This window comes from Pleurodeles waltl, chromosome 2_1 (genome assembly GCF_031143425.1).
Source record: "Pleurodeles waltl isolate 20211129_DDA chromosome 2_1, aPleWal1.hap1.20221129, whole genome shotgun sequence".
Taxonomy (NCBI): domain Eukaryota; kingdom Metazoa; phylum Chordata; class Amphibia; order Caudata; family Salamandridae; genus Pleurodeles; species Pleurodeles waltl.
In genome coordinates this window covers 95,891,370-95,963,458 of record NC_090438.1, presented here as the reverse complement: position 1 = coordinate 95,963,458, position 72,089 = coordinate 95,891,370, and positions in this window count along the sequence as shown.

The window sequence follows — 72,089 nt, the reverse complement described above, 5'->3', positions numbered from 1 at the left end:
GTGGCATTCGAATCGGCAAGACGCGCGATTCTTTCCTTGTGTTTAATTCATGTTATTCCTTGTGCGCTACCATTCCTTGGCAGTTACATGGTGGCATTCGAATCTGCAAGACGCGCAATTCTTTCCTCGTGCTTAATTCATGTTATCCATTGTGCGCTGCCATTCCTTGGCAGTTACATGGTGGCATTCGAATCGGCAAGACGTGCAATTCTTTCCTCGCGCTTAATTCATGTTAGTCATTCTGCGCTACCATTCCTTGGCAGTTACATGGTGGCATTCGAATCGGCAAGACGCGCAATTCTTTCCTCGTGCTTGATTCATGTTATTCATTGTACGCTACCATTCTAAGGCATTTACTTGGTAGTACTCGAGTTGACAAGTCCCGTGATTTTGGACTCTCTTAGACTCTGTGGCAAATCTAATCAGAGTATTGGATCTGTCTTGTGGTAGAAGTGTTGGGAACGTGCACAGACCCCGAGGATCTGGTGACTCTGACAGATAGGCACTCAAAAGAAACAAGGGGAAGTGAAAAGAGGGAGATGTATTAAATAAAGTGATGGTTCATTGTTATTGTTTATAGCCCTGCACATTCTCAATATCTTTGTTTTGTATTAGATAGCATAATTTTATGGTGTTTTATGATGTAAGTGGATAGTTCTTTCTGATTAAGTTTCTAGGATCTTACATAGGATTTGCAATAGCCCACTGGAAGGGTCTCAGTATTTGTTCATATACTTTTCTGGATTAATTTACTGTTCTGTGGTGGCGTACATATTATCAGTCTGATAATTTCAACCTCTGAAATGATTTTGCTCTAATTCCATTCTAGACTGTGGTCTATTCTTTTTAGCTTAGTCAATTTTAGGTTCCCCCATTTGTTTCAGCTAATTTGTAACTGTCATCTTTGGATCTCTTTTTGGGTAAGGGCTTCCAGGTCAGGTGTACCAATGTTCAGATTCATTGTATGAAGGATTCACACTGGTATTTCCAAATGCTTCAGTCATGGAGACCAGTCAGATAGGCCAACTAATGTTCTCTTTATTCAGGCATACATCTCTAACAATCACCAAAAATGGGCATTTTAGAGTGTCTGATTGACTGATGTCTACCTGGGCTTCGAGACCTATCATGACATCATTCACTAGATGACCGATTTAACAGTTTGAGGTGGCAATACTACCTATGACTTGGCTACTGATAACCCTGGGTTGGGCCTAGCTATTCCTGGTTTCAGGGGTCATGAATGCAGTGGTTTGACCAGAAAGTAAACAGGCCTCTGACGTTTCCTCTCCTTGCTTTAGCCATAGAAGAACAAAGGCTGAGAGTGAGATAGTGGGTCTTCTCTGTGGTGTTATTGGTTGCCAAATGTTTTGTACTGTCTTTTCTTTTACTCCTGGCACTGACATCCATGTGGGTGGGAAATGCTACAATGATCTCTGCTAAAGGAAATAATGCTGCCCCCTGCAGACCTCTATCCTGATATTTGCAGCTAATCACAGGGAGTCACAGACTGCAACCTGCCTAATGAATAATCATTAGGCAGGTTATTTTGCGACCTCCTTCAAATGTACAATTTGCAATATGACCTATTAATACATAGATTGCATCGCAAATTGCATTCCCATTCCCAAATCAGTTGGTCCGCAACTTGCACATCACTGTTGTGCAAATGGGAATAGTATGCAAGGCCTTACGTTTGTCAATAAAGGAAGCAATTTTTTAAAGGGCTGCCACCAGCTTAATTGCTTTAGTGCAGGTGTCTACACCCACATTTTCTCCCTGGTTCGGGTCATGACTAGTGGCCGACACCAGGGAGGGGTTAAAAAATCCTCATGTGCATTGCACCAGAGGATTTTTTTAAAATCAAAAATACCCTGGGAGACACAGAAGATCTTCCAAGTCTCCACCCTCCCCTTAAGGCGCGCTGACGTCACTATCTGTTTTCTCTACCGGAGCAGGAAGCGGCCACCGTTGGGGAAAACGGCCCCTAACGGCCTTCCCAACGTTCAGGAAGGCCTCCTTTGAATGGGGAGACTTTACCCTTTCAAATGAGGCCTTCCCAAACAGGTTTCCTGGCCCTCGAGGGCCAGGAAACCCCCACTAGATACCAGAGATTTCACTTGGGGCGGTCAGCCCCTTCGGCAAACGGGCTGCCTCCCCTCCCCGGAGGCACATTTGTTTTTCAAAAGGTAGGTTTACCCCTGGGGGGGGCACGATCGTGCATGATCGTGCCCCCCCGGGGTGTAAAAAATTGTTATTTAAAAAAAAACAAAAATGAAATGGACAGGGGGTCGCCCTGCCTATTGACCCCCGGGGGGGGTCAATAATTTATTTTAACAGTTGTGTGGTTTCCCTGGGGGGCACTATGGCCCCCAAGGAAACCATATAGCTGTTAAAAATATATATAGATCTACATATAAATATATAGATCTGTATATATAGATATATCTATGTACATATATATATGTATATATAGATAGATATATCTATATATAGATATGTATGTATGTATATATATAGATATGTCTATAGAAAGATATATATATATATATATATATATATATATATATATATGGAGAGAGAGAGAGAGAGATCACTTTTGTCAATGTATATAGAGCGATCACTTTTGTCAATGTCTGTGGTTTCCCTGGGGACTGCGACATGCCCCCTGGAATACCACACCCAAATATAAAAGTGATCTCTTTACATATATATCTACATCTATATCTAGCTATATATCTATATATATATATATATATATATATATATATATATATATATATTCACCACCAGTTCTCTTGCAGTTGCAGCTTGCGTCCTGAAAGCAATGCACATACTTCAACTGACGCGTTTCAACTGTAGCTTTTAGGCAGCAATAAAAAAAGTCAAATAACTCTTGTGATTATGTTTCTGCTAGAAAAGGATCTGACTTTTGTCTAGTGGCAGTTGTGATGCCATCAAGTAGCACAGAAGGTTTATATGCCTACTGAAAGGATCAAAACTATATTATAAGTGAATAGCTGAGTGGATTAGTAAAGCCAGCCATTACCTGCGCTATAATACAAATGAAATGTATGTGCGGGGGGCTATGAAGAGATGAAGGGCACTTTTGCTGGGTGGTAGTGAGGGAATCTGAGGAGCAGGTAACGGGAGTGGGAGCACCAATAATGATTGTTGGACTGGGCGCTAAAGACTGTGACGTTTGGTATGTGACAAGGTGAAGTAATAGTGTGTCTTTTTTGTTTTTTTGAGTGTCTTGAAAGAACGTGCTCATTGAGGGAAGAAGCGAAGGTAAGGTGACCTCTAATGTTGCATGTATCACACACACACCCACCAGCAATTTTTTGACTGTCTACATAGGCTAATGTTTTAGAGCGACAGTTTAGCCAGTAGCAGAGATGGCATCCTGTTGGATGACTGCTGCTCAAGCCCTAACCCGGGTTATAGAGGACAGCTCTGACGTAGGATCAGAGACTGAGACAGCAGATACTGAGACAGCATCTGAGGGATAGGACAATGGCGCTGACTCTGGGAGTGATTTTTCAGTCAGATGAGGTCCATTCGATAACTCCTCTTCCAGTGATTATGAGGGAGGTGATGAGGACAGTCCTGCTGTCCCTTCACAAGCACAGTCTGTGCAGCGGGACAATATCGTATTAGCCCAACCCAGGGAGCAGGTGCATGCGGCGGCAAGCACAGAGAGACTGCTCTCTTGGGAGCTCCCCAATTTAGTTCAGCCCCAAATTCCACCGCCCAAATTGTATTGTGGAGACATCAAAATTATCTATCACAAAACAAACTGGTTTTGTAAGGCAGGCACCTGCGTTTTTGGTCCTGGGCCATATAGGGAAACATACCAAAACCAGACATTTCTAGAAACTAGACATCCGGGGGAGTCCACAGAGGTGTGACTTGTGTGGATTCCCCAAAGTTTTCTTACCCAGAATACCCTGCAAAGATGAAATGTTGAATAAAAACTCTATTTTTTCTTGCATTTCTGTTACACAAACTACAGGGATATGCTGGGATCCACAAAATTCCTACCACCCAGTGTTTCCGCACCTGTCCTGATAAAAATGCTACCTCACTTGAGTGCCTGTACATAGTGCCTGCGTCAGGAATGGATCACCCCAGGGTCAACAGTTGCCCTCATGTAAGGACCAGCATTGACCGTTGTGTGATCTATTCCTGTCGCGGGCACTAGGCTTACCCACACAAGTGAGGTACCATTTTTATCGGGAGACTTGGGGTAACACTGGGTGGAAATTTGTGGCTCCTCTCAGATTCCAGAACTTTCTGTCACCGAAATGTGAGGAAAAAGTGTTTTTTTTTGCCAAATTTTGAGGTTTGCAAAGGAATCTGGGTAACAGAACCTGGTGAGAGCCCCACAAGTCACCCCATCTTGAATACCCCTAGGTGTCTAGTTTTCAAAAATTCACAGGTTTGGTAGGTTTCCCTAGGTGCCAGCTGAGCTAGAGGCCAAAATCCACAACTAGGCACTTTGCAAAAAACAGCTCTGTTTTCTTTGGGAAAATGTGATGTGTCCACGTTGTGTTTTGGGGCATTTCCTGTTGCAGAAACTAGGCCTAGCCACACAAGTGAGGTACCATTTTTATTGGGAGACGTGGGGGAACACTGGGTGGAAGAAAATTTGTGGCTCCTCTCAGATTCCAGAACTTTCTGTCACCGAAATGTGAGGAAAAAGTGTTTTTTGGCCAAATATTGAGGTTTGCAAAGGATTCTGGGTAACAGAACCTGGTGAGAGCCCCACAAGTCACCCCATCTTGGATACCCCTAGGTGTCTAGTTTAAAAAAATGCACAGGTTTAGTAGGTTTCCCTAGGTTCCGGCTGAGCTAGAGGCCAAAATCCACAGCTAGGCACCTTCCGAAAACACGTCAGTTTTCAATGTAAAAATGTGATGTCTCCATGTTGCGTTTCCTGTCGCTGGCATTAGGCCTATACAGGCAAATGAGGTACCATTTTTATCGGGAGACTTGGGGAAATACAGAATAGCAGAACAAGTGTTATTGCCCCTTGACTTTCTCTACATTTTGTCCTTCCAAATGTAAGACAGTGTGTAAAAAAGACGTCTATTTGAGAAATGCCCTGTAATTCACATGCTAGTGTGGGCACCCGGGTATTCAGAGATGTGCAAATAACCACTGCTTCTCAACACCTTATCTTGTGCCCATTTTGGAAATACAAAGGTTTTCTTGATACCTATTTTTCACTCTTTATATTTCTGCAAATGAATTGCTGTATACGCTGTATAGAATAAAAACACATTGCAAGGTGCAGCTCATTTTTTGGCTCTGGGTACCTAGGGTTCTTGATGAACATATAAGCCCTATATATCCCCGCAACCAGAAGTGTCCAGCAGACGTAACAGTATATTGCTTTGAAAAATCTGACATCGCAGGAAAAAGTTACAGAATAAAACATGGAGAAAAATGGCTGTTTTTTTCACCTCAATTTCAATATTTTTTATTTCAGCTGTTATTTTCTGTTGGAAAACCTTGTAGGATCTACACAAATAACCCCTTGGTGTATTGTGAATTTTGTCTACTTTTCAGAAATGTTTAGCTTCCTGGGATCCAGCACCGGTTTTACACCCATTTCTGTCACTAACTAGAAGGAGGCTGAAAGCACACAAAAAATTGTAAAAATCGGGTATGTCCCAGTAAAATGCCAAAATTGTGTTGAAAATGTGGTTTTCTGATTCAAGTCTGCTTGTTCCTGAAAGCTGGGAAGGTGGTGATTTTAGCACAATAAACCCTTTGTTGGTGCCATTTTCAGGGGAAAAAACACAAGCTGCCGTCTGCAGCCCCTTTCCCCCATTCTTTTGAAAAAAACAATTTTTTGCTGTATTTTGGGTAATTTCTAGGTCTCCTCCAGGGGAACCCACAAACTCTGGGTACCTTTAGAATCCCTAGGATGTTGGAAAAAAAGGAAGCAAATTTGGCTTGGATAGCTTTTGTGGACAAAAAGTTACGAAGGCCTAAGTGCGAACTACCCCAAATAGCCAACAAAGGGGGGGGAAGGCTCAGCAGCTAAGGGGTTAATAATTTTTCTGTGTGCAATGTGGCTTGTATCAGGGTTTAAAAATGTAAGATGCATTATTTAATGCTTGTGTGCTGCCAAACTATTTTTTATCGAAGTAGTATGTTGCTTTTTTTTATATTGTTGCAGTTTATTTTTAAGGGAACACTGCAACATAGTTTTACTTTTTTTAATTAAGGGCATGAACTCAATGTTATAATTAACTTTAGGAAATGTAATCAACTTATTTTCCAGCTTCTGTAATTCCGAATTATGTCTAGAGAATTCCTATATTAATAGTGTCCAAGGCCCTTATCACTGGGGCTTTTCAAGTTTGGTGCCCTTTAATGCTCCACCTAGAACTTTCAACATCAGGCGACTCTTGTTTTTAGGTCTGGCTTACCAGCTCGGCTGTCTGTAGGATGCATCGGTACCAAATTCTTTCAAATATACAGAGTTGTGTGGTAAAGTAAGAATTGGCATACACAAGGATTGTGTAAGAAGACACAGTTTTACTGCTGCCCTATCTAACACTGAGAACAACTTTCCATCTCTCTTCAAATTCTCCTACCATTCCAATACATTGAACTTAGAACTCACTATGACTCACAACGGTTACCCTTGTGAGCCATAGTCAATACCACACATCTTCTCTTTATACAAAAAGTAAAATAAAGAATACACAATGGACAAATCATAATACACTACCTAACAGACATAGAGCACATTAACAAATTAAGAACCTAAATGAGAGAATGTATTATCAACAATGTTGCCCTGACATTATATATAAATTAATAAACGATGACACAAATAATGAGCCTTTACATTCTTACATAACCTTTGCGATGGCTAGAAATTCAACAGAACCTCCTTGTCTTACCACCTCCTGGCAACAACTTGCCACTACTACTGGATGATTTCCCAAGAGATACTGCAGATCCTTCACAATATATAGATTAACAGTCGGAAAGTGTGCACTGAGAATGATTTTTCAACCGCACCACCCTAGTAAAATGCCATATCCTACCATCCTCCATTTTAATGGCATCTCTGAATAGTTTGATCACTTTCCGTGGCTCAGTATATTTTGACCCAGCGTGAGCTCCCACTGGAGCTTTCTTTTTCACTCAGTCACCTTCAATGACATCCATCTCTCTTCCTACATGCCGTGCATCAAAATCCTTCTTCCTTTTAACCATTTACTCACACTCTTCTTTTCCAGTTATCATTCAGTGAGACATTCACTCATCGCTTATCCAGTCCATCCATCCTTGTACCAACTTAGAGTTTGGCTTCCTTTTTCTAAACGGTTAAGATGGAGACTTAGCAGTCACCATATGAGGGGAAAGACGATATGATATTAGCCGATTCTGTAATTCTCTTTTCCAGTCTAACCCACTGGTCTTAGCCAACTTGTACCCTTCCTTCAGCATCCTGTTAAGTCTTTTCACCATTCCGTTGGTTTCAGGCTCATATATAACACTGATTTCCGCCCCATATGATGTCAGAGATTATTCTACTTCCCTGGAGTACAGCTGCACTCCATTATCTGTTAATAAGCTCTTCAGAACCCTTTCCCTCCTGAAATGACCGTCTAAAAAATGGATAACTGCTCCTGAGCTGATATCTGACACACACACACACCACTTCAGGTCATCTAGAAATCCAATCCAGTATTAGAATAAAAAAGGCGTAACACTTTCCCCTCTAAAAAGGACCCACTAATCCAGAGCTATATCTTGCCACAGGCCTCTCAGTAGCTCCCTACAAGCCATGGGCACACACCGAGTTTTGTGTATTTTGTCACTTTACCAGGACTCTATAAACTCCTGGTTTTTCCTTTCAGTCTCAATGTCTAAACCTGGCCACCAAAAGTCAAATCTAATTCTCTCCTTAGTTTTGTTCACTCCTATGTGTCCTTCATGAGACCCATTTTGGTGACTTTACCAGCGGCGGAAATTGAAAATCTCAAAAGGGGTGGGAGGGGGTGATGATGGGGACAGGGGAAATACTTTAATAATTAAAAAAAAAACCTTACTGTTCCTGATGCCGCAGCCTCGCTCCTCTGTTCTCCTGATGGTGTCCCAGCAGTCCCTGGAACACCAGCACAGGCTCCCCACGCAATCCTGTGGCTGCTCTCAAGCTATACTTATCATGAGAGCAGCATCAGGATTGGTCTGAGGGGCTTGATCTGTCTCCGAGACACTGCATGGGAGTCTGTGCAGATTCTCCAACTTGGCTGTGCAACACAGAATGCAAAGAGGAGAAACGAGGAGAAATAAAGATATTTCTCCTCATTGCACATCCCCTGGAGAGGCATAAACTTTTAGGACATCTCCGGGTTTAAAAACTCTTGTAAATCTGGGAATGCATCAAAATCCATAACACCCACCGCAACACCCATGGAGCGCCTCCCTTGCACAGAGTAAGGCAATGCAGGGGTTTGTGCTGCCTCGCCTTACTCCATATCTAGGAGGCCATTCAAAGCCATGCAAAGTGGCTTTGCATGGTCTTATAGATATGAATGCAAGGTTTGTGCCACCATTGCGTCACAAAAAGGGATGCAATCACAGTGCAAGGGGTTAATAGATATGCCCCATTGTCTATAAATTTAATGGAGAATCCTGACATGCCTAAAAAGGTCACAACTTCATCTTTGTTCTTAGGAGCACACAGTTTACATATGATTTCAACCAGCTCTAGTTTAGGTTTGACTCCTTGAGGAATTACAGTATGACCCAAGTATCACATTTCAGATTTGCCGAACAAACATTTCTCTACATTCAATTGCAAACCAACATCTCTCAATTTACGCAACACAGTGAAAATTCTCTTATTGTGTAGCTTTCAGTTGTTCCTGTAAATGAGCACATTATCATGAAAACACTGTACCCCTTTCCAAGCACCAACACCATTAACCTCTTGCACAGAGAGGCCTCTCACCCAAGGCCAAACGGCATCCTCAGAAATGTAAACATTCTGATGGGTGATATAAAAGCAGCTAGATCCTGAGAATCAGGATGTAATCTGATCTGATGATAGGCGGGAGTGAAAGATCTTGCATCACGGATAGTAGGCATTATTTCTGAAATGTAAGGTAACGGGAACTTAACCACTATCACTTTTTATTCAGCCCCCTTCAATCTACATATAGATGAATGGCGCTTAATGGTTTTTTTAGCTATTACGATAGGTGCTAGCCATTCTGTGGCTTACACTGGGGTTATAATAAAATCTCGCTCTAATCTCTCTAATTCCTTATGTATATTTTGTTGTACTCTTTGCAGTATTTTCCTGACTGAGACTGGTGCAGCACCAGGCTTAATTTCGAAGTAAGGATTGTATTCCCTGACACATTGTAGTTTCTTAGAGAAAGCCATTGGGAATTTACTTGCAAAGCCAGCACAGCCTTTTATTATTTCTCTGACTCCCACCTGAGGTTGCGCATTTGCACCCAGAAAGACACCCACATCTTTTTGTTAATGTCATCCGAGGTTTTATCATCTTTGTATGCTATGTATACCTTTGCAGGAAAAATGTGTCCTCAATATTCCACAGTGCTTATAAAATAGCCCTGCATCTGATTTTCTGTCCTCCACACCACCCTTGCCTAACATCCATGCAGCACAGATTGATACTGGGAAAGTCTTCCGTAAAGACATCTTAATCTATTATGGTTAGCCTTGAATATGAGTCAAATTTTAACATATTAACATCAACATTGCCTACTTTGACTTTATATACTGGATTGTCTGATGCTTTGATATCAACTTTTCCCTTATTGATGTGTAAAACATATTCTTGTCCAACAACTTCAACTCCAAAGTTTGTACACATTTTCTCCTTAGATTTACAATTTTTTTCAGCACAAGAGGAATTGGACTTAACAGAACTGCATCATTTTTTAATGAAATTACCCTTTCCTCCACACTGATGACACAATATTTCAATGCAGGACATCCTCTGTTATTTGCGAAATGCCCTATTTGCTTACAACTAAAACATTTTCCTTTAGATCCATTTACAGACTTAGGTGGTCATTCCAACCCTGGCGGTCCATGACCGCCGGGTTGGAGGACCGCGGGAGCACCGCCGACAGGCCGGCGGTGCTCCAATGGGCATTCCGACCGCGGCGGTAAAGCCGCGGTCGGACCAGCAACACTGGCGGTCACCCGCCAGTGTACCGCCGCCCATTGGAATCCTCCAAGGCGGCGCAGCTAGCTGCGCCGCCGAGGGGATTCCGACCCCCCCTACCGCCATCCAGTTCCCGGCGGTCCGCCCGCCGGGAACCGGATGGCGGTAGGGGGGGTCGCGGGGCCCCTGGGGGCCCCTGCAGTGCCCATGCCACTAGCATGGGCACTGCAGGGGCCCCCGTAAGAGGGCCCCTAAATGTATTTCACTGTCTGCTGCGCAGACAGTGAAATACGCGACGGGTGCAACTGCACCCGTCGCACAGCTTTCACTCCGCCGGCTCGATTCCGAGCCGGCTTCATCGTGGAAGCCTCTTTCCCGCTGGGCTGGCGGGCGGCCTGAAGGCGGCCGCCCGCCAGCCCAGCGGGAATGTCAGAATTACCGCCGCGGTCTTTCGACCGCGGAACGGTAACCTGACGGCGGGACTTTGGCGGGCGGCCTCCGCCGCCCGCCAAGGTCAGAATGAGGGCCTTAGTTACAGCATTAGTTACCGGTCTTGTTTCAATAGCCCTTACCCCTTCTTCCACTGTGTCACTTTTGCATAATTCCTTGACACATTAAAGCATGTGTTCTACCGCCTTCGCTGTGGCCAATACATCACTCAAAGGTGGATTATCTTTTGATCAAATGGGGTCTCTAGTTGGCAGTTGTTTTCACCCAGTCCAAGTAATGACCCTCACTCTCATCTGGGTAAGGGAGTTTACACAGGTAAGATAACCCCTGCTCTTCCCCTTGGTACCTTGGCACAAGTAATCAGGCTTATCTCAGAGGAAAACACCACACAAAGTACTCCACACCAGCTTAGAAAACTATTGAATATTTATCTGAGTAAAACAAGATGAACACAACAAAAATCCAACATACACAAGCAAAGATACAAATAAAAAAAAAAATCTGAGTATAGCGCTTAGAAACACAATAGCTCAAACTGGGGCTATTACAACGTCTTGACGGAGTAATTTCAAAGATTCTGACACCACTCATGAGGGAGTACGGGCCAGTCACGGAGTCGCACGAACCCCAGGTACAGTACCTTTGGTGAACGATGAGGAAACAAAGACATTGCACTGAGTAGGGGTAGTGAGGCATCACTGGAGCAGGTGGGGTGTTGGTTCCTTGCTACCACCGAGAAGGTGAGTATTGTCTCCTTACTGCTACACAAGGGAGGTGAGGCATTGGTTCCTTACGGCTGCATGGAAGGTGATGCGTCGAGGTGTTGGTTCCTTACGACAAGGTGGGGTCCATGAATCCGGCAGGTCAAGACACAAGGGGTTGACTTCATGGTGTCATAATCACACTGTAGGGCCACCTGTGCTGCGGCGGAGTCGCGTACAATGGACGTCAGTGACATAACATTTGGGACTCACTCTGTGGCGGGACTTCGGAGGCGCTGTGGCTGCTTCGGGCCTGCAGCATCAGTCGCAGTTATTGCACCCAACTGTCATCCTGACCCGGACGTGTATTCATGCAGACAGCAGAGGCACTGAATGGTTAAGCAAGAAAATGCACACTTTCTAAAAGTGGCATTTTCAAACTTACAGTTCAAAAACCAACTTCACCAAAAGATGTATTTTTAAATTGTGAGTTCAGAGACCCCTATCTCAATATCCCTATCTGCTTCCAATGGGAAAATGCACTTAAGAGCCATTTCAATGCAATCCCCGTGTTACCCTATAAGAGAGATATGCATTGCAATAACAAATTTAGCATTATTTTATTATCAGGACATGTAAAACACACCAGTACATATCCTACCTTTTAAATGCACTGCGCTCTGCCCCTTGGGCTGCCTCCAGCCCACTTTAGGGGTGACATACATGTAGTAAAAGGGAAGGTTTGGGCCTGGCAAGTGGGTGCACTTGCCAGATTGAACTGGCAGTACAGAACTGCATACACAGACACTGCAGTGGCAGGTCTAAGAAATGTTCACATGGCAACTTAAGCAGTGCTGCAGGCCCACTAGTATCATTAGATGTGCAGGCCCTAGGCACATATAGTGCACTAGACTAGGGACTAACTGGTCAATCAAATATGCCAATCATGAGAAAAACAATCACCAATACAATTTACACAGGGAGCACTTGCACTTTAGCAACGATCAGCAGTGGTGAAGTGCCCAGAGTCCTAAAGCCAGCAAAATCGATATTCAGCTCAGGATACAAAACAGGTGGGCAGAAGCAAAAACACAGGGGAAACCAAACCAAGACCTGAACAGGTCTAACACTCTAATGCGATCACTTGTGCAATGGAGTAGAATTTGGCTCTGATTAGTTCTTTAACTAATACACAAAACTTGCAGATGCATGTCAGTTTCCCCGACCTGTTAGATATTCCTCTACAGCACCGGTACTCAAAGTACGGCCCGCGGGCCGCCAGCGGCCCCACGGACCTAACTTGGCGGCCCGCGACCGCGAGACGCACACCAAACGCAATAAACAATGGCCGCCGTATGTAAACATAGAGGAGGGCCGCGGGAGCATGCTCCCGCGGCCCTCCTCTATGTTTACATACGGCGGCCATTGTTTATTGCGTTGCCCTGACGATCTGTGGAAGCCAAAGCCCCATAAAAGTCAGCGCTTGCAGCTAACTTTTACGGGGCTTTGGTCGTCTGCCTGCTGTCACCGGCTCCACGTCTGCTGCCCGCCTGCCTGCCTGCTGTTCCAGATTTGTGGCATCTTTACAGTGCTTTGAGTCAGGTAAGGCTCTTTGGTTATTTATTTATTTGTTTTTAATGTAGTGTGTGTTACTGGGGTAGGCGTGTGAGCAGATTGCGCTGTGTGTGTGCGCTGTGTGTGTGTTTTACTGGGGTGGGGTGAGAGCAGATGGCGCTGTGTGTGTGCGCGCTGTGTGTGTTACTGGGGTGGGGTGAGAGCAGATGGCGCTGTGTGTGTGCGCGCTGTGTGTGTTACTGGGGTAGGGGTGAGAGCAGATGGCGCTGTGTGTGTGCGCGCTGTGTGTGTTACTGGGGTAGGGGTGAGAGCAGATGGCGCTGTGTGTGTGCGCTGTGTGTGTGTGTTACTGGGGTAGGCGTGAGAGCAGATGGCGCTGTGTGTGTGCGCGCTGTGTGTGTTACTGGGGTAGGCGTGAGAGCAGATGGCGCTGTGTGTGTGCGCTGTGTGTGTGTGTTACTGGGGTAGGCGTGAGAGCAGATGGCGCTGTGTGTGTGCGCTGTGTGTGTGTGTTACTGGGGTAGGGGTGAGAGCAGATGGCGCTGTGTGCAGATGGCGCTGTGTTTGTTACTGGGGTAGGCGTGAGAGCAGATGGCGCTGTGTGTGTGTGCTGTGTGTGTGTGTTACTGGGGTAGGGGTGAGAGCAGATGGCGCTGTGTGCAGATGGCGCTGTGTGTGTTACTGGGGTAGGCGTGAGAGCAGATGGCGCTGTGTGTGTGCGCGCTGTGTGTGTTACTGGGGTGGGGTGAGAGCAGATGGCGCTGTGTGTGTGCGCGCTGTGTGTGTTACTGGGGTAGGCGTGAGAGCAGATGGCGCTGTGTGTGTGCTCTGTGTGTGTGTGTTACTGGGGTAGGGGTGAGAGCAGATGGCGCTGTATGTGTGCGCGCTGTGTGTGTTACTGGGGTAGGGGTGAGAGCAGATGGCCCTGTGTGTGCGCGCTGTGTGTGTTACTGGGGTAGGGGTGAGAGCAGATGGCGCTGTGTGTGTGCGCTGTGTGTGTGTGTTACTGGGGTAGGGGTGAGAGCAGATGGCGCTGTATGTGTGCGCGCTGTGTGTGTTACTGGGGTAGGGGCATTGTTTTGAAAAAGGGTGTGGGGTGGTTGTTCCCCCTCTAAGCCCCGCCCCCTCTAAGCCCCACCCCCTCTAAGCCCCGCCCCCCGCTGTCACTTCAGTGCGGCCCTCGGCCGCAAACCATACTGCAATTTTGGCCCCCGAGAAAAAGTTTGTGAGTACCCATGCTCTACAGTTTCAGCATCTTTCTAAGTATGTCTTCCCAAACGATATCTCTCCAGTATTGTACTTGTTCAAGGTAAATAATGACTATTGAATTTATTGATGACCATTTGAAACTCATTTAGTCCTTGCTATTCCTCTCGGCTAAGTTTGGGTAAATTTTCTGAAGAATCTTGTCCCTCTGCTCCAAAATTGTGTATTGACAGCTCTAATTTTAATTTCACCCTTACGCTTGTGCCACAAATGCTTGCATAGTTGTAAAACACTGTCCTCCATTTTGCACATTTCATTGGGGGATTTCCTGGATAATTAAGGACGAATAATGGGGGGTGACATTCTCATGGTTCAAAACTATTGAAAAAAGTCCTAAACCTTACAATTTATAATACTGAATTTTAACTGCTCCAACCGTATTCTAAAGATCTAAATACTAAACACAGTAAGAGCCGAAACACAACAATATGAGCGCCAGAGTAGAAACTTTGAGATCACCATTTGAAACACAGAACCAGAGCACAACGACTTGAGAGTGTTGGAGTGTAGCTTTTATATTCAATATTAACATGAAAAGCCTGCAAGATAATGTATAATGAAGCTGCATAGAAAACGTGATAGAAGAAAATTAATGTGCGCGTTTGAAATGTGTATCATCACTAATGGTGTGGGGTAGTAGGAACTGAAGGTAAGGCTAGGTCAGTCCTTTTTCAGTGGTATTAGTAAGGTCACTTTGGATCCTCAGGTGGGGAAGTAATATTTGGAAAATGTCCAAACTAAGGGGTGCTGTGTTGTCCTGCAGGGGGAAGGGGGATTTCCCTTACGGACTAGGTGGTCTCACACACATAATAGTGTCTTGCTTCATCACATGACCACCTAGCCCCACCCAAGTAAGATAGTACTACTTGGGCGGACTCAACCTCTTGGTTAAAAGAACCAGAGGGAGTGCTGAAATTAAGCTGACTGGATAGTTACATTGATCCAGAAGGAGTGAATAATAAAATTACCGAACATGTCACCAATAGCTACTACTAGTTTTAATAAAGGTGCATGTTGGTAAGACTAAAACTAAAGGGGAAAGGCTCGTTGGAGAGTAATGTCTCTTGGAGTCTAAAAAGAAAAATGGGTGACCAACATGTTTCTGCCCTCACTAGGTGCTGGTAGGTCAGGGGCATTCGTCAGGGTCGGAGCACACGCATTTAAGTGGGGTGCTCAAATGGAAAAAATATATATATGTAAGGCCTACCTGAACGGGTAGTTCACGGTAGGGTAGGCCTGTAGTAGATATAAATACATAAATACATAAGCCACCATTAATTCAGAATAATTCAGAGTGAAAAAACCGTGGCAAACCACTGCAAAGCACACAGCAATATGTGAAAAAATTGTGAAGGGCACTCACAAACACATGCAAAAGTGACTTACCCCAAGGTAGGGGGCAATCTGCCTCTGGTCTGGCTAGTGCCGGGGAGGGGTTTTCCCTTGTAGTCACACTCTGAGGAGATAGAGGGTTTAACAAGGAACAAAAAGGGGGGATCAAGAAATAAAGGAGAGATGTATAGGACCTAAAGGAAAAAAGTGTAGGGAAATAGAGAGAGTAGACAGGCAGGGGAACCAAGCTTAGAACAATGGAAAGGAGAACGGGGAGAGAGAAAAGGACAGAAAAGAGGCAAATCAACTAAGGAAAAGAAAAAGAGGAAAGTAAGAGAGAAAAGAAATCAGGGGGAGGGGGGGGGAACAGAAGGCTAAAGCAGGGAGGGGAGACAAGGATTACAACAGGAAAAAAGCCCCAAAGGGGCTACACTTACCACTCCAAAGGGAATACCAGGGGGAGGTACCTACGTGCCGGAGCCAGGCCGCCCTGGTACTGACTGCATGGCTGATCAGGAATTTATGTGAACCAAAAGCCAATCGGCAGGAAGCTCGGGGCGGGATCCAATTAGGAAAATGTCAGATGTATCGGGCGTCCTAGATAGAAAGCCACGCCCCGACTCCGGCCGCACCCCCTCGGGGGTTGCGCCGGTGTAACATGCTAGAATGCCCCCACTGCTCGTGGAACGCTGCCGGTTGATGCTCAACTCGCGGGACCTCTGTGATGTCGAGGCCCGCGGTGTTGTTCGTGCTAGCAATCGAAGTACTGAAGCAGGGCGCTTCCCCCGCGGTGCGGATCGCACGCGCGGGGAGTGCCCTGTGATGACGCGTCGCGGGAAGCGCGGCGCGTCCAATGTGCACTCGGGACTCTGGGAAATTGAGTCCCGTAGTGCAGAAGAAAGTCCGGTTCGGACTACTGAGTGAGGGGGGGTTTTTTGGGGAAAAGAAGGAAAAGGGGAGAGTAATGAAGGGGGTGAGGAAAGAAGGGGGCGGGGGGGTGGGGGGGGGAGAAAAGAATAAAGAAGAAGGGGGAAGGGGGGAGGGAGGGGGAGGAAGGGGAAAGGGAGAGGAAAGGGGTGGGCCGGGAGGAAGTCCAAGGGAACAAGCAAAGCAAAATGAAAAAAAGAAAAAGAAAAAGAAAAGAAACAAAGAGAAAGAGGAAGGAGAGAGCGGGGAGAAGAAAAGAGGGGGGAGGAAAAAGAGGAAAGAATGTATGTATAGATTAAAAATGAAGGTATAGATAAAAAAATAAATGAAAGTATAGAAAAAGAATGAAAGGGTATGGGAGGGGAAGGACAATAGCTACGATTACAGGGGTAGGGGACATTAGGGGAAATTACTCTGAACAGTAGGGATGCTACCCCGGTCAAAGATGACAGCGCGGGGGATGGGTAGTGGATCCCCCGGTAGGGCATTAATGGGGCCGTAAGAGGAATCTCAAATGGGAAGGGGGTCGCCCAGGTGTTTTGTCATCATCTTAAGGCTGACCACTGGATATTGTCGTTCAATCCTCTAATGTCCGTTTGCAACCTCCATATCCACCTTTGTTCATATAATAAAAGTTTTTGTGTGGCATTAGTTGCTATCGGTTTCAGTTGGTCCAACACCACCCATTGCATGTGGTCAGGGTGGTGATTGCTGGAAATATAATGCTCGGTGAGTCTTGTGGCATCTCTCTTGCAACGGATGGTGCTCCTATGCTCGCAGATGCGTGTACCCACTCCTCTTGTCGTCATTCCAATGTATCTTTTATCACAGGGGCATGTGATCATATACACCACGTTTTTGCTGTTGCAGTTCGTTAATTGTCTAAGTTCCCAGGGTGTCCGCAGTCCCAGATCAAGTGTAAGGGTTTTTTTGGTAAATGCGCAGACACTACAGCTGCCGCACGGAAAATGACCTTTAGCGTTTGAAATGTGCCCACGGGGAGTGGCCATCAACGTATACGATGATTAATGAAATTGACTAATAATGAATAAATAATGTGCTCATGTATGATTTTGTACTAACATTATGAATTTTGTATTAAGGTTTTACTAAGTTAATCACTAGGCCTTATTTAGCAAGGGTCTGAGCCTAGCTGCCTGGTCTCATATTAAATGTGTTTTTCTAACGTGCAATGTGCTGTCTTCCTGAAGGATATAACACTGTATTTTTCCAGAAGCTAGAGATGTGTGTGTAACCGTAGTAAATTCTTTCTCATGAGACCTGACTTGCTCAAGGAGACATTCTTGCCGAACACAACAGTGTAATTCGCAACAGGTACAAGGTCGCCTAAACTGGTAAAGACAATGGAACTACTGTCTGGAGCGGCGAGTGTAACTTTTCTTACCTGACATTCTACCCGTTGAAGACGTAAATCACAGGAGCCAATAAACTGCATAAGAACTGTCTTAGGTGAACATTCTAATAAGGTGGTCAATGGATTATTGGACAGAGATAACGATGCACCAAACATTGACCAATTGGAAATTAGAGACCTGTCTGGTAAATTCAATTTAACGACGTGTCACAAGAAGAAACCAGCCATTACCTAGCCATTACGTGCCTTTTAGTGAGCCGTTAGAGGGACACTCTGCTGTTACTCTGATATTCTGCTTTAAGACTTTGCTGTCTGATACTTTAAACCATCCTCACCTTTCCTGCCTTGCCCGATACCTGCTTCTCCTCCTTATGAGGGAAGAATTCCTTCTCACCCTATCTTGCAGAGACTTTGCTGTCTATTCTGGCTGATGGCAAATGAACTGCTGTCCTGAGGACGAAGACTGACCTTGTATGCCGACCCATTACGGAGGGTAACTATATGATAATGAAATCGTAATTGTCTGTTTGCCTTTTCTTTCTAGATACCAACTGCTCTTTTGACAGAGGCCATAGTTAGATGTTTTCCAAATCTATGTTGCTAAATTGTTTTGCATGAAGCCTAACATGCTGATGCTAATCAGAGGATAGTTAAGGAATTCACTAATTGAATGCAAATAGACAAATGACTGGATCTCTGCCTTGTTGAATAACGTGCTAATGATACTTTGCTAAAGTTGATTTATGTTGACGTTGTGCTTTGTCCAAATCTTCATGATCTTTGCCTTGATAAAGTCTTATTCAAGTTGCCATATTGTTACTTTGTTAATGTGTTTGTTGGTATTGAGACTAATTCATTTGCTAGTAGAGTGTAACAAATAGGTAATAAATATCTTAACTCTTACTAAAGGTTCTGTGGTTATTCATGTCTGAAAGGTCATGGTGTGTTTCGATTTTTATTAATGTCTTTAACTAATTTGATTGATTTGTTATTGTGAATATTGCTGAAGTCATTGATTCATTGATTGCAATGCAGAATAGAGATCTCGTTTTAAGGTGTCTCCAATCATGGTCAAAAGATTCATTGGCCTAAAACAAGTCCCCGTGTAATAAAGTACCTAGGTCGGGACGTGTTATCAAGAGTCAGCATAGGAACTTTGACATTAACATTGCTTTTATGAAATTTGCACTAGTCATTAATGACTTCCCTGTAGCAGGCGATCGTGGGTAAAAGTCTCAAAACTATAAAGGTTTTATTTGTTCTATTGTTCCCAATTTAAATTGGAAATATTGACGACAAATACTCTTTCAAGATGGCGGCCACCCATACAAATTACCAAAGGTCTTCACTTTTACAGCTAAATTCTATGCCAGCACCAGAATTCCGATTATGCTTCCCTTTCTTTTCTCTTTATTTTCAGCAGCCAATCAATATGTAAAACTTTAAAACACTACATTTCCCCTTGACCACATACTGTCACGTCTACCAATCCTGGAGCCCTCAGCCCTATATAACCCACAAACCGACATTTAACGTCCTCTTTATTTTCTGCTTTGCAGCCAGTTAAGGGCATCTCATCTTACTTGTACTTTAACATGCAGATTGAGCTTATTCCCTTTTATTATTATTACGTGGTATGAGCAATGTTTTGCTTATTGTGGTAAGTGCTTGTCCGATTCTATATGGTTTTGCAGTGCAGCGTTTGCAGCAAGATATTTAGTATCTGTGTTAGTTACAGAGGTTCGCTGACCACATGTGTTAAGGGAGCGTCAGCCCTCCCACCGGTGTGGCTTTGCTACACTCGCTTGATTTTGTGGAGCGTGAGCGAGGATGTCGGTATAGACTGCACATTCCTCTATTTTTAATACGGGTGACTCACGTGCATGCATGCATATCTTCTTCCTCACCGGCTTGTTTCAAAGCGGGACTGAATGCATAAGCAACACATTATCTCACTAGCCTCAGCCCTTTTCTGCTCCCCATCGATACCCGGGTAGAAATTTGTCCCCTGGGTTTGAAAATTCTATTAGGCACTGGCCTGCAGGTTCTCCCTCCACACGTTAACTTTGAATTTTATACCTGCCTCAAGGTTTATTGATTTGCACTCCCTCTGACTGCTCCAGAAATATATTGGTGGTGACAACAGGTAGCATTTTCATTCCTCATGATGCACTTGGATACCTGCTCTGCAGGACTGTGGCAATGTATGACACGTTTGAAGAGGACATGGATGGATTTTGTTATGACCCGAGGGGTCTTTGGAGCAGGACCTGGAGGAGGTGTTGGATGCAGCAGTCAGTCAACAGGGCACTAGTCAACGCCCTAGGCCCCCTGGAAAGCCATGCTAGACAGCAGGGCTGCATCCCTACAACCCCACTGAGGATCGAGGATGACCTTATGGCCTCTCAAGACAAGACCAGTAATAAAGTTTTTAAGCACCTTCAAGCTGCAGCTTTTGAGATACTGGTGGACTCAGTGGTTGCAGTGCACGCCCTCCTATCACCACCCCATCCACCGCTCAAAGCCTAGGTGACTCTGATTCCATATCCTCTCAGAACTCAGACTAAGACGACAAATCTGGTCCTAACAAATGCAAGCGCAAATCGCACCATATCAATGCCCAGAAACAGCCCAAAGTACTGACTTTTCAGCTGGGGGACATAATACACCAACATTCTACTATATGGCTATCCTCACAGGCAGTAGCTGACTATGTTCAGTCACTTATCTGTCAGGGATCTAATAAGGATGTCAGGGCCTGCCTGGACTCTGATTGTCCCAGACCACAACTCCCTGGCAAGATCAGAGACACCCCTGAGGTGGATCCCGCCCTAATGATCTTTCTAAAAGAAATACTCAAAGGACCCAAGAAAGGGCCTCAATCTCACCTGGGTCAACTGTCAGGACAAGATAGTAGACATCTCCAGTCCACTAACCAAGATCTTAGAGTTGGCCTTCCAGGCCAATGAGTCAGCAACACCCATCAACCCAGACGTGTTAGTAGGTTGGACCCAAAGGGTCATATGCCAGCTAGGTAATGAAAACTGCGCTCTATCCACCGAGCATCAATGCTCCATCCTCATCAAGATCGACCCAGAGCTCATTGAGATGGCATCATCTGACTCAGGCCCAGTGGCGCACGGTCTCTTGTTCTGAACCCATTTTCTTAAAGAATTAACAAAGTTTGTGGCCACTTAGAGTAACCTAGATAAGACATAGGGGTACCTCAAGAAGGTACTATGTCCACTTTTTGCCAGGGCTGGATGCGTCATGGGGTGTGCATTCAGCCGTGGTTACCACCAAGGCCCAGAACGAGATGTCTACCAATGAGGTAAAGGAGGAAACCAAGATTCCTTCTAAAACCACCCCACTTTCTACACCACCCCCTCCTGAGCCAACAGGAATTGCTTCAAGAAGGGGCTTTGCAGAGGAGCACAGGGATCATCCGAGGAATCTGGATCTACAGGTGAGGATGATTCTAGGTATCAGAGATTTCACAGGCTGGTCAGAACCAAGTTATTCCTTTACAACTGGCAGAAGATAACCCGGGACCCTGTGGTACGCAAATCCATTGAGGAATACCAGTTGGAATTTAACAACACCCTTTTTCAGCCCTCTCTTGCCACCATGGTGTAATGTTCGCAACAAGAGCAAGATTTCATCTCTTCAGAAATTCAGGCTCTACTAGACAAAGGGACTTTAAAAGTGTCATCTTTCTACCCATACAGGTTTCTCAGCGGTAACTTTTTGGTTAAAAAAAAAGGGGGCATATCCCACCTGATGCTCAACCTACAAGATGTCATTGTCTGGATAGTCTATCATCATTTCAAGATGGAGGGAATCTATCTTCTGAGAGACATCCTCCAGGAAGGAGAATGGACAATACAGCTTGATTAAATGGATGCTTACTTAGCAACCCCAATTGTAGATCCTCATCACCGTTTTCTTCAGTTCCTGTGGCAAGGGTGTTGCTGCGAGTTCAGGGTCCTCCCTTTCGGCCTCTACTCTGCTCCATGGTGTTTCATGGAGATCATGAAACCTGTTGTGGAGTCGCTTCAGGCTCGTGGAGTGCACCTGATCATTTATTTAGACAAGATCATTATCATGGCCCAAAGTCCCCAGTTGGCCCTATCCCATTTGGAGTGGGCGGTTCGCCTCCTTCGGCATCTGGGTTTCATTATAAATGCCCAGAAATTGATCCTGGTGCGTTCCCAACACCTTGAATTACTAGGTTTTCAGGTGGACTCTCTCCTGTCACAACTGGTTCTGCCTCCTCAGAAAGCTTGGAACATCAAGAAAAAGTTGAGGTCAGCATTGTACAAACAGATTCTATCCTTGGAGTCAGTAGCTCGCCTTGTGGGACTTCTGGTTTCATCGATCCAGGCTATTTTTCTGTGTCCTCTCCACTACAGGGCCCTTCAACGGCTCAGGATTTAGCACCTCTCCAAGGGTTTCAGTTACTCAGGGTAAGTCATTCTGTGGGAGGAAGCCAGGACGGATATGTATTGGTGGTTAGATCACATGGAAGCCTGGAACAGCAGAGTGATATTTGGCTCAGTCCCAGAGATTATAAAAAAGTCAGATGCCAGCCGCTGGGGTTTAGGGACATGTTGCGGCTCAATCTCCATGGGGGGGTCAGTGGTCCAAGTAGGAAGTATGTGAAAAAGTTGGGCGGATCCAGTCACATCTCCTAGCGGAGATAGCCAAAGACTTTTGGCACTTTTACATTTAACAGCAGATGTCAGTAGTGGCAGAATACCTCCTGGGCCAATGCACTACGTTGAAGATTGGCACTCCTGTCATCTCTGGAACTCCCAACTTTCTTCAGTTGGTGTCCGGATCCAGAAGCCCAGGCCATGGATGTTTTTCTTCAGGACTCGCACCCCTTCCTTCCGTTTATGATGATTCCCAGGGTTCTTTCCCAGGTGAGGCGTCAGAGGGCGGAGTTGATTTGGTGACTCCATCCTGAAGTGTGCAAGCTTGGTTTCAGGTAGTTCTAGACCTGGCTTGTGCTTGAGCAGTACTGATCCCATTCTGCTGAAAGCTCCTTTGGATCCATTAGGCCTTCCACATCCACTGATTCTGTTAGAACACCTCTCGCTGTTGGCTTGGAGGGCTTCCGGGAAAGATGGAGTCTACCAGGCCTTTCGCAGGAAGCTGCAATCTTTCATCAAACAGGCCTGGTTGGCAGGGACCCATAAGAGGTACACTTCAGTTTAGAGATGATGGTGCAGTTGGTGCTGTGACGAGGAAACGCAGTGAAAGGAATACATAGAATGCAGCACTCTTAGTCTGAGTAATGAACTTATAAAGGCAATTCCCAAGTTTTATACACAGAAAGAATAACGTGAGCTTTTATTTCAAAGGCAATAACAGGTGCAATTCTAAAAATGATCACAGCAGTAGAATAATAATGATCAGAGAAACAGAGAAAATACAATACTTCAACAATGGATATTTTATTTATATATATATATATATATATATATATATATATATATATATATATATATATATCTACATCTATATGTATACAGTATATGTGTGTGTGTGTTTACGTATTTATACATGCACAAGGCAAAGCTAAAAATAAGAATGAAAAATGCATCACCATAGCGCTTGACTCCGACATCATCCCTTTGTCTGCCAAGTTAAGGTCGTGGAACCCAGACAACCGAAAACAGGGAAAATGCCTGCAATGGGATTATTTTCCGAGCAAGGCCTCCCTTCTCAGATGATCTCCTTCTTCCCAGCCGTCAAGCTTTCACTACCTTACATGCTTTAAACAAACTTTAAAAGGAAGCTTCTAGAAACTCCCCTCCCATCGGGTAAGTTGTTGTTCAAACATTGGCCGTACCAGGTCAGTGTTGAAAGGGCACGTTAGAGACCAGCCAAATCCCAAGGTGCACTTCCAAGACCTAGCTCTACCCTGCTTAACCAAAAACATTCTCAGCCTGGTACATCCTTATCTCCTGAACTCCCCCATGTTATGTCTTTGGTGAGAAAGAATGAAAACACGTTCACAAGCTGTGCACGGAAACATACCTGTGCCACTAATGTGACGGTGTTTGCAGCTAAGCTGAGCACAAAATGGAGTCAGTGGTCAAGATGGACCCGGTGGTCAAATACAGATAGCATTACAATGGAGTGAAGATCCTGTTGGAACGGATTGCAGTTTGGTCATAAATTTAGTCTCTTCGCTAGCAACGGCTGGCATGGCTTATCGGTCTGCTAACAATTTTAGATCAGCTATTTCAGCAGGCCATCACTCTGTAGATAGTAAACACATTGGTGAACACCCTGTGCTGTGTAAGATATTAAGGGGCATTTGTATGGTTTAAGCTCCTCTACTGGAGAATTCTGTTTTATGAGACGTCAACGTATTCCTGAGGTTCTTCGACTTTTAGCCAGATAATAAACATCTATCACTTAAGCAACTGTCAGCAAAGTTGACTATGCTCTTATGTTTAGTTTCATGTAAACTAGTATCAGACGTCCGAGCTCTGATTCTCGCAGGGAGAGTTTTTTCTCAAGAAGGTGTTACTTTTTCTATCTCTGGAAGGATAAAATCCAATTCCAGGTCAGTATCTTACCCAGCTTTTCTGGAAAATAGTAAGCTTTGTATTGTACTGTTCTTTAAGGCAAATGAGGTAAGCACCGCTGAGTTTCGTTCAGATATGGGGGTCAATTGTTGATTGCTTTACAGAAACCTTTTATACCTGTAGCAGCTGCCACTCTGGCTAGGTGAATGTGATGGCTGCTGTCCGAGGCCAGTATTGATACCTCCATTATTGGAACCCACTTGGGTAAAGGTGCAATGGCCTCAAAGTCTTTTGCTTTAGGTTCTCTGTTAGATGATATCTGAAGGATGGCAGATTGGTCATTGTAGTCTAGGTTTAAGTCATTTTACTTTAAACCAATTGAGGATGTTGCTTCTGTGGTAGTGGCTCAGCTTTAAACAAGCATAATCGGAGTCTCCTGTCCTGTTCTAGCATTCTCAATAAGAATTTTCAATTCTATTAAGTGGTGAGGATTACCCCACCCTGTTATTTACACGCATATGTATTTGAAGAATAGGTTTTTGTTTTCTGGTGTATCTTTTCCCACCTGGTTATTGATTATTGTTTGGTGTCAATTTTGCTATATATGGACCAGTGTTTACAGCTTCAGTGTTTTTTTCCCCTCTCAGGCAATAATGGCAAGAGATTTTTACTGTGAGAAGGACGCGCTATCTTTGAGTTTCTTCAGTCGTAGCTCTATCTGCAAGGGACTATCTTCCTTCCCGTTTCTTCTGCAGAGGCCTTTAAAACCTTGAAGCAAGTGTCTTTGAGTCGGAGTCCTGTTAAGTCATGTGGTTTCTTCCTGTTTATGGTGAGACTATCTTTGTAGGGTCTCTGACTGCTTAAGTGTTATTCCCATCTTTGAGGCAAAGAAAGAGGATGATAGAGATCAGTTTGGGGGGTTATATAGGGCTGGGGGCTCTATGGTTGGTACACGTGGCAGTATGTGCTCATGGAAAATGTAGTGTTTTAAAGTTTTACATTTTGATTGGCTGTTGAAAAAATGTAACGAGAAGCATAACCCTCACCTCCATGTCCTTAACAGAACTGAAAATTCTTATTGCAAATGCTAGGAGATTTTTTTATTTTAAATGAGGAGGCTTGTGCTCCTGACCTAGGTGAGTCTCAGCACACCTGATCCATTAAAATGGCCACAGCACCTCCATTGTTTAGTGTGTCATTTAAATTATAGCCCTGTCATCGGATCGGAATGCCTGACTTCTTAAAATGGCTGCTGATAGTCTCAGGGTCTGTATTCACCCCTGTGCGTCTGAATTAAAAATGGCCTGCTACACTGAGTAGGTGGTGCAACAGTGTTTGATTTTTATTGATGTCTTCTGCACCTGCACAATACGGACTCCTTCACCATTGGACCATTGCCTACCATGCAACATTGTACGGCTCCACTGAAATTGAACCGCTCCGCCGCTTACTTACTCAGGTAACAGGATTTATAAAAATTACAAGCCTGCACCCTTCTCTAACTCTCATGTTGACATGTTGGGGCAGTCACCCACTTGTTGCCAGTGTGGTAAAGTAAGAACTGGCATACACAAGGATTGTCTAAGAAGACGCAGACGTATTGATGTCCCATCCACAGCTGAGAGTAACTCTCCAGCTCCCTTCAAATTCTCCCATGTGTTCCAACAGATCAGACTAAGAACTCACTATGACTCACAATAGTTACACAAGTGAGCTATAGACAATATCACAAGTTGGCTTTGCCGAAAGGAATATTACTATGTCGCCTCAGGTGCTTCTTTTGGAATACACTAGGGACTATTTTACATATGAAAATTAGACGGAGTTGTCACACTGTTTGTAACATCCATAGCTCCTACATGCAATATATATGAAGGCAATCCTTTGTATTTATTTTTTCCAAGCACTGTCAAAGCCAATATGGTATAGTTTAATGTGATAAACAGCATTTAAACATGTAACACCTGTAATTAGCATTTGTGAATACATATAAACATTAACACGTACTGTGCGTCGGGCAGCTCCTGGCCATCCACACACATGGCACTTGGGCCCATATTTATACTTTTTGACGCACAACTGCGCCAACGCAGTTGTGCGTCAAAAAGTTTAACGCCGGCTAACGCCATTCCAAAGCGCCATGTGGGCGCCTTATTTATTGAATGACGTTAGCCGGCACAGCTGACTGGTGTGCGTAAAAAAAAATGACTCACACCAGGCAGCGCCGGCGTAGGGGAAGTCAGGTCTGAGGCAAAATTTTGGCCTCAACCCGATTTGCGCCATTTTTTTTGACGCCCAACTCCCATTGAAATGACTCCTGTCTTAGCAAACACAGGAGTCATGCCCCCTTGCCCAATGGCCATGCCCAGGGGACTTATGTCCCCTGGGCATGGTCATTGGGCATAGTGGCATGTAGGGGGGCACAAATCAGGCCCCCCTATGCCACAAAAAAAATATGAAAAAAATACTCACCTGAACTTACCTCTACTTCCCTGGGATGGGTCCCTCCATCCTTGGGTGTCCTCCTGGGGTGGGCAAGGGTGGCAGGGGGTGTCCCTGGGGGCATGGGAGGGCACCTCTGGGCTCCTTCTGAGCCCACAGGTCCCTTAACGCCTGCCCTGACCCAGGCGTTAAAAAACGGCGCCCATCAGGCTGGGCGCCGTTTTTTAAGGCCTGCCCCCTCCTGTGCGTCAAAATGACGTCACAGTATAAATAAGGCGCACAGGCCTTAAAGTCATTTTTTGGAAGGGAACGCCTACCTTGCATATAATTAACGCAAGGCTGGTTCCCCCTTCCCCCTTCTAAAAAATGACGCACATGGGGGAACTTTGACGCCCGCGGGGTCGGACGTCAAAGTATAAATATGGGGCAGTGTTTGCGCCGATTGTGCGTCAAAAATTTTGACGCACATTCGGCGCAAAGAGAGTATAAATATGCCCCTTGAAATCCACCTGGTGCCCGCACCAGAGGGATTTCTTTTACAAAGAAATAGCCACAGGAGATGTGAGAGAGCTTCCCCATCTCCTGACTCTGTTTTTTTTGTTTTCATTAAAATGACAATTAGCGTGTGGGGTGCGCTGATGTCATTTCACTTTCCCTGCCTCTGTGCTCAGGGGTCTATTTCAGCCCCCTGAGCACTGAGGCAGGCAGGAGAGGTATCACTGGAAATGGGTGAATCTTCAATTTTCACTGGTACCCCTCCCAAGTGGTTTCCTTGAGGATCACCCAAAGAGGGCAATCCCCAAGAAGAGGTCTACTCCACTAGACACAAGGCAGGGGGAGAGGCCCCTTGGGGAAGGGCTTTTTAACCCCTTATACTTATAGTGGCACAAATCAATCTTTCTGACCCCCTGGGGAGCAAATAGGGGCAAATGCCCTTGACCTGCCCCCAGGGGGCAGAAAGCACATTAGGCACCAGGGACTACTTTGTAGGGGTAAGGGCTGCCAAAAATGGGCTTGCCAATACCCCACCCCAATATAAGTGGGCACAGTGTTTCTGCTCACCCTGGGGGAGCAGATGGGCGTAATTACCCCGATCTACCCCCCCAGAGGGGCAGACACGGGGTTATTTTATATATATAAAAGAGGGGTGGGTGCTGCCCACAATGGGCATGACCATGCCCCCACCAAATATAAATAGGTCCTAAGTCTTTCTGCCCCCAAGGAGAACAGACCCCAAACTTCCCCCCCTGGGGGAGGCAGAAAGTCCACTAGGCACCTGGGATTTTTAAAGAAAAGTCTAGGGGTAGGGGAGGCCCAAATCAGGATGGACAATGCCCCCACCCCCCAAAAATGGGCATAATCTTGCTACCCCCCATTGGACAGATGGGGTAATTATTCCCGATCTACCTGCGGCCAGAAAGGCCACTAGACAGCAGAGACTGTTTTTTTTTCCCTAAAAGAGGGGTGGGCGCTGCTCACCATGGGCATGGCCATGCTCCCAACCAAAATCAATAGGGCTCAAGTCTTTATACCGCCCCTGGGGAGCAGATGGGGCAATAGCTCCTGATCTGCCTTCTGGGGGGCAGAAACCCTACTAGGCACCAGTTTCTTTTTTTAAGAAAAGTCCAGTGGTAGGGGCTGTCCCCATTGGACTTGGCAATGCACCCACCCCCCAAAAATGGTCACAGTCTTTCCGTTCCCCTGGGGGGAGATGGGGTAATTACCTCCACTCAGGCAGAAAGCCCACTAGACACCAGGAATTGCTTTTTTTATATAAAAAGAGGGATAAGGGATGCCCACAATGAGCATGGCTGTGCCCCCACCCAAATAATTGGGGCTCAAGTCTTTCTGCCCTCCCACCCAGGGAGCAGATAAGAGCAATAGCCCTGATATGTCCACAAAGGAAGACATTAAGCCTACTAGGCACCAGGGATGTTTTTTTCTCAAGAAAGTGTCTAGGGGTGGGGGCTGCCCACATTGGGCCTGGCAATGCCCCCACTCCCCAGAAATGGGCACGGTCTCTCTCTGCCTTCCCAGGGGCAGATGGGGTAATTACCCCTGATCTACCCTTGGGTGGTAGAAAGCCTACTAGACACCAGAAAATATTTTTTGGAAAAGAAAGAGGGGTGGGGGTTGCCCACCACCATGGTGATGGTTAGATCCCCACCCCAAATGAAAGGGGCAACAGTCTTTCTGCTCCCCCTGCGGAGCAAAGTATCTTATCCCAATGGTAAGTAAGAGGACATTTGACTCTTTTGGGTGTTGATTTTATATATGAACCATGAGAGACTGGCTAACTCCATATATCATCCCACTTCTAATGGTGAACAGCTGCACTTTTTGCGCTTGGGTAGGCTGCCTCCTGGAAAAACATATCAGACCCATACACTTCTGAAAACTAGACATATTGGGGAGTCTAAGGTGGTCTTCTTCACATGCACCCCACACTATTTTCTTACCCACAACACCGTGCAAATCTCCAACTTTGCCTGAAGTCACACATTTTCCCTACATTTCTGTGATGCAAACTTCCAGAATCTGCAGGAATACACAAAGTTCCTACCAAACAGCATAGCCCAACCTCTGCTGACAAAAACTCTGCCCCACTTGTGTGGCTGGGCCTAGTGCCAGTGATAGCAATAGATCCAACCAAGGTAAATATGAGTCTCCACGCAAGCGCTCCCATTGTGCTTGGTTTGATCCGTCCCTGTCACGGCACTAGCCACAGCCACACTAGTGGGGCAGCATTTTTATTGCCACAGGTGGGGCAATGGTGGATGGTAGGAATTTTGTGGATTCCTGTAGATTCCGTAAGTTTCCATCACAGAACAATCAGGAAAATGTGTGATTTCAGGAAATGTTTGATATTTGCAGGGCAATGTGGATAAGAAAACCTAATGGGATATACAAGTCACACCATCCTGGATTTCCCTATGTGTCTAGTTTAAAAAAATATACAGGTTGGCTAGGTTTCCCTATGTGCCAGCTGAGCAAGGGTCCAAAATCTAGAGCTACCCACATCGGAAAAAGAGGGTCAGTTTTCAGTGGAAAAATGTGCTGCATACATGTTGCGTTTGGGACATCCACGGCTAGGCACTTTGCAAAAAACAAGTCTGTTTTCAGTGGAAAAATGTGATGTGCCTGCTTTGTATTTTGGGGAGTTTCCTGTCGTGGGCACTAGGCCTACCCACACAAGTGAGGTACCATTTTTATCAGGGGACTTGGGGGAACACAAAATAATAGAACAAATGTTATTACCAATTGTCTTTCCCTGCATTTGTGCCTTCCAAATGTAAAACAGTGTGCAAGAAAGAAGTCATTTTGAGAAATGCCCTCTAATTCACATACTAGTATAGGTGCCCACAAATTCAGAGATGTGCAAATAACCACCGCTTCTAAACTCCTTAACTTGTGCCTATTTTGGAGATACATATTTTTCCTTGATACCTATTTTTCACTGTTTATATTTTACCAAATTAATTGCTGTATACTCGGTACACAACAAAAACCCAATGCAACGTGCGGCTCAGTTATTGGCTATGAGTAGCTTGGGTTCTTGTACAACCTACAAACCCAATATATCCTTGCAACTAGAAGGGTTCAGCAGATGTAACAGTATATTGCTTTCAAAAATCTACCATAGTTAGTACAAGTTACAGTTGAAAACGAAGACAGAAATGGCTAGTTTGTTCAACTCAATTTGAAATTTTTTTCATTTCAACTGCTACTTTGTATAGGAAAACCTTGAATGATCTACACAAATAACATCTTTCTGAATTTTGTAATTTTGCTACTTTTCAGAAATATACAGCTTTCTGTGATACACCATTGGTTTTACATGCATTTATGTCACGAACTGGAAGGAGGCTGAAAGCACAAAATAAATGAAAAATTGGATATGTCCCAGTACAATGCAAAAACTGTGCTGAAATTGTGGTTTTCTGATTCTAGTCTGCCTTTTTTGGAAAGCGGACAAGATGGTGATTTTACCACTACAAACCATTCATTGATGCCATTTGCAGGGGAAAAACAGATGCTTTCTCCTGCAGCATTTATTTCCCATTTTTCCTAAAAAAAAAACAAATGTTAGCTGTATTTTGGCTAATTTTTCGGTCTCCTCCATGGGAATCCCCAAACCCTGGATCTCTTTAGAATTCCAGAGATGTTGGGAAAAAAGGACACAAATTTGGTCTGGATATCTTATGTGGACAAAAAGTTAATGGGGCCTAAGCGCGAACTACCCCAAATATCCAAAAAAAGGCTTAACACAGGAGGGGGAAAAACTGAGCAGCGAAGGGGTTAAAACCAATCATATGGCAGTTGTAAATGCATGTTATTGCTTCTTTTTTAGGTTGAGCATTCAAGACCTCTTGTATATACTTTAGTATATACATCTTTGTGGGCTCTCTGCTTTTTCATTTGTTTGTTTCAGTGTCCTTAATAAATCCTTGTTTACTGGTTGTCAGTCCTTCTTCTTTGTCCCTCCTTTTCCTCAGTTGTATACTCCCCTACAGCATGGCTCCAGTACTTGTACCCTTCCAATTGTGCCACTGTAGCATCTGCTTAGGGACTACTTTTTTCTTAGGCTAAGAGGGTTTGGCCAGAACACACTGGATGCTTTCAGTAGCTCCAGTCTGTGTCCGTAATTAAGGTTGTTAATCATGTTTTCTCATTGCATGTGCTGTGCATTCAATGACCAAGGTCAAATGTTAGAGGCTGGTTTCTGAGGGCACCTGTTTCCGCCCTCTGCCATCGCTATTCAAAGACAATCGTGAACAAAACTCTTTCGAGGAACCGCAAGATTGTGGTGGAGACTCAAAATCCCAAAATACATTGAGAAATGCTGAACAGTTTTACAATTGATGCACTGACAGAATGATCGTTGAACGTATTTAGCTACGACGAATGGGGCAATACTTTACACCTCATCGTGCAATATTTTATTATTTTCGTTATAAATTTTCCTCATACAGTACATATACTCATGTGGTGAGAGATTTTAATTCTATTTCAGGACTGGAGGCTCTGATTATGCTTCTCTTTATTTACTACTCATTAAAACAGCAGCCAATCACAAAACAGAAAAATATAAACTACATTTCCCATGTTGCACATCTCAGTGTCACCACCAATCATATCTCTCCAGGCCCTATTAGAGCCCCGAACAACATCCTGAAGTCCTCTTTCTTTGCTGCTCCAGCATAAGATAAGTGCCTTTCACGTTGTTCTCTTAACTGTCTTTTTCCTTTAGCGCCCGGTTTAGCGCCCGGATTAGCGCTCAGGATTCTTCCTACCTGCGCGTTGCGGCCTTGGTGGGCTTCGTTGGTTGCCTTAACAACATTCCTCAGTGATCAGCACGCGGCACGCTGGTTTCTTCTTCAGCGCGCGGAGCGCTGATTGTTTCCTCATCAGCGCGGAGAGTACATTCCTCATCAGCGCACACCGCGCTGGTTTCTTCTTCAGCACGGGGAGTGCATTCCCTCGGGTGCAGGTCGGTAATTATTCTCAGGCACAGCGCACTGAGAATTTATACTTTAATTTTTACTTACCTTGCAAGTTTTTTCCTTTCCCTCAGGCAGCGATCCTGCTGCGGCCCGGAGCCTTCCCTTGTCGGGCCCGGGCAGAGAGCCGGACGTGAGCGCATAGCCCAGTTGTGCTCTTTTTAGTAGGATTGGGCTACGCGCTGTCCTACCTTCGTTTCTCGTCCTCTGATACTGACAGGACGCTGGGAATTGCGCGCATTTTTTGAGTTCCTGGCTTCCTGTCAGTGTTCTCGACGCCATCTCAGGCTGCAATAATCGAGTTGGCCCTGAAAGGAGCGGAGTGCACGCTCGTGTATTAATTTACTTTTTCCTCAATATTTGTGGCTCTCAGGACGGACTCTGTGTTGGGTGGCTGTAATAATTAGTGGACAGCTTTTTGCTGAGGAATCATTTTTTCTTTTCTCTTGCACTAGGGGTCAGTCCCCTCTTGAATCCTGAGTGACCTCCGTTTCTGGGGTACTCTCTGTGCATACTGTTTGTGGCAGTTTGTGACAATGAACGATTGGGTGCCCTTTGAGGAGAAGGAGTATGGGCGTTATGATGAAGACGGTCAATTTCTGGGCGACGGTCTGTCCGTGGCGATCAATGCTTCGGTTCAGCAGTCGGTCAGCAGGGCCTTGGAGGTTTCTGTTGCACAACAGATCAGTCAAGCGTTGGTGGTGGCGCTAAAGCCTTTCACGCAGCAGTTGGAGACCTTCGCTGAGAAGCAAAATCTCGTTCCCTTTCAAGAGGGTAATTCCGTGGAAGGGAGTCCTTCACTTCCTAGTACTTCAAAGGACGCTCCTTCCGCTTGGCCTCATGATGGTGTCATGGACACACTGCAACAGCCCTCTGCTGATGACCATCAGTGTTGCTCTGTCCCATCCGCTTCCAGTGTTTTCCCCAGAAGGGTTCGAGTTTCATCGGACTCTGATCCCAGGGAGTCAGATTCATCTCACTCCGGCAGTCCTTTGCGCAAGCGCAAAAAATCAAAGAAATCTGTTTCTTCTCAAGCGCAAATGGACCTCGCCCCTCCTTCTAACCCCTTTCAGTTCAATCCGGATGACATAGTACATCCCCGTTCTGCAGACTGGGCTCCTGCGCAGGAGGTAGCTGAATATTTGCACGGTAAGCTGCGCAGGAGTTTTGACAAGGAGGTGCGCAATAGGTTGCGAGCCAAATGTCCTAGGCCCGAGCTCCCAGATAAGGTGTCGGAGACGCCTGAGATCGATACTAGCATGCTGACATTCTTAAAATTTTTTGCAAAAGATCCAAAGAAGGGAATTGACCGGGCCTGGCGCTCCTGCCAGGACAAGCTTCTTGATCTGACGGGTCCCCTGGCAAAAATACTTGAAATGGCGTTGAAGGCCAGGGAGACTGGTGTTCCTATTGACCTCCATATTTTGGCCAAGTGGACTCAGAGAGCAATGTGTCTGTTGGGTAATGCCAACTGTGCCATCTCGACGGAGAGGCGCAAGTCCCTCCTTATGAGGATAGACTCCAACTTGACAGAACTGCCCTCAGCAGATGCGGGTCCCCTGGCAAAGGGTCACCTTTTTGGTGACAAGTTCGTAAAGGATATTGCCAAATATGTGACAACATTTACAACACTGGATAAAGCGCAAACTAGTTTTAAAAAGGTGTTTCACTCGGGCCTTTTTGGTTGGGCCGGACGAGGCAGGGGCCGCTCGTCAGGCCGAGGATACTATCAAGGACCCCAGAGGGATGCCTTCACGCGAGGCCAGGACTACACTCGAGGTGGTACCTTTTCCCCTCCTGTTCCCGTTTTCAATGGCGCAGAGGACAACGGGGAGGTTCACGGGCTACCGCCCCTACCAGCTACTCAGCAGCTAAGGCTTTTGGATTCTTCATTAATTCAGCTGGGGGGTCGAGTGCAATTCTTCCTTCACAATTGGCTTTTGGTAACTCAAGATGCATGGGTGTTGTAGACTGTGCAGGGCTTTCATCTGGAGTTCTATCAAACTCCATGTCAAATGTCTCCACCTCCTCCTCTCTGTTTTTCCCTACCAGAGATCAATTTTATAGATCGAGAGATAGAGACTTTGCTACAGAAACGAGCAGCAACTTTTTGCCATCCTCATCCAGCCGGTTTCTGCAGCAATGTTTTTCTGGTGCAGAAGCTAGGAGGAGGGCACCGGTTCGTGCTAAACCTCAAGGAGTAGCTGTTCAATTTGTTCGTTGTTTTTTGGCATTTTCAAGATGGAAGGCCTTCATCTTCTTCCCGATTTACTCCAGACAGGAGACTGGATGATGCGTCTGGGCCTGAAGGACGTGTATCTGACCATTCCTATTTGGCATCCTCACCGACGGTTCCTCCAATTCAGATGGAAGGACAAATGGCTGGAGTATTTGGTCCTGCCTTTCGGGCTTTCTTCAGCACCCTGGTGCTTCACCAAACTGCTCAGGCCGGCGGTAGCTCACTTGCGGGAGAAAGGGATTCGGGTGATAATATACCTAGACGATATATTGATCATGGCTCAATCCCTAGAGTTGGTGAAACAGCACGGTGCCATGACAGTTTCTCTTTTGCAAAATCTCGGTTTTGTCATAAACGAGGCCAAGTCGATTTTGATGCCCACCAGATCAGTGGAGTTCCTGGGTTTTGTGATCAACTCAGAGACTTCTCAATTGATCTTTCCCCGAGCCAAACTTCGGGACATCAAGAAGGAGTTGAGGGTGGCCATGACACAAACGTCTCTGTCCTTGAGGAAGATAGCTCCCTTGGTGGGCCTTTTGGCTTCCTCGATTCAAGCGATTTTTCCGGGACCCTTGCATTATCGAGCCTTACAGAGGCTCAAGATTCAACACTTGCAAAAGGGTTTGACGTATTTGGAGCGAGTCCCTTCGACAGAGGAAGTCAAGACAGAGCTCAGCTGGTGGCTGACGAAAGTAGACGCTTGGAATGGCAGGGCCATCTTCAGTTCTCGTCCGGAGGCTATCATAGAATCAGATGCCAGTTGGTGGGGCTGGGGAGCCAGGTGTGGGGATGTCGCTACGGGGGGCCGTTGGTCCCAACAAGAGCTCCAGCTACACATCAATTGTCTGGAGCTACTAGCAGGCTCTTTTGCGATCAAATCCTTGTCCCCGAAGAAAGTCTCATGCACACTCTTGCGGATGGACAACATCTCGGCAGTTCATTATATCAACAAGTTGGGGGGTACGAGATCCCCTCTGTTAGCCGAGATAGCCAAAGATTTCTGGCATTATTGCCTGTCTCACAGACTGATTGTGGTGGCGGAGTACATTCTGGGGCAATCCAATGTGATTGCTGATTGGAATTCCAGGTACCTCAAAGATCACAGCGATTGGAAGCTGCTTCCCCAGCTATTCCGCCTGACTCTGGACATTTGGGGTCATTGCAAGATAGATCTCTTTGCCTCCTGGCTGAATCAGAAGCTGGAGAATTTTTTCAGTTGGAGGCCGGACCCTCTCGCGAGGGCCAAAAATGCTTCCTCCTAGGATTGGTCAGGGAGCCTCAATTATGCCTTTCCTCCCTTTGCGATGATTTCGAGGGTGGCAACCCACATCAAGAAACAGGAGGCGGAGGTGATTCTAATCACTCCGGTCTGGAAGGCGCAACCGTGGTTTCCACTTCTGTTGGAGTTAGCCTGCGACTCTCCCCTTATCCTTCCTTGGTCTCAAGACATGCTGATGGGGCCCTAAGGGGAATTTCATCCTCTTGTGATGGAGAGACAATTGCAGCTCATGGCATAGAGGCTTTCAGGCAACAATGGTGTTTGCCAGGATTTTCGGACTCAGCTACAAGTTTTATCAGTAAAGCGTGGGCTCCCTCTACCAGGAAACGATACTCCTCAGCATGGAGAGCTTGGCGGAGTTGGTGCATTGGAAGGCACGTGGATCCCGTGGAAGTGGGAATAGTGGAAATAGTAAATTTTTTGTCGCAAAAAGTGATGTAAGGCATGTCCTATAGGACAATCAACAATTTTCGTTCTGCCATTTCAGCAGGTCATGTCAAGGTCCACAATAATCCGGTAGGTATGCATCCGATTATTTCTAAGCTTCTTAAGGGAATTAGAGTTTCTAACCCTCCGAGGCCTAAATATACATTTCTGTGGGACATTAGCCTCGTGCTTAAGTTGTTTGAAAGATGGCCTGATAATGAGTTTTTGTCGAGAAAACAGTTATCGGGGAAACTGGCCATGTTGTTATGCCTTGCGGCATGTCGTCGATCCTCGGATGTGAAAGCTCTGGACCTTGCAGGTAGAGTGTTTACACCTGAAGGTGTTTCTTTTTCTATTACTAAAAGGACAAAAACAATGTCAACAGTTTTGAGTATGTTGCGTTTCGTTTCAGTTCAAAACTGTGCGTTGTGAGTTGTTTGAAACAGTATGAAGAATGTACAAGGGTTTTCAGATCAAATAGCGAGGGTCAATTACTGATTTCATTGAGGAAACCTTTCAAACCGGTTTCTGCTGCGACCATTGCCAGATGGTTAAAGGATCTATATGAACGCCTCCTCGGCCCCCGACATCGCCATAGCCATCCCCGAAGGCTACAAGATTTCCAGAAAAGACCGCACCAACCAAGTAGGAGGAGGAATCGCCATCGTCTAAAAAGACTCCATCAAAGTCACCACCTCCACCGAAGACACCCCCCTCGCCGCCGAACACCTGCACTTCCTGATCCGCACTAACCCCAGGACCACCATCAGAGGATCCCTCATCTACCGTCCCCCCGGACCGCGCGCCCTCTTCAGCGACTCCATCACCGACTTCATCTCCCCGCACGCCCTCGCCTCGCCGGACTACATCCTCCTCGGCGACCTCAACTTCCATCTGGAACAGAACAACGACCCCAACAAAACCGCCCTGCTCGACAACCTTGGCCTCAAGCAACTGGTGAACACCCCCACCCACATCGCCGGACACACGCTCGACCCCATCTTCTCCGCCAGCAAACACGTATCCTTCAGCCACGCCTCTGCTCTACACTGGACCGACCACAGATGTGTCCACTTCACCTTCAGACGCGAAACTCGCCACCTCCTCACACAACCCATCCCACGTCGACAGTGGAACAAAATCCCCGAAGAACAGCTTCTCTCCACTCTCATCGACAACCAACCCACCCTCTCCGCCGACCCCAACGACGCAGCCCTCAGCCTCACGAACTGGATCACCAACTGCGCAGACAACCTCGCTCCCCTCCGATGCCTTCCAAGACAGTCCAACACCAAAAAACCTCTCTGGTTCTCTGACACCCTTAAGGAATCAAAGAAAACTTGTCGCACCCTCGAGAAAGCCTGGCGTAAGGACCACACCGCAGACAACATGACTGCCCTCAAGAACGCTACCTGCGAACACCATCACCTGATCCGCGCCGCCAAAAGGAATTTCTGCACAGACAGACTGGACAAAAACAGCCACAACAGCAGAGAACTCTTCAACATCGTAAAAGAGCTCTCCAACCCCAACGCCAACGCCATCACGCCCTCACAAGACCTTTGCAACTCCCTCGCCACCTTCTTCCATCGTAAGATTACCGACCTACACAACAGCTTCGGACACCAGACCCAGCCGACCACCACAGAACCCACAACCCCAGCCATCACCCTCAACGCCTGGACCCACATCAACACAGAAGAGACCAAAGCCACCATGAACTCCATCCACTCCGGTGCCCCCTCGGACCCCTGCCCACACTTCATCTTCAATAAAGCCGACGACATCATCGCCCCGCACCTCCAGACCATCATCAACACCTCATTCTCGTCTGCTACCTTCCCCAAGAGCTGGAAACACGCTGAAGTCAACGCCCTACTGAAGAAACCTACGGCTGACCCAAGCGACCTGAAGAACTTCCGCCCCATCTCGCTCCTCCCCTTCCCTGCCAAAGTCATAGAGAAGACCGTCAACAAGCAGCTTACCAACTTCCTTGAAGACAACAACCTTCTCGACCCCTCTCAGTCTGGATTCCGAGCCAACCACAGCACAGAAACAGCCCTCATCTCAGTCACAGACGACATCAGAACCCTGATGGACAACGGAGAAACAGTCGCCCTCATCCTCCTCGACCTCTCGGCTGCATTCGACACCGTCTGTCACCGCACCCTAATAACCTGCCTCCGCTCCACCGGGATCCAAGGGCAGGCCCTGGACTGGATCGCCTCCTTCCTCTCCAACCGCTCCCAAAGAGTCTACCTCCCACCTTTTCGCTCAGACCCCACCGAGATCATTTGCGGCGTCCCACAAGGCTCCTCGCTCAGCCCGACACTCTTCAATGTCTACATGAGCCCCCTCGCCGACATCGTACGCAAACACAGCATCATTATCACCTCCTACGCCGACGACACTCACCTGATACTTTCCCTCACCAAGGACCCCACCAGCGCCAAGACCAACCTGCAAGATGGAATGAAAGACGTCGCAGATTGGATGAAACTCAGCCATCTGAAACTGAACTCAGACAAAACGGAAGTCCTCATCCTCGGTAACACCCCGACCACCTGGGACGACTCCTGGTGGCCCACGGCCCTTGGCACCACACCGACCCCCTCAGACCACCCACGCAACCTCGGCTTCATCTTGGACCCACTTCTCACCATGACCAAACAAGTCAACGCCGTATCATCCTCCTGCTTCCTCACCCTCCACATGCTCCGAAAGATCTTCCGTTGGATCCCCGCCGACACCAGAAAGACCGTGACCCACGCCCTCGTCACGAGCCGCCTGGACTACGGCAACACCCTCTACGCTGGAACCACCGCTAAACTCCAGAAACGTCTGCAACTAATTCAAAACGCCTCCGCCCGCCTCATCCTCAACATACCCCGCAACAGCCACATCTCCGCACACCTGAGACACCTGCACTGGCTTCCCATCAGCAAAAAAATCACCTTCCCTCTCCTCACCCACGCACACAAAGCCCTCCACAACAAGGGACCAGAATACCTCAACCGTCGCCTCAGCTTCTACGCTCCCACCTGTCTTCTCCGCTCCACCAGCCTCGCTCTCGCCGATGTCCCTCGCATCCGCCGCTCAACGGCGGGTGGGAGGTCCTTCTCCTACCTGGCGGCCAAGACGTGGAACACCCTCCCCACCATCCTCAGGACCACCCAGGACCACTCCGCATTCCGGAGACTTCTCAAGACCTGGCTCTTCGAGCAGCAGTAACCCCTTCCCCCCAGCGCCTTGAGACCCGCACGGGTGAGTAGCGCGCTTTATAAATGTTAATGATTTGATTTGATTTGATGTGATGGTCGAGGCAGGGATTGACGTTGCTCAGTTTGGCGCTCGTTCAGTTAGAGGAGCCATGGCCTCCAGGTCTTTGGAATTGGGAGTAAGTATTCAAGATATTATGAAATCAGCTGATTGGTCCTCCGATTCTACTTTCAAGCAGTTTTATTATAAACCGGTAGGTGATATTGTGACAAGGGTGTTTCTATCAGCTTTGAACTAGCATAATCTGAGCCTCCGGTCCTGAAATAGAATTAAAAATTTGCTAGCTATCGCACAAGAATTTTAAATTCTATTAAGGACACGGAGGCGAGGATTATCCCACCCAGTTGAGGATTTGATACTATATGGTTATCATGTATGATTACGTCAGCACTTAACTTTCTGAATATATATATATAATGTTTATATACTTTGTTTTCCCTCCCTGATATTGTAAAGGTGGCATTTTGGAAGTTTATCTGATATTTTGTCTGGTTATCCTAGGAGCTGAGCAGAAAGCAGAATGAAGTAGGCATTCGCCTGTCAAGAGGTTGAAGTTCCCAAGTTCGTTCTCGGAATGATTCGAGGTGGTCGAGGACTTTTCATCATTTTGAGATACTACAGGTGTTATCGGAGAAGGTTGCTCCAAGTTGTGTTCCGCGCAAAGAAAGAGGACTTCAGGATGTTGTTCGGGGCTCTAATAGGCCCTGGAGAGATATGATTGTTGGTGACATTGAGATGTGCAACATGGGAAATGTAGTTTATATTTTTCTGTTTTGTGATTGGCTGCTGTTTTAATGAGTAGTATAATCCTCACCTCCGTGTCCTTAATAGAACTGAAAATTCTTGGCGCAATAGCTAGCAAATTTTGTATTCAGCAGAACGTCGCTTTTCAGTACAGCACAGGGGCAAGTACAAAGGCAGAGCTAAAAAGTGTCTTTTCAAAATATCGCATCCAGAGGCTGCCATCTTGGAATATTGCATTATATGACTGGCCAAACAGAAAAATACAGAAAAGAAAACAACAAAAGTTATAAGTATAATTTAAAAAAAATGCTCCATGGATTTTTACCACTTGCGCATTTGAATCTGTTAATTAATTAACATCTAAGTCAGGAAGTCAAATGTTAGCGCAGTGTTTCCTTTCTGAATTTGAAATGTAAACGATTCTGAGATTTCAGTTTCAATCGAACCATGTCCTTTACTGGTCTCTTTCTTGTCATAATGTGTGCCATTGTCAACTTGGAGTATGTCTACTGATAGAGCGTTCCAACCTAATAATTTACCTGTATTTGGACGCTCTTTTAGGCCGATGAATCTTTTGGCTAAGTGGGACCCACGACACCCTTAATCAGTCAATTTCGTTAAATCAATAATCAATAACGAACACCCTGATCAACATAACACTTGACAATTAGTCCAGAATACATTTCGGCGAACCCTGACCTTTCAGTCAGGAATAACCACACCAGTTTATTCAAAGTTAGTGAATTTATTTCCCTATATTAACAAAGCTAGCACAATATAAATGTGTCTCAACACCAAATGATAAACATAAATGAACATTAATAGCTGTCCATAGCGGCGAAACAAATGCAATCTATGCAGCATTTGAATAACAAGGCATTCGATGATAGCAATGCAAATCACTAATAGTATTATCTGTAACGAGCTAATTGCATACATTTAGTCAGCATAACAAGGTCTCAAATTGCATCGTGCAACAGAAGGAATCCTCATCTGTCCTCAAATTAGCATCGGCATGTGGGACTTCATGCAAAACAATTTAGCAACATTAATTTGGAAAAACTCCTAACTAGGGATCTTGTCAAAAATCAGCAGTTGGTTACCTAAAAGAAACACAATGCAATTGTACAATTTCCTTTCATATTTACCAATTACGATCAGCATACAAGGAAGTCTTCGTCTCACAGGTACCATTTCTCGATCAGCATGGGACGGGGCAAAGGGGCAGGGGTGGACGGGGCAATTGCCTCACGGCGGCAAGGTAAACTACTACTTCATGCAAAGGGACAAATCAAAGTTAAAGTCTCTAGGGTAAGAATCATTTAAAGTCTCTTTTTCTCGATTAGAGAAAGCATCAAAGTCTCTTTCAAAATGGCGTCGCAGCAAGGTGGGCCATAATAGCTACGAAGTCTGCAAAATGGCGGGATGTCCAATAATGGCTGTAATGGCTGCAAAAGGCTACTTTCCTCTCGTGCACCTGGGTTTTATAGACAACAGTTCAAATCCAGTAGGGTCTTCCATTGGAGGGTTCATAGGTTAGCTTCAAATTGTCCAATCAAAAACGACAGTTCTCAAGCTTTTACTTAAGCATACATTATCCTTGGAGACGGGTACGCAAGTTGCAACATTTTATACCAATTAACTCACTTTCAGAGCTTCCATTGTCCGCACCTGCAGATTGACCTTGGAGCAAAGAGAAAAATGCCAAGCTGGCACGAAACCTTAAGATAAGCATGTGAACGATCTCAGTGGAAAAGTACAGCTTCAAGCAAAAATACACGTTTATTAGCACATTGGAAAAATACGAGCATCTAAACCGTGAGACCAGGCAACTAGGCCGAAGCCTCCACTAAAGTAATGCTAAGCTAAAGCATTTCAAGCAAGCAAATCATAGCCCACGTTTACGATTATGTCAGATTAGTGCAATTCTAATACACCACGTTATATAAAGCACGCTTATAAATGTTGGCAAACTACTCTAAGGGCACATTTTGTCCCCGTACAATCTTTATTAGTTCGGTTAAAGTCACACATGATTATTTCAACACTACGTTTAAGCGCTAATAAATGTAAAACCTTCATTTCTGCTTCATCAATCCCTCCTCTGATGACTACTTGTCATCACACAAACTATTCCCACAAATTTTATTCCATTAAAATTCTGTCAGTTCTCTTTTCCTTTTAGTTCCCCTAGTTTTCGCTTTGTATTCTTCTGCCATTCTTTTCATTATTTTCTCTTCCTTCCGTCTTTTAATTCTTTCCATAATCATTATTATTCCCCTTTTTATTCCCCAAATTCCAAATATGTAAATCAGTACAATTAATATTCCCTGTATTATTTTTAGTAATATTCCATTCCAAATTCCCCCAATCCAATTTCCCACTGAAGCGAGTCCTTTTCCAACCTTCTCCCACACTCCTGGTTCTTTCAATTCCTTCAAATCTGCACTCTCTTTTGTTAGATTAGCAAGCATAGTTTTAATTTTCACACTGTTATCGGGAATATACGTACAACAGTTTCGTGCACCAAGCATTTTGCAAACGCCGCCATCCTTTGCTAAAAGAATGTCTAAAGCAAGCCTATTTTGAAGAGTCATAGCTCTTTCCGCTGCAAGTTCAGCATCTATCAGGATTATAGCACCTGAAAACTTTGTCAACATGTTGTCCACTATAGTAGACAACTTTCTTATTTTGATGGAATTCAGCACAACTCCCAATGAAGGAATCATGGCTCCAAATATATCTCCTACCACAGCAGCTGAGGTCCCTCTTTTCTGGATACGATGGGATCCAGATGTCTTTTGAATCATCGATAGGTCATCCAGTTGATAAACCTTTGGGAACACTATACCCAAATAACATCTCCCCCACCATCCTTTCGGAAGACGATAATAGGCATTATACCCACAAATGTAATATACACCTGGAATGACAGGGTCAAGTCCGTTCATCATGAAGGTCCATTTGGCCTTAAAGATAAACGTATGTTTACACTCACTCGCTCCTACAAAAATGTTATCATAATAAGATTCACCTCGATATATACAAAATTTCCCTACATGCCAAGCATCTAAAGCTATTCTCCCTTGTGTTTTTATTGCAGCAAAATCATAATTATCTACTGAAGCCCTCTTATGTAGCTCCTTTTCTAATTTCGCATTCATTTGTGCCCTTCTATCATCTGTGCGATCTAAAAAGCTTATTTCTACTGCAGAGAGCGAGCAGGTAAGATTTTCCCTATGAGCGTGAGCCGTTTCAAAAGGTAGCATTGGCTCGAAAAATTCCCTCATTATTTTAGCATCCCAATCTTTAGCAATCTGGCTTAGCTGCGCTATTATAGGAACATATGCAAAGGTAACATCATAATTCGAGTAAAAATACTGTATGTTAGTTTGACCATAAAATCTAGACATTACTATACTACATGTAATCCCGTATGTAAGAGGCATGTGGTGATATGTCACCCCTTCCTTTACTGATGTCGGTATCTGTGTGCACACATAACAATCTTTCGCATCCCTAGTCTCAACATATTCTGTTAATAAGCGATAGAAAACATTATACGAAAGCTCCTTCCTATCATGCAAGTGTCTCTCATCTAATTCTAGTCTTTTTAGTGCGGTTAGTTCAGTGACAGTAACAGGAGCAAAAGTAGAAGCATCAATTTTCTCATTCTCACCCTTTCCATGCATTGCAAGCACTATTGCCATTATTATTAGTACACATGAAATTATCAAGCCTATACACGCATATTTACAATATTTCTTTCTACTGTCTTGCGTCATGATCTGTATGGAATCAGAGAGCTAGAAGCACCTATAAATGAAACTATTTAGCAATTCAGTTACAAAGCTGAACGAGCGCAATGTTCACACAATTTTCTTCAAGAGGCCAGTCACTTATCGGTTAGCAGCATTTGTCTCAATTCGGCAATAACTCAGTCTTTATCAGTTCAGCAAGTCTCTCATCCGGTTTAGCAATGTCTCAGCTGGTTGTTTGTTTCACGTTATATTGTAGCAAGCGATGTCATTTATCACCCTTTCAATCAACAGAGTCCATAAAACTTTTCTTTTCTATTGGTATCTCTTCTTCTTCGTTCTCGAGGCTTAGAGATACAAATTCGTCAGTCCAATCGTCATTGACTGCATAGGCCCATTCTGGACCGGAATATCTCCTGTTTGGTATCCTTTTCCTTTTCAATTTTGCTTCTCTTTTCGATTCCGCTTCGCTGGTACTTTCCTCTTTGGCCAAGTCTTTCCCTTCACTTGAGGTTGGTACCACGACAGACACTTCCTTTCTTTTCTCTTTCACTTTTGGCCTTCCTCCGTCGTTCAAACTTTCTTCAGTCCTTTGTTTTACTGGTGATATACTTAGTCTCCTCTTTGCACCATGTCCATTTGTTGGACCTGCGACCTTTTCTGTGGAAGCTTGAACCTTTTCATTCTGTTCTGTCTTGTCCCCTCCTTTTGGGGAATCGATCACGTCCTCTTTTTCTTTTTCTGTATCGTCTGCTTCTGGGAAAGCCCTCCTCTGATCAGGCTCTCCTGCTTTTTCACCTTTTTCGAGCCCTTTGTCACCGTTACTTTCGTCAGGTTCTGTATCACTTTCAGCTGCTTCAGGTTCTTTGTCACCCTCAGCTGCTTCAGGCTCTTTGCTACCCTCAGCTGCTTCAGGTTCTTTGTCACCTTCAGCTGCTTCGTCGCTGTCTGAACTTTCTCCTTGGTCTTCCCCAAGTGAGTTAGAATCTTCGTTCTCAGAGAATATCTCTCTCTCTCCTGTTTCTGCCTGTTCGCTTTCAGTTCGGTTTTGTTCTGTCTCAGCACTCAGCACTGTTTTATCAGGCACTGGCAGTTTCAGCGCTTCAACTTCCTCATCTGTGGGACACAACACTTTCTTTGTGTGACTGGCGTGAATCCAGTTGGGAACTCCCGCACACTTCACAGCGGTAGTTGTCGTCAGGATCACTTGGAAAGGGCCTTTCCAACGGGGTTCCAGACACGACTTCCTCACGTGCTTCTTTACCACGACCCAGTCACCTGCTTTCAGTGTGTGTCCTGGACCTTGGATCGGTGGCAAGGTGGTTGCTTCCACCTGGTGAGAGAAAGAGCGAACCACGTCAGCCAGACCCTTGCAGTAGTCTAACACCATATCATCTGTAATATTCAAAAGCGCGTTTGCGGGAACTGCAGGAAGTCTCATGGCCCTGCCCATGAGGATTTTGTGCGGAGACAATCCAGTCTTTCTATCAGGGGTGTTTCTCATTGACATTAGCGCCAAGGGCAATGCGTCAGGCCATTTCAAATTTGTCGATGCACATATTTTCGCCATTCTTGATTTCAGTGTACCATTCATCTGCTCCACCAGTCCTGATGCTTCAGGGCGATAGCTACAATGCAGTTTTTGCTCAATGTTCAGCGCTTCGCAGAGTAACTTTATCACCTCGTTATTGAAGTGACTTCCCCTATCTGATTCTAAAGAGATCGGGAATCCGAAACGTGGTATCAACTCTCTCAACAATAGCTTTGCAACTGTAAGGCTGTCATTTCTACGTGTGGGGTATGCCTCAATCCAGTGACTAAAAATGCACACAATCACCAACACATACTTCAGACCTCCATGCACAGGCATCTCAATGAAGTCCATCTGCATTCGACTAAACGGGCCACTTGCTCTACCAATGTGGCTCGCGTTCACAACTGTTCCCTTTCCTGGGTTCATCTGCTGGCAAGTGACACATCGATGGCAAACTGCTTCTGCAGCTTGACGAAATCTGGGGTTAAACCAATCAGTTTTGAACAATCTTATCATGGCATCTCTCCCTAGGTGAGCTTGCCCATGATAGAACCGCGCAAGCTGTGATAAGAGACTGTTTGGCAAAACAAATTTTCCCTCATTTGAAACCCATAACTCGTCTGGTCTCTTTATACACTGTGATTTAATCCAGGAATCTCTTTCGTCCTCCCTGACGTTATTCTGTAATGCTTTTAATTCATCTATTGTATCTACGACCTTTAAGGCAAATGCTTCAGCTGGTTCGAGTTCTGGCTCACTTATCGAATTCCATTCATCCCTGAGTAATATACAGTTCAAGGCACAAAATCTTGCAACTTGATCCGCATATGCATTTCCCAGAGAAACATAATCCTGTCCTTTTGTATGAGCACTACACTTTACCACTGCAACTTCGGCTGGCATTTGAATGGCATGTAACAATTCCCTTATTCTCTCCCCGTTTTTCACTGGGGATCCTGAAGAAGTCAGGAAACCTCTCTGTGACCATAGTTGTCCAAAGTCGTGCACAATTCCAAACCCGTACTGACTATCAGTGTAAATGGTGACTTTCATCAATGCAGACAGTTGACATGCTCTGGTAAGGGCTACAAGTTCTGCTACTTGTGCAGAAGCCAGCCCGCTTCCAAGACACCTGTTACAGTACATACAGCATATCCTGCTTTCAAAATTCCCATCCCATCTCTTAGACATGAACCATCAACAAAAACAATTTGGTCATTTTCATCAAGCTTAGTATCCTTAATGTCAGGTCGAGGTTTTGTGCAAAATTCAGTCACCTGAAGGCAGTCATGCTCGAAGTCTTCAGCGTTCTCAATTTCAGCATTTTCACCAGGAAGCAAGGTTGCTGGATTCAACGTAGTGCACCTTTTCAGCTGCACGTTCGGTGAGCCCAGAATTATCGTTTCATACCTTGTGAGTCTTGCTCCGGTCATGTGTTGTGTTCGGGAGCGGGTCAAAAGTATCTCAACTGAGTGAGGGACCATGACTGTTACTGGGTGTCCCATCACTATTCCTTCACTCTGAGTGAGGCTGATACCTACTGCTTCTACGGCGCGCAAACACCCTGGAAGTGCTGCTGCGACCGGATCCAAAGTAGCTGAAAAATACGCTACTGGTCTGTTTACGCCACCATGGGCTTGAGTCAAGACAGACAAAGAACATGCATCACGTTCATGACAAAACAATGTGAAAGGCTTTGTGTAATCAGGCATACCTAAAGCTGGAGCCCTGCACATGCATTCTTTTAGTTCAATAAAAGCATCCATCTCATCTCCTTTCAACTCAATTTGATCCAAGGCATCCTTCTGGGTCAGCTTCAGTAAAGGCTTCGCTAGAGTCGAGAAGTTGGGAATCCACTGGCGACAGTAGCCCACCATTCCCAAAATCTTCCTCACCTCCCTCCTTGTCTTGGGTGGACTCATTTGAAGTACACTTGTTATTCTTTCCTTCATTATTCTCCGTGACCCTTTCTCTATTTGGTGACCCAAGTATTTCACTTTCTTCTGACAGAACTGCAATTTGGAAGGAGACACCTTGTGTCCATTCCTTCCCAAATGGTTCAACAGAGCAATGGTATCGGCTGTGCAGCCACTTTCTGTCTTTGATGCAACCAGTAAGTCATCAATGTACTGTACTAGGGTTGACTCGAACGGCAATTCTAATGCTTCCAAATCTTTCTTTAAAATCTGATTGAAGATGGACGGTGACTCAGAGAACCCTTGAGGAATTCGACACCAACTGTACACTCTGTCTAGGAATTTGAAGCAAAAGAGGAATTGGCTGTCCTCATGAAGAGGCACAGAAAAGAATGCTTGTGACAAGTCGATGACTGAGAACCATTCGGCATCGCAAGGGACTTGAAACATTATCACAGCTGGATTTGGTACGACAGGGCAACACTTGACTATGATGTCATTTATTTTCCTCAAGTCCTGCACTAGTCGGACCTTTCCACTTGGCTTTATTAGTCCCATTATTGGTGAATTACATGGACTGCTTAACACTTCTTTCAGTACCCCCTGTTTTACAAATTCGTCAATAAGTTGGGCAACTTTCATGAGGGTATCTTGTGCCATGTGTTATTGTGGGGTCTGGGGAAAGATTGCATTGGGCTTTACAGTCACTTTCACTGGTTCCACTCCTTTCATCAATCCCACCTCTTTCCCTGTCATATCCCACACTTCCTTTCCGACTGTTTCCCGTAATTCAGCTGGAATATCTTCTTCAGTTATCATCGGGAAAAGGCAAATCAGAGGATACTCCTCATCGACAGTTTCCATCTCATCCCCCTCTACACTGTCCTCTTCTTCCCCATCACTGCTCGTCTGAATTTTTATTCCCTCGTTCGAACACATAATCGAACAACCCAATTTGCACAACAAGTCTCTCCCTAACAGTGCTATCAGGCTTGAGTCACATACCACAAACTGATGTACCCCTTGATAGTTACCGATGCTGACTGGTACCGGATCTGTTATTGGGTTCGTCAGGTGCCTGTTTGCTACTCCCACCACTTGAACTGTCCTCCCTGAGAGTGGCAAATTTGGTACTTCACTGCTCTTAACGGTTGAACGTGTTGCTCCTGTGTCAACCAAGAATGAGACACGATGACCCATCACTCTTCCCTCTACGTATGGACCCTTTTGATCAACTTCCAAGGATGCTGCAAGCACACAATCTCCTTCTTCTTCTGAACTTTCACTCTCCCATACATTGTTTATTCCACTCTCACTGTGTAGTGGGAACTGTTGTACTGTGCCATTTGTACTCATTACCTGACCCGAGACCTGTGGAGGAACCATCACTTGCTGCTGACTCATTGGTGCCAAAGGTATTTGCATTTGCTGATTAGGTACCATGGGTAACTGCTGTTGCATTGGCTGCATTTGCGTCATCTGCATACGGGGCATCTGCATCTGCTGCGGCTGCATAGGTTGTAATCCCTGCAACTGATTTACGGTTTGAAAATTTGGGTTTGGACCTCTCATTTTCGGTCCCCTCATTGTCTGAAATGCATTGACATCATTGTTTTGCTGACCAACACCTGCACCTTCCTGCACCACCATCGGGCACTCGCGTTTCCAATGACCGACTATTCCGCACACGTGACACGGCATCACCTTCTTCATTGCCTGCACACCATTCACAACAGTGTTCAAATCCGGACCATTTTTCACAAAACCTCCTCTGCCTCTGCCTCTGGCCTGTGGCTGAAACGCCATGTTTCCCTGCAACTGCGGCTGCGGTTGCTGTACCTGCTGTTGGAACCCTTGCATCCCTTGCAAACCTTGCAGACCTGTCTGGGCTGCTTTAAGTTGCATCATCATCACCTTCTCTTTCAACCTTTTCTGTTTCACTTCAATTTCGTCGCTACAGTATTTCGCATAATTCAACACCTCATCAATAGGTTTCGACTGCCAACAAATCAAATGCGACTTTATCATCTGACTTATCTCTGGTCTCAGCCCTTCGACAAATCTGAACACAAAATGAAGCATATCCTTCGCCTCTATTGTTTCCGTGCCACTGTAGTTTTTGAACGCCTTCAACAACCTCTCATAGTAACTATGAATCGACTCTTTAGCCTCTTGGGCCGTTCGATCGATCTTCTGCCAATCCACATTTTTTGCGGCAACCTTCATCTTCAAATGCTCAATCACCTTGTAGTACAAGCTCATCACCATAGGTGATGGTGCACCCGTATCCCTGTCTCTCTCTGGTTCACTTGTCGGCCAACCTACAGCTCTTTTGCAATCCTCCCACAAATCTGCTGGAACCACAATCTCAAAGAGAGTGTTCAGGTCTTCCCAGAGACATTTTGCAAGCTTCACAAACCTATCAGTCTGTTGATACCATTCAATCGGCTTCTCTCTCAGTTTGGGAAAATCATCCGTAAATGAATGAATGTCGCTTCTGTGCCATGGTACATGTATTAATTTTCACCCTGCTGTCTCCCTCATTGGTAACATGGTTACTGCCTCGCTACTCTGTGGTCTTTTCTCGTTGAGCTCTGTAGCACTGTCCCTCCTCTTTTCCTTTCTCTTTACCCATCTGCTTTCCCATTTGTCTAAGCACCTCCACACTTGTGCACTCTGCAGCAATTCTCTAAGGTGCGCCTTCATACCTGCTGACCTCATGTGTTCAAAATCTGTGGTCCCGAAATCCAACCTATAGCTCCTGCTCAAGTGTTTTGTCTTGTCTATATCAACCCCGTTTTTGTCAGCTATTTCCTGCAAGCTTTTATGTACCTTATTCACTTCCTTCGTAATCCTGGGACATAGATACCTCAGCTCTTCTTCCGAGTAGGACTCTAACCTATTCACACCCATAGTCCCTTCCACCAATTCTTGTGCTTCCATGTTCAACCTGACCCTATTCAGATAGTCATCTCCCTTCCCACTGACTGAACTTTGTGTGGAATTCAGACTGTTGAACCACTGTGTCAGCTGTTGCACATTCAACCCCATAAGTGTAGCATTCACATCGACTGCCATTGATGGTTGCGGCAACTTTTCAGTATTCGATGACAGCGGTATCATCAGTGGGGGGCTCGACCTCACCAGTGTTGACTGAGCACATATGGGACTAAACTCCATCAAGGATCCGGATCCAGTTGGCTGAGCCGCTATCGGAGTTATCCCTGGAGTGTTTTCTATGCACCTCCTTTCTGTCCCATTCTGCAGCATTGATCCCTGACCGCTCATACCTAAGTTAGGCTGACTGTACAGAGGTACCGGTGGACCTACAGTAATGGGTAGCGATATCGCATCTGGGTTTTGTCCATTTCCCATGTTCTGAGACATGTTCATTCCCACACTATGGGTCATCATTGCCGGCATGCCCATCTGACTCCCCGTCATCTGAGCATGTGCATTTCCCCCCTGCATCTGCTTTTGAGGCATCAGAAACTGAGTTGATTCGGCTTGTGCCAATGTCGGGTTGTGACCATTCTGTACTCCCCTTAAGGTTGGATCTAGAATCATTCCTGCACCGTTGTCACTGCTGTAGTACCCTGGCATCTGCGGCTGATAATTTTCTGCTGGTTTCAACATGGGCACATCTGGATATATTCTCCTAACCTGCGGTATCTGCGGGGTGAACAGTAGACTCGGGTCCTTAGATCCCGATGATGCTCCTGAACTCTGACTTTCACCGTTCTGTACCGATGCCGGAGGGGCAGAACTGGTACTTGGACCTTGTCCACTCTCTGCATAAGGTGGTGGACGGTCGTTCAGCAATTGCATGATTAACTCCTCATCCTCTAACTCCTCTTCCCTTCTCAACTTTTCCTCGTCCTCTCTATCCTTGGAACACCTCCTGTTTGTCTTACAGGTAGCTTTCTTACCTGTCTCCTCTTCTTCCTTAGTAATTGCGGGAAACAATTTTATCCCCTGCAGTACATCTGACCTCCACACCTTCTGTGCATTATCCCACCTAGCGTCCGCTAGTGTCTTTTCTACCTTTCTTATCCTGCTCTCGAACTTATTTTGCTGTTGCTGTCTAGCCATCAGTTCCCAAATTGCTAGAGCCTCAAACTGTGCTGGCCTTGGAGGTACCTTCATGTCGTACATCGTGAATCTCAAATTCTCTAGTATCCTTATATTGAATGTCCCATGGATCGGGAATGCTACGCTCCCATGCTTCTCTGTCAGCTTGTGCCATTGCTTTAGCCAAAGGCACGGAGCTACCCCTTTTTCCTCCATTACAATGTAAGCTGGTGTACCTTCGGGTGGCGTCTCTTCTCCTACGCTCGCTTTAATGTAAGACTCCCCCTTCATCGCACTCCTTAATGCTTTAAAAAATTTCATTTTTCTCGTCTTTTATTTCACAAAATTTGTAATCAATAGGTGACTTTAATTCCCGGAATACTCTTGGCTTGCCTTTCCCCTTCCAATCGAGCCCCACGGACTGCGTCCAATCCGTGCGCGACCCTTCTTTGCAACCAACCTATCCCAGCGCGGCTCCTAGTGACGTCACACTCACACACACTGCGGCTGACAAAGCCTCGCGGCTAGTCCTCCTTCACTCAGCTCCTCTCGAAACAACTTCTTGCATGTATCGCGAGCTACCAAAAAAATAAAACAGATCTGTCGGTTTACTACAGGAAGGGTAACACAATCGCTTCAGGACCTTAGGGATTTTTCACTAGCCTCGGCAGTTATTCCATCTTTCTCGGTCCCCACTTTCGCAAGCAAATCTGACCCGCAGACCTACTCTCAACTTGTCAATGATCTATTCTAGTGCACTTAGAATTTTGTCAAAGCCCGAAGTCGAAGTTCCTTTCACTCCCTTAACACACGTACCGACTCGTTGACCACGCCCGATCAACCTACTAAACCGCCCAGACCACAACATAAATCAACATACTCCGGAGTCTCTTGACCTCGCAGGGCCCGTCTCAACAACAACAACCACGTGGACCTTTTTATGCACAAAGCGCCACACGCACATGAAGTTCGACGACTTCCCTACTCTCACACTCGGAGTCGCACCTCCGCTATTTCTATGAAGTTCGACGACTTCTCTACTTCTACACTCGGAGTCGCACCTCCGCTATCCTCTATAAAGAAAAAATTCCTCGCAACCTTTTCACCCAATCTGCGGCAATAAGCTGTGCAAGCGCAAAACCCTAATTTCACTCATACCATCACTAGTACCGCCAACGCCGATTCCACACCTCCATTCTCTTCATTCGCAAGCTCCGAGATCCCGGGAAAGTCGCGGTGGACCTAGCCCATCATCATTCTCTCAATCAGTTTTATCCAAGAAAATCTAATTCAACTTCTCGAGTGGGGTCTCAAAAGTCGAAACCGTTAATTCAACACCATGTACTTTAAGAGTACGAGGTCCCAAAAGACGTAACCGTCCTCTGCTACCATCTACTGATAGAGCGTTCCAACCTAATAATTTACCTGTATTTGGACGCTCTTTTAGGCCGATGAATCTTTTGGCTAAGTGGGACCCACGACACCCTTAATCAGTCAATTTCGTTAAATCAATAATCAATAACGAACATAAGCAATACCCTGATCAACATAACACTTGACAATTAGTCCAGAATACATTTCGGCGAACCCTGACCTTTCAGTCAGGAATAACCACACCAGTTTATTCAAAGTTAGTGAATTTATTTCCCTATATTAACAAAGCTAGCACAATATAAATGTGTCTCAACACCAAATGATAAACATAAATGAACATTAATAGCTGTCCATAGCGGCGAAACAAATGCAATCTATGCAGCATTTGAATAACAAGGCATTCGATGATAGCAATGCAAATCACTAATAGTATTATCTGTAACGAGCTAATTGCATACATTTAGTCAGCATAACAAGGTCTCAAATTGCATTGTGCAACAGAAGGAATCCTCATCTGTCCTCAAATTAGCATCGGCATGTGGGACTTCATGCAAAACAATTTAGCAACATTAATTTGGAAAAACTCCTAACTAGGGATCTTGTCAAAAATCAGCAGTTGGTTACCTAAAAGAAACACAATGCAATTGTACAATTTCCTTTCATATTTACCAATTACGATCAGCATACAAGGAAGTCTTCGTCTCACAGGTACCATTTCTCGATCAGCATGGGACGGGGCAAAGGGGCAGGGGTGGACGGGGCAAAGGGGCAGGGGTGGACGGGGCAATTGCCTCACGGCGGCAAGGTAAACTACTACTTCATGCAAAGGGACAAATCAAAGTTAAAGTCTCTAGGGTAAGAATCATTTAAAGTCTCTTTCTCTCGATTAGAGAAAGCATCAAAGTCTCTTTCAAAATGGCGTCGCAGCAAGGTGGGCCATAATAGCTACGAAGTCTGCAAAATGGCGGGATGTCCAACAATGGCTGTAATGGCTGCAAAAGGCTACTTTCCTCTCGTGCACCTGGGTTTTATAGACAACAGTTCAAATCCAGTAGGGTCTTCCACTGGAGGGTTCATAGGTTAGCTTCAAATTGTCCAATCAAAAACGACAGTTCTCAAGCTTTTACTTAAGCATACATTATCCTTGGAGACGGGTACGCAAGTTGCAACATTTTATACCAATTAACTCACTTTCAGAGCTTCCATTGTCCGCACCTGCAGATTGACCTTGGAGCAAAGAGAAAAATGCCAAGCTGGCACGAAACCTTAAGATAAGCATGTGAACGATCTCAGTGGAAAAGTACAGCTTCAAGCAAAAATACACGTTTATTAGCACATTGGAAAAATACGAGCATCTAAACCGTGAGACCAGGCAACTAGGCCGAAGCCTCCACTAAAGTAATGCTAAGCTAAAGCATTTCAAGCAAGCAAATCATAGCACACGTTTACGATTATGTCGGATTAGTGCAATTCTAATACACCACGTTATATAAAGCACGCTTATAAATGTTGGCAAACTACTCTAAGGGCACATTTTGTCCCCGTACAATCTTTATTAGTTCGGTTAAAGTCACACATGATTATTTCAACACTACGTTTAAGCGCTAATAAATGTAAAACCTTCATTTCTGCTTCATCACTACCTTCTTTCTATGTTGACCACTCGTTGACTAAGTTGACTTTCGCTCTGCCCCTCTTTGTGCTGTCGGGAGAGCCACAGCAGCCTTGTGTATCTTTCACGGGTAAGCTTCCATCCAGCCTTCTGGCTGGGCGACACATGCAGGTTGGTGAATGTGGCACCCAGTGGCTGATCGGGATGCTGGGAGGTAGGCCGGCCTTGGAACAGTTGTCTGTTCTCCCCACACATTCACACAGAACCGGACAGAGCCTTGAAGTATATTCTGGCAGCAGCGGCTCTCTGGCATTGCGCGCCGTGCCCGTGGAGAGCAGGGGAGTCTGTTCGCATCGCTTAGTCCCTCCTAGACTATGGTCTCCTTTGGTAAAAATCCATCCGCAGAGACCCCAGGCGCAGCACACCTTGGCATAGCCTTTTCTTTCACATAAAGGAAGGGTCCACGTTCCCTCCCTACCCTTGCCTCTCCTGAAAAGTATCTCTTCTCTCGCATGCGAGCAGTTGTATCCATCTCTTTCTAAGGGTTGAGCAACGCCCCCTTCCGTATTGCCTTTATAGACATAGCGCCCCCACCCTGTTTAACCCTTTTGGACACAAAGGGTAGCCCCTAGCAGAAGGGGTTTCCTTCTACAGGGGCAGACGGACCCCCTTCCCACAGACCGTGGAACTGGCCTATCTGCCCCCTTGCTGTTCCACAACCCATGTTTAGGGCCTGTTGTTGACTTCTCATGAATGTTACTACCTCACACAAAAGAATATGCCCATACTGAGAGTAACCGGTCACAGGCATTATTTTATGCCGCATGCCCATTGGTTTGCGACCGCTACATTATTGAGACCTGCTACTCCCATGGTTCCAGTTGCTGTGTCATCTGCCTTTGCGTGCTCTCATCTTATGCTTGGTCTTCCTTCCCACTCATGCTGAACCCCCTCTGAGGATTACTGTTTCCGCATACTGTGAGATATTCCCAAATGAGGCTTACTGTCCTCTCGTATTCTGATCTATTTGACACATCTGCTCCAACTTGTTTTAACATTCTATTGTCTCTCTGTTATAACACACTACTTCCCTGACACTTCACGAGTAGGACAGACTGCACACACCCGTGTACCTTCACTCTTTCAGCCTTTGGATCCCGCGACGACTTCTTGTGGTGTAGAGCAGCAGGGAAGGTCAGTCCCTGTCACTGCTTCATATCTGGAGCTGTCCAGCCCTGTGTTTCTGACATAAGGGTTAATGCCCAAGGGCCTGAAGGAGCAACTTAGTTCTAAAAAGTGCTTCTTTGTGTGTCCACAGTCAATAATTTCACTGTTGATGAATAACTTTCTGCCTGTTGTCAGAATTCCTATGCTCACGTTTCCCTCAGACTGCAGCTGCACCAAAACAATTTTCTAAGACTCCTACAAGGAAGGCTTGTGAGTCTGTTATAAGCACTATATTTGGGGCGTATCGGCTACAGATGTACCAAACACTTCCTCTCTACACAACTCCACGCTGGCCTTATTTGAGTGGCCCAGTCAGTTGATACAGCCCAAATACCTGTTTGCATAGGGGTCGCAATTATGAGTAGGTTATTTTGGAGTTTAATGGAGCTGGTGGTGACCTGATGTGATAAAGGCCTAGCCCTGGAGCTAAATTGTGGTTGCTTAAACATGCTTTATTGTAACAGTTGCCTTTGAAACGTCCACCTTTTTCTCTTCTAATACAAGAAGGGAGGCTGCAACATGTTTTTAATGCACATGTTAAGGGAAACATTAAGACACTTTTTTTAAAAGCTCGAAAAAACATTCAAGTCTAATATTGTTTCATGCAAAGCAAGAGTGAAATGTTTATTTCTGGCCTACCCCTTCCTATTGACTTATTATTTTACCATACAATTTATATAACATCAGAAAGTGAATTTCAACCCCCAACAGAAGTGCAGAGAGGAAACAGATTTCGGAACAATGCAGAGAGCAAAGCAATACATAAATAGTCATGCATTCCAGGCCTCAAGTGAGGAGGGGCGCATGGTGGTCACTTGATCTTCTTGGTACTTGGTTAGCCAGCCAGCAACTCTGATGGTGGGGTGGTGAAAGTGGTAGTCTATTGGAAATAACATGACAGATTTAAATTACGATGCTAAATGGCAATATTTTCTTTTTTTGCTGTAGGGTGACCACCCGTCTGTAATTTTCACGGACTGCCCGTAATTTCGCTCTGTCTCCAGTTGTCTGTGATGAAAGGCTTAACGGACAGCATTTGTCTGTAATTTTAGCCTTTCACCTAAAGGACAAAACATAATTAGGGTTAATCACTTTCCCCAGCTGGACTGAAAGGCAGGGAGTCTCCTGTGCTGTGAGAGAGGGAGGGGCAGACACATACCAAAAGGCCTTCTTGCTAGGGTGTCTCCTTCCCTAAAGATATGCAAATGTGCGCAACTGGTAAACCTGCAAATATAAAGGGGCTTGGAAACATGCACTGACTTTTTTAAATCAAAGGAGTTACTTGAAGCTTTCTGATGTCAAAGACAGTTTCATTTAGAGAGGTACTGTAAGGGTTTTCCAAGGTGAGGTGTGGAGTGTGTGGTTTTATTGGATTGTTATAAAAAAAAAATGTTAGTACTAGGTATAAACTGTATATTATTCAAATCTGTATTTTAGAAGGACTTTATTTAACCAAACCGCATTAGCACATTTTGTAGCAGCCTATATTATGATGTGTGTAATGCATGTTTAAAATATGGACTTACACATTCACAGTTCTTTCAGGGACCTCGGTACCTCATAGTACTAACAAACATTGGCAAAGCCAATAGGTCTGATCTATGCAAGAGTTATTGGCTTTACCAATGTGCTTTAGCCATGTTATATACCAGAGTGGCTGCTGTTCAGCATGGCTAAATTCAGTGGCATAGTGGTGTAGAGTGAAGTAGAGTGGCATAGGAGCAGTGGTGTAGAGCACAGTGGTGCAGAGGAGAGTGCAGTGGGGTACAGTGCAGTTGTTTAGAGTGCATTAGAGTAGAGTGCAGTGGTTTAGAGTGCAGTGGAGTGGGGCAGAGTCGAGTGGCATAGAGTGCAGTGGAGTATAGTCGCATACAATAGAGTGGCAGAGAGTGCAGTAGTGTAGAGTGGGGCAGTGGCATTGAGTGCAGAGTAGGCTCGTGTGGCATAGAGTGCAGTGGCATAGAGTGGTGCAGAGTGGAGTAGTGTAGAGTGATGCAGAGTGGAGTAGTGTAGAGTGGTACAGTGAAAAGTAGGGTATAGTGCTGCAGAGTGCAGTGGCGTAGAGTGTAGTGGCATAGAGTGCAGTGGTGTAGAATGTAGTAGTACAGAGTAGAGTGGTGTAGAGTACAATGGCAGAGAGTGCACTGTTGCAGAATAGAGTCTCAGTGCAGTGGTGTAAAGTGGCATAGAGAGCAGTGGTGTAGAGTACAGTGGTGCAGAATAGAGGGCAATGGCGTACAGTGCAGTTTAGAATGCATTGGAGTAGAGTGCAGTGGCATAGAGCGGCATGGGGCAGAGAAGAGTGGCATAGAGTGCAGTGGAGTATAGCGGCATACAATACAGTGGTAGAGAGTGCAGTAGTGTAGAGTGGTGCAATGGCATAGAGTGCAGAGTAGACTCATGTAGCATAGAGTGCATAGTGGTGTAGAGTGGAGTAGTGTAGAGTAAAGGGCAGTGGCATACAGTGCAGTTGTTTAAAATGCATTGGCGTAGAGTGCCGTGGCATAGAGTGGCATGGGCAGAGTAGAGTGGCATAGAGTGCAGTGGAATAGAGTGGCAGAGAGTGCAGTAGTGTAGAGTGGTGCAGTGGCATAGAGTGGAGTAGTGTAGCATGGTGCAGAGCAGAGCATAGTGCTGTAAAGTGCAGTGACGTGGAGTGGGGTTATGCAGAGCACAGTGGTACAGAGTGCAGTGGAATAGAGTGTATTGGGTCAGAATGCAGAAGACCAGAGTAGAATGGTGAAGAGTATAGTGGCGACCAGTGCAGTGTTGCAGAGTAGAGTGTCAGAGTGCGGTGGCAAATAGTGCAGTTGTTCGGAGTGCACTGGTGTAGAGTGCATTGAAGTAGAGTGCAGTGGTTTAGAGTACAGTGAGCCAGAGTGGCGTAGAATAGATTGTTTCAGAGTGGAGTGCAGTGGCATAGAGTGGAGAGGTGTAGGGTAGAGTGCAGTGGCATAGAATGCAGTGGCGCAGAGTGCAGTGGCGTAAAGTAGATAGTTTCACAGTAGAGTGAAGTGGAGTGGAGAGGTGCATGGTAGAGTGGAGTTGCATAGAGTGACAGAGTGTGATGGCATAGAGTAAAATGGTCTAGAGTGTTGTGGTACAGAGTAGATTCGAGTGACGTGCAGTGTACTGATGTAGAGTGAAGGGGTATAGAGTTGAGTGTTACAGAGTAAAATGCACTAGCATAGAGTGTATTAGCATAGAGTGCAGTGGCGTACAGTGCAGTGTTGCAGAGTGGCATAGAGTGGAGTTGAGAAGACTAGATTGGTGTTGCCTAGACTGGAGTGGTATAGCGTGCAGTGGTGTAGAGGCGAAAAGTGCATTGGCATAGAGTAGAGTGGTACAGCGTAGGGTAGAGTGGCGTAGTGTGAAGTATCATAGAGTGGAGTGGTTCAGAGTGGATAAGAGTGCAGTGTCCCACAGTGCAGCGGTATGGAGTTGTGTTAAAATGGAGTGATGCATGTTTTACTGATCATCCAGGATGGGTACAGAGGTTCGGGGGTGCAAAGTTTGCGCAAGTTCTCAATGTTTTGATGTTTATAACGGCAGTGCATTGTTGAGTGTGAGATAGGTGGTTGGGACTTGTCTCGCCGCCTTCTTTTGGGCGTGGGGCTGGAGGAGGGGCCCTAGAGGGAGGGGTGGATATGCAATCTTAACATGGGTCAACTGATTATTATACTGACATGGAATGTGAGGGGACCAAAGAGCTACACTCCTCGTTACAGAGTGCACTCCTTTCTGGGACGGCATAGGGTTCACACACAGTGTTTCCAGGAAACTCAATTGACAGAAGAGGAAGCACATAGTTGGCTAGAAAGTGGCGGGGTCAGGTGTTCTCTTCATTCTTTTCCTCTTATGCATGGGGAGTGTTGATCTGGATTGCCCCTGGGGTCCCGTTTACACATATCTACAGTGAAGCAGATGTGGAAGGGAGATATATACATTTAAATGGCACTTTGGATGGAATGCCCCTTACCATTCTAAACACTTATGCATCTAACATAGATGATCCCTCCTTTTATGACAACATACCTGAAATGCTGTGGGAGGGAATAGTCTCCCCTCTGATATGGGCTGGAGACTATAATTGCATGTTGGATGGTGAAGTGGATCGTTCTCCTCCTAAGATGGGAACCAAATCATTGATGACGAGATCCCTCACAGAGGTTATGCATAATCTAGGACTCTGGGATGGACGGAGAGAACTGCATCCGAAGGACAGGGAATAAACCTGTCACTCTAAGACACACAATACATATAGTCGGTTTGATCCTTTCCTCTTGGGCGGACTGACCTGTTCACAGGTATTGGATGTCAAGCATTTGGGTAGCTTTTTGTCTGATCATGCACCGGTTCTGATGCATGTGCTATGGGGATCTGATGCTAATGTATCTCGTCGTTTTTGATGGAGGCTGGCTGTCATGAGAAAATGGCGGCAGCCCTTAAGGACTATTTGGATTTTAATTGGGGTACGACTAGCTCAAGGGGCACAGAATAGGATGCCATGAAGGCGGTCTTAAGGGGAGTATGTATCAGCACTACATGTGGGGTGCGCAAACAAATGGAACAGGAACTTACAGATTGCAAAAGTGAACTGGAGGTAGCACAGCACCAGATACCGGTAACTCCAGAGGTTGAGCAAGAGCAGGTTCGGCTGTTTAAGAAGGTCAGTAACTGCTGGGACATGCTGGACAGGGTTACTCTTAGATCACATAGACAGTGTCTCCATAAGGAGGGTGACAAGTCTGGTAAATTCTTTGCATGGCTCCTTAAGCAGGAGGTTGACTCTCCTCTTTTCCTGACACAACAGCCACCAGGGCGGGAGCCGCCTACAGCCAGGCGGAAGTCAATGTTCCGCCCACCATATTATAACCTAGGAAACCGCCACCTTTTCCGGGGCGGTACCAACGACATCAAAAGCCTGGTGGAAACACTGCACAGAAGTGAAAGGACTCACCATTGGAGACACAGGGAACAACCACGCCACCATGGAGCCCGAGCTGCATGTCTTCCCCATGGTCTTCTACATGCTGCTCCACCACGAACACTACAGACGGCGAAGACAACAACGATGAGTACAGCCGCCTAGCACACAAGGGAGGGGGGAGGAAAACGACTGTGACACAGACACACACAACACACACCCCCCAACACCATACACATAATCAGCTGCATTACTAAAACATATTTACTCCGTACCTCGGATGAGTAATGCAAGGACAAAACGTTTTAGAAAAAGTGAATCTAATGAGAGCAACACATCAAGATAAATAAGTGAGTCAAGATAATAGATATAAACATATCTACATAAACAGGGACACAGCCCAGTCCACAATGTACATTGTACACATGGCCAGAGGCCAAATTCCAAGGCCACACATGGCACCTGCCTCAACACAGGGAGGGCACTGCAGGGGCATCAGTTTGGAAATGGGCAGGCACTTCAGCAGGATGGGAGACGGGGGCACCCAGCCGGCAGATGGAATAAGACCACATGCTCTGGAGGGGGCAACATGCCCTGTGCTTGGTCCTGGGGAGTGCAAGGCCACAGTCTCTCAAGTGGGTGTCTTACCCACTGGTTCTGGAGGGGGCATCATGCCCTGTGCTCTTGATCCCTGAGAGGCTGGGGTAGGTGGGTGTCTTACCCACTCGTTCTGGAGGGGGCATCGTGCCCTGTGCTCTTGATCCTGGGGAGGCTGGGGTAGGTGGGTGACTTACCCACTGGTTTTGGAGGGGACAGCCTGCCCTGTGCTCCGATCCTGGGGAGTGCAAGGTCACAGTCTCTCAGGTGGGTGTCATACCCACTGGATTTGTAGGGGGGCAGCCCGCACAGCAGCCCATGGAGGCAGAATTACATACCGTCCGTTGGCGGTGACAGCTGCTCAATGGTGGTGGTGGTGCTGCTGGGGGGCGGAGGCTCCTGCCCATCCCCTCTTTCTTCGGACGGCTGCTCAATGGTGGTGATGGTGCTGCTGCTGCTGGGTGGGGGAGGTTCCTGCCCATCCCCTGCACTCGCGGGCGGCTGCACAAGCTTGGTTGGTGGTGAGGGCTTCATCACAGTTCCTGCCCCATGCCCCTTGCCCTTCCTGCCTGCTGGTGCTGGCTCCTTGATCTTCCTGGCAGCTGGGGCAGCCTCCTTAGTCTTCCTGGCAGCAGCTGGGGCAGGCTCCTTTAACTTCTTACCAGCAGCTGGGGCAGGCTCCTTTCCCTTCTTGGCAGCAGCTTGGGCAGACTCCTTCACCCTCATTACATGTGCCCTGGATCCTTTTCTACCACGAGTGGGTGTGGTGACGACTGGACCCGTGGACTGGGAGGTGCTTGGCTGGGTTCTTCCCACCCTGGCCAGACATGCAGGACTGGGGAGGGGGCGAGAGAGGTAGGAAAGAGGTCAATGGTGGACAGGAAAAGTTTTTTTGAGACACTGGGGTGGGATGTGGTGATGTGATGGGAGTGAGGGTGAGGGTATGTGATGGCATGCAGGTAGGGGGTGATAATAGTAGAGAGTTGACTTACCAGAGTCCAGTCCACCTCCTACTCCGGCCAGGCCCTCAGGATGCATGATTGCCAAGACTTGCTCCTCCCATGTTGTTAGTTGTGGGGGAAGAGGTGATGGTCCACCGCCAGTCCTCTATACAGCGAGTTGGTGTCTTGCTGTAATGGAACATACCTTCCCCCGTAAGTCGTTCCACCTCTTCCTGATGTCATCCCTAGTTCTTGGGTGCTGTCCCACGGCGTTGACCCTGTCCACGATTCTCCGCCATAGCTCCATCTTCCGAGCTATCGATATCTGCTGCACTTGTGCTCCAAATAGCTGTGGCTCTACCCTGATGATTTCCTCCACCATGACCCTTAGCTCCTCCTCTGAGAATCGGGGGTGTCTTTGTGGTGCCATGGGTGTTGTATGAGGTGTGTAGGTGAGGGTGTGTAAGGGTAATGTGTTGGGGTGTGTGATGTGGGGTGCGTGGGTAGTGTATAGGTGTAGGTAGTGTGTGGCTCTGGTTGTGTCTGTGGTCTTGTTGCAATTGTTTGTAAAGGGTTGTGGGTAATGTGGGTGTGTGTTTTATAGTGGTGTGAGTGGGTGGGTGTGGTGTGTGTATGGGTGTCAGGTGTGTGTTGGTTGAATTGTCCAATGTGGTGTTGTTTTGTTTCTGAGTGTGTGTATTTTGAGCACAGCGGTATGTACCGCCAATGGTTTACCACCATTGAATGTCCGCCATGGTGATTCGTGGGTCATAATGTGATGGGCGTTGTTCTGTTGGCGTAACGGTGTGAGTTTTGATACCGCCAGTTTAGCACTGACCTTAGGTGTGGCGGAATTGTGTCTGTTGCTAAATAGTGACGGATTGGTGTGTCTGTGTCATAATATGGTGGACAGATATCCGCCGTGGAGGCGGTAAGTTGGCGGCCGTCAGCGTGGCAGTAAGTGGGATTTACCGCCAATGTCATAATGAGGGCCTAAGTTCCCACCGGAGACAGAGCCTGACATTTGCCCTTGTTCTTTGAATGCACAGCAAATGTAATGAGGTAAGAACAATATTTACATGCCTGTTTACAGAAAGGGAGAACTCAGAAGGACACTGTAAATAAGGTTTGGGCAAGGGAAGGGACAAACTCAGGCTACAGAGCCTAAAACAAATAAAGCCAGCAAACTGAAAGCAACAAAATGTGAGTTACAAACTACAAAACCAATGGCAAGCAACGGGCGGAATGCATTCCCAAGGAAGCTCTATGAATGTACTTAAAGTGACAGCTGTGGGATACTTTGTGGGGAAAGTCCAGTATTTTAGTCAAGTCCGTATCTTGCAGAGGTTTGGGCACATCAATCACCCAGGTAGTATGACGAGAAGACCTGGAGTGGTCTCAATGTTGCGTGTAAGGTCTGTACACCCATTCTATCAGTTTGCCTAGAGTGTAGAACTTCTGGCACACCTCATGTAGGGTTAGTGTTAGGTGGCAGACATGAAATAGGGCATTTAATGATATTTTAGTGTGGTTGTAAGTAAGGAGTTGACCGAGGTGAAGATGGTAGTCTGCCACAAGAGTTTGGAAATTTAGTAGCTTGCCGTCCAGAAACAAATACCCCAAACACCTACTGCATGCCACTGATGGAGTTGCTCTGAACACAGCCGTCCTGTGCGAGTGGGAAGGCTTAGCAAAGTAATCCAGGAGCACAGGGTCTCTTCATGTCAGTGAGTTTACAGGTTCTCGCAAGCAAGAGAAAGCTGTGCATGATAACCCCGGATGGTGATCCATTCAATGGTCAGTAGAAACCAATGAGCAGTGCAGTAAGCCCTTCTTAAAAGTCTTCATGGATAAACCCCATCTCACGGGGTGGGAGGGCAGAAAGCCAGCGAGCCACCCATTGGACCTGTGCAGCTGAATAATAGTGTTCTAAATCCAGGAGGCCTACTCCACCTGCAGTCACGGGTGGCTTTAGATTGGAAAGAGCTACCCAACTGTGACACAGACCAAATCAGATGTGTGACATGTCTGAAGAAGGACGAGCAGGGAAAGGTTTGCAAAAGAATACTATCATTGGGGTAGCACACTATCTTCACTAGTGCCACGTGGCCCACTACAGAAAGCTGAAGAGAAGACCAAAAAGCAAACTGGGCTCGGAGGAACCGTGATGCTCTGCCGAGATTTTCATCCTGCAAATCAGTGGGAGAATGGTAGATCTTAATCACTAGGTATCGAAAGGTAACTGGTTCTCAGTTCAATCTGAGGTCTAATTGTATATAAAGGGGAAAACAGTGCCATATGTTAAAGAAACACTAATTACATTTTAAATTTTTTACAATTTGTTTGTGCAATTTACATCCCAAATATTTTAGGGATAACCCAGATCACTAGTTTGGCTTTTGCTCAGTTTCAAAACCATTTTAAGACACTGACATACTGGACAATTGCCTTGCACAACCTGGCACGGGGTCTGACCCCTGCTTACCCTTCACAAGCACGAACAGCGGACCATTGCACCAGAAGAGTTTGCTAAGGCGGGTGGGTGCTGCTTTTTCAACCATTTGACAGTGCCTCTTCTGTTCTCTCCTGTCTGCAGAGACAACTCCCCAGGTACCCAATACCTTCCAATAGTCTTGGTGGACCCATCTTGTCTGATTTTAGGAATCGTCCCACCTTTTTCTTCTCTCCCTTATTTATCCGGTTCTTAGCAACAACCTCCCATTTGATCTCGATTTCATCCTCCTCTTTTGTTATCTTTGATTGGTAGTCCGGGCTCCCAATTCCGAGATAAACAGTCCCAGATATATACTCTAGTGCTGTGAGACTACAGACAAGTTGTGGGTACCTCACATCCTGACATTAGGTGTGAGACTGTCACCCACACCATCTGCCCTGCCTCATTACATTTTTTTTTTAGGTTGAAAGTCCACGGGGAGGGGGTTGGGGTGAGGTAGATGGTTTTGTTCAATTTGTTTAAACTAGGATAAGGTTAATTACCTTAATGTTTCCCAACTTGTTTTTCCAGGGCTTTTAAAATGTTCAGAAACATAATCAAAATGTTGTTACTTTTTCTTTAAGAAAGATTGGGTAGATTTGGGCCTTTACACAGTGCTGAAGGGCATTACTACTGAACAGGGACATAATGTGCCACCTGAATGTAGCATACCAGGAAGCAATCAGAAAAAAAACACAGTGAATAAATAGTGCTCTGTTAAAAAAGAGCAAATAAATGCACTGATAAGATAGTGAGGCATGGCCTCTTTTGGGTGTGTCTTTAAAACTGACATTTGTTCTTGAATTTTTGTCCTGAATTTTGACCCTTCCTCCTGAACTTTTGTCCTGAATTTCGACCCTTTGTCCTTCATTTTTTTCAGTCCTGTCCAGAATTTGCCTCAATGCCAGGTGGTCACCCTAGTTTGCTGCAGATAGAGGAAGAACGTAAATTGAAGTGCTTTAGTTATATGTAGGGCCATTTGAATTAGGTGTCAGGAAAAGACCAAGTTATGTGACAAGGAAAGCCCAGTTATAAATTTAAAATCAAGCAAATGCGAGACCAATTGCATGGCAAGTGCTTCTTTTATTCTGATCTTGTTTATCAGTAACGGTGTTTTTTTTTTTATTGTGCACAGGTACAAGTTCACTGTGTGCTGTTCAATTCCATGGGTTCTTGTTCATTGAAAATATTACTTAAAAGCCTCGTGCCTTAATTAAAGAAGAAAGGAAGCACTCTTGTCACCTCTAATATTTTGTTCGTTTTGTCATCCTTATTTCTTGTAAAATGTTTTTCAGGTTTTCCATTGCTATTGCCTTGCTTTTATTGAGGTATCTGGGTTCCTTTCATTGTAGCTTCACTCTCGGTAGAACAAGGACACCCAGTACGAACCTGCGAAAAAAAAACTTCGTCTGAAACACAATAAACACCTTAACTTTAGAATAGTTTACATTGCCACAATGCCGAACCCAGGATTAGAGGTGCTTTGGAGTCCTCTCACAATATTAAACATCACTGCAAATGTTTTCAGAATCATGGGAAAATGAAAGATCTTGAATAGACAATTCCAAATTATTTGTGAAACCATTTTTATTTTATCTTTTTCAGTTGCATATATAATTGTGTGTACGATTCTGAATAATGTAGTAGGTTACAATGCGATGTAATGTAACATTGTTAAGGAAAGCTTCCCAACTTTATTTTATTTGGTACAGAAACCAAAGTGTCTGTCTTCATTGTGCCTCTTCTTCAAACCTGATTCAGGATGCTTCTGGACAGAGGGGCATATATACAAGTTTTTGGCGCAGGGCAGCGCCACAAGCTTTCTTCCTGTGCTGCGTCAAAAGAAAAGGGCAGGAATGAGCCATATTTATAAGATACGGTGCATTCCTGTCCTTCTCCCCTACGCTGGTGCATGATGGGCTGCCATGCGCCAACACAGGCACCCTTGCAGCATGGTGCAAGGGCATCTTTGTTGCAGGGATTATTGTTTTTGTGCAGGAAGGGACACCTTCCTGCACAAAAACAATCACGAGAGGCGTTTGCCTCTTTCTATGTCTGCTTCTGGAGTACACATAAAAATAGAAAAACGAGGAGAAATAAAGGTATATCTCCTCGTTGTGCCTCCCTTTCGCCTCCCCTGGGGAGGCATAGGCTTTTGATGCATTCCCAACTTTACGAAATCTCCTAAATCAATGTATCAAATGCCATGGGTGTTACATGGGAACACTCACCATAACGCCATGGCACGCCTCCCTGTCACAGGGTGAGGCAACACAGCGACTTGTGCTGCATTGCCTGAGTCCATATTTACAAGGCCATGAAAAGTCACATAGGGAGGCTTTAGTGGTCTTGCAAATATGGCTCTGCACTGTGTGATGCCGGACTGTCACTAAAGTGATGTTCCGGCAGGCAGAGGGGCTTGTGAATAAGCCCCAGAGAGTGTAATAGTGTCCATGAGGAAAACAAGAAAAAAAGCTTGTTTCAATTGGCGTACTATTAATAAGGAGAACGCTTTGGAATCCATGATTTGCACAAGTTCTCTTACCTACATTTATTGCATTTTGTGAAGTGCCAAAAAAGCATGAATTAATGCAAATTGTAGATAAAAGTCTTTGAATTATAGATATAAGCATTTTTGTAATTGGGCTCTAAATGAGACATGAAGCTTATTGAAATAAGAATCTCTGAATTTCAAAACACTCTTTCCCAACCCAGATCAATCTTTAATATTTTTTTGGGAATAATGGAGGACTTTAGAACAAAGTACTTCTCAGATCAGTCCAGATAGTTGAATTCTTGAATGATAATGTCTACGTTTGCTCTGTCAACCTATCTATTATCACTTTAAACATGTTGTAGTACTGTGTAGTCTTAGATCTGCCCCAGTTATGTCCAGATTTATAATTTTAAAACCTGTATTGTATGTCTACCTACAAAGCTTGAGGCCACCATTGTTCCAGGTAGTCTCATGCATTTATGTTTCTTCTGACCGTGGAGTTGATTTATTTATTTATTATTTATGCATTTATTTGTTTATTTATTTATTATAGTGTATTGCAAGAAATATATTTTTAAGGCATTCGGTGCAGAGAGACTTGTAACTATGCCCATTCCAGAACGTTTAAAAATGCAGATAAAATGAACCACACACACATACACTGAGAGGTCACTAGTTAGGGAAAAAGAGATCTTTCGTACAGCTGAGCAAAGTGGACGTATTTTGCTTTTTGGTGATAACAGACTTTTCATCACAGATGGATTTTTAGCGTTGTCACAGTCTGATGTCTGAGGATCTTTGAGCTCTGGTGGAATGGAATATGTTCACCCTTTCTTGAAGATAATCCATGATCTAGCCATTGATGCTTAAGCATAGAGTTCTCATGGTTGCCACAGTCCCTTGCATTGCTCTCTTCAAGTTAGAATGATCTTGCCCCAGCATTCTTTACTAGATGCAGTTTTGGACCAAGCAAATAAGCAAGTACAACAATAGACTTTACGGTTGACAATGACTCCCACAATCTCATCTGTCTTACAGGATTAGAAACTAGATCATGTGTAGTCTGAAGTATGCACCCTTTCCGGTGCCAAAATGTTGGGGCACCATTGATAACACTGATTGCAATGGCTTTCCAAAAGAAGAGCATCAAGCGTTAAAGATATTTCAGTTGTTTGCTTATTTTATTGGCCCAACAGTCTGATGTTCTTTATTAATTCAAACTGGCTGTCCGTGAATCATTAGTGGCCCATGAAGACCCCCATTGCTGCTGAGTTGGTGAAAGACCACTTGGCCAATGAAGGGATAGCCGTTGGCTTGCTAGGGATTGTTCTGCCAAAGTACTACTGACTGACATGGGCTGAGCCGTTTTTGCACACATGCAAGGGGGGGATGCATGGGGGAGAAATTGTCATGGTAGAAGGTCAGGACTGTTCTTTTGTGTTCCTGAAACAAACACTGAAATGGGAGTCTATTCGGAGGGCAGTCCAGAAATACTCCTGGATGGGCGACACCACAATCGACTTTTGGCAGATGAGCCACAAGGAAGAGTTTCTGATGGCAGAGGCAGTTGAATGTCCAAAGTGAAAAAGCCTGGCAATTCCACTGGTATGTTACCAGAAAAGCCTAATTGAATTTTTGTCTGACAGTAATACTGGGTCCTAAATACTGTTGACAAAAATATGCTGATAAGAGATATATCATTAATATACACATTCATTACAATTAATACTGTAGACATCATTGCCTAGTTACAAGAGACCTAGAAATCTGATATTGGTCCATTCAAGGAAGAATAACGGACTTTCGCACTCATGGCACCTAGGGAGTCCGTGATCTCTAGAAATTCCCTAATCTAATTCAAATATTAACATAGTATACACCTTACTCAACTTAATCTATGACTGATGCTCGCTGCAGCTCTGACCTGGCTTGTCTATAAGATGCCCCACCACAGAAGGGAATTTAATTTGCATCATGTGGGCATGTAGCAAAGATGTCCCTGTTGGCATGCTCTTGTTAAAACACAATAGATCTTCAACCGCCTGGTCAAACTAACCCCTAAAAAGTCCCTACTGGACGAAAGATACACAGAAAATCTTTCTCATACTTGGGCTGCTCTTCACTAAAATGGAGATTGTTCAGAAATGGAGCAGCTTGTCAGGACCAGCCGCAGGGAAATGGGAATCCACCCCAGATGCATGCCCTCTCCTGCAGTGGCCAGTATGTGAGGCTAGGGGATGCACCAGAAACACACTAAGATATGGTTCCTTAATTGAGAGGGGATGGAAGAGATGCAACTGACTCAAACAAGGACCAGACTAATTGAGTAAAGAATGATTACTCACAGTGATCTGGCATCAAAATGTTGTCAACATATTTGTGCATTTTATTTAACCTTAGATCAGATATTTATGGACTACTGTGCCGACTCCAATCTGCAGCCGGAAGTTAACTACAGGCTCATCTCTGGTCTCTTGCTTTGCTAAGTATGGCAAATGCCAATAGAAAAAGTTTACAAAAAAGAAGAATCAAGGTCTAACCAGATAAGATATGATTAGTGAGAGTTTGCAGTAGGAGAAAGCAAGCAGCTGTGAGTGACTCAAGTTACACAAACCAGATTCTGTGAGGCATTGATCAATCGCTGCTAGTCCGCCAATTATTTTGACAGACTACTATTTAGAACGAGTTCACCTCCAACAGCTTGAGGAGACTCCTAGAGAATGAGATATGTGGAGCACTGATCATTTCACAAGTCTTGTCCAGCTATCCCAGTCAGCAGACCCTGAGTATCAGACTTTTGTCAGACACCATCTACCTATTGTTTCTTTGATGGGGTTTTGGCTAGGGGAGGGCAAAATTCACAAAATGTTACTCCTTGGAATTCCACAGAGTTCCATAAAAACTCCACAAAATTCCGTGGACTTCTGCCGAAGGGGTAGAAATGTGCACTTCAGGCTGCGATTTAGCCCCAGTTGTGGGTTCCGCACTGAAAAATCAGCACGAAAAGCACCAAATAAGAGCGCAGAGCCATTTGAGTTGATTTTGCTGATGCTCAAGTAGAAAATCTACTTGAGAAGCAGCCCTCTGACCGTGACTGCTTTCAGCCTCCAGGGTTAGAAAATCTTGCTGGAAGTCTTTCCAGTGATCACAAATATCACCGAGGGACACCAATTCTTGCTTGTGCATGCCAGGTTGCATTTTTAGACATTCACTGGAAAAAAACTGGGTCATGTGATGATTGGCGGAATTTGGCTGAAACTCCACGTCACATGAGTGAAAATAAAATTGTCAGCCCAGGCTTAGTTTTTGACCTTGACAAAATATCAGATTTTTGCTCAGTAAGGTACAGAAGGACAAGTTACTTACCTTCGGTGGATACACTAGCTACCTGTGGATTCCTCATCTTATGAATTCTCCCATTGCGCCAGCATTCGACGGAAAATCTTCTTCCCAGCTCTCCACGTCGACAAGGAGGTCACAATTGCACGGCTCAGCACACAACTCCGTCTGACGTCACCGTGACAATAAGAGGTCCTCGCCGGCATGCTGATGTCAGTTTCACCCATTTTTTACGTGCCTTTGAGGCAAACAGGTGAAAACCGACCTCACGATAGCTCAAATGAATACATACATAAAACCATATTGATGTAACACAAATACAACAATAATTTATATATAAAATTATCAAAACATATATACACTTGTAATACAGAAGTCTTGGTATGACCAGACAGGCAACGGGGAGGCGGGTGGGACAGTGAGGAGTCCACAGGTAGCTAGTGTATCCACCAGAAAAAGCGTTACCGAAGGTAAGTAACTTGTTCTTCTGATGGATACAACCACCTGTGGATTCCTCACCTTATGAATAGAGTCCCAGAGCAGTACTGCACTCGGTGGGTGCCTGACCGGTCACACCAAGAGATCCTGCAAAACAGAATATGCAAAATGGCCATCACTCCTGACTTCCGATTCCAAGCAATAATGCTTCGCGAAAGTGTGGAGGGAAGCCCAAGTTGCTGCCTTGCAAATATCCACCACTGGAACACCTCTAGCCAAGGCCGAAGTGGCAGACTTAGCCCTGGTAGAATGAGCTCTAATACCCTCAGGAGGAACCTTCTTTGCTAACGAGTAACAGATCTTAATGCAAAGAATGACCCACCTGGATATGGTTCTTTTATGGACTGCTCTGCCTTGCATCTTTCCTACATATCCAACGAAGAGTTGGTCCTCCAACCGAAAGTCCTTCTGGGGTCCAAACAATTGAGTCTTTTTTCCTCCTTTGAAGGATGAGGAGGAGGGTAGAAAGATGAAAGGGTAATAGCTGCCCCATATGGAAAGGAGTGACAACTTTAAGGAGGAAAGCCACCCTGGTTTTGAGCACCACTTTGTCAGCAAAGAATGACGTAAAGGAAGGTTTAACACTATGGGCCTGAAGCTCACTCACATGCCTAGCGGACGTAATAGCTATCAGGAAAACTGTCTTAAAGACTAATAATCTTAAAGGACAAGAATGCATGGGTTCAAATGGTGAACCCATTAAAAAAGTCAAAACCAGATTTAAATCCCACTGAGGCATAATAAACGGAGTGGGAGGAAATGTATTTGTTAAACCTTTCAAGAACCTAACAACAGTAGGTGATTTAAACAAGGAAGGTTGATCCGGAAGGCAAAGAAAGGCTGACAGTGCTGACAAATAACCTTTGACAGTCGCAACTGCACAATCCTTCTGTGCTAAAGTTAAAGCAGACAACAGAACATCAGACAGATGGGCTCTCAAGGGATCAATTTGTTTCTCTCCACACCAAGCCACGAATTTTGCCCACCTGCCGGCATAAACAGTCTTAGTGGATTGTCGCCTGGCCGATAAAATAACCTCTACTACTTCT